Source organism: Girardinichthys multiradiatus, chromosome 4 (genome assembly GCF_021462225.1).
Source record: "Girardinichthys multiradiatus isolate DD_20200921_A chromosome 4, DD_fGirMul_XY1, whole genome shotgun sequence".
Classification (NCBI taxonomy): domain Eukaryota; kingdom Metazoa; phylum Chordata; class Actinopteri; order Cyprinodontiformes; family Goodeidae; genus Girardinichthys; species Girardinichthys multiradiatus.
Window position 1 is genome coordinate 12,500,895 of NC_061797.1, and position 72,089 is coordinate 12,572,983.

At 40.1% G+C, this 72,089-nt stretch overlaps 1 protein-coding gene across 2 annotated transcripts; it reads right to left on the reverse strand.

Annotated features, from left to right (window-relative positions):
* Positions 1–4,449: 4,449 nt before the first annotated feature.
* On the reverse strand, positions 4,450–58,950 carry LOC124867146 (zinc finger protein 710-like). 2 transcript variants are annotated; one of them, XM_047363428.1, is made up of 5 exons: positions 58,824–58,950; positions 13,935–15,518; positions 10,067–10,258; positions 9,761–9,932; positions 4,450–5,596 (listed from the first exon to the last, which is right to left on the reverse strand). In XM_047363428.1, the coding sequence occupies exons 2-5, from the start codon at positions 15,474–15,476 to the stop codon at positions 5,415–5,417; spliced, it is 2,088 nt and encodes a 695-aa protein (XP_047219384.1). In that variant the 5' UTR covers positions 15,477–15,518; positions 58,824–58,950; the 3' UTR covers positions 4,450–5,414. The 2 variants fall into 2 exon arrangements, with proteins under 2 accessions (XP_047219384.1, XP_047219383.1); XM_047363427.1 differs by lacking the exon at positions 58,824–58,950 and adding an exon at positions 17,620–18,209.
* Between the last annotated feature and the right edge of the window lie 13,139 nt (positions 58,951–72,089).

A 72,089-nucleotide genomic window follows, 5' to 3' on the forward strand; every position in this document is an offset into this window, starting at 1 on the left:
ACAATCGTAAAATGGAATGAAATTTATTGGATGTGTCAAACTTTTTCAACAAATAAAAAACTGAAAAGTGGAGCGTGCAATATTATTCGGCCCCCTTGCGTTAATACTTTATAGCGCCACCCTTTGCTGCAATTACAGCTGCAAGTCACTTGGGGTTTGTCTCTATCGGTTTTGCACATTGAGAGACTGAAATTCTTGCCCATTCTTCCTTGCAAAACAGCTCAAGTTCAGTGAGGTTGGATGGAGAGCTTTCTTGAACTGCAATCTTCAGCTCTTTCCACAGATTCTCCATTGGATTCAGGTCTGGACTTTGACTTGGCCATTCCAACACCTGGATACGTTTATTTGTGAACCATTCCATTGTAGATTTGGTTTTATGTTTTGGATCATTGTCTTGTTGGAAGATAAATCTCCGTCCCAGTCTCAGGTCTCTTGCAGACTAACAGGTTTTCTTCCAGAACGGTCCTGTATTTGGCCCCATCCATCTTCCCATCAATTTTGACCATCTTCTCTGTCCCTGCTGACGAAAAGCAGGCCCAAACCATGATGCTGCCACCACCATGTTTGACAGTGGGGATGGAGTGTTCAGGGTGATGAGCTGTGTTGCTTTTACACCAAACATATCGTTTTGCTTTGTGGCCAAACAGTTCGATTTTGGTTTCATCTGACCAGAGCACCTTCTTCCACATGTTTGGTGTGTCTCCCAGGTCGCTTGTGGCAAACTTTAAACAAGACTTTTTATGGATATCTTTGAGAAATGGCTTTCTTCTTGCCACTCTTCCATAAAGGCCAGATTTGTGCAGTGTACAACTGATTGTTGTCCTATGGACAGACTCTCCCACCTCAGCTGTAGATCTCTGCAGTTCATCCAGAGTGATTATGGACCTCTTGGCTGCATCTCTGATCCGTCTTCTCCTTGTTTGAGATGAAGGTTTAGAGGGACGGCCGGGTCTTGGTAGATTTGTAGTGGTCTGATACTTCGTCCATTTCAATATGATTGCTTGCACACTGCTCCTTGAGATGTTTAAAGCTTGGGAAATCTTTTTGGATCCAAATCCGACTTTAAACTTCTCCACAACAGTATCTTAGACCTGCCTGGTGTGTTCCTTGGTCTTCATGTTGCTCTCTGCACTTTGAACCGAACCCTGAGACTATCACAGAGCAGGTGCATTTATACCAAGACTTGATTACACACAGGTGGATTCTATTTATCATCATCAGTCATTTGGGACAACATTGGATCATTCAGAGATCCTCACTGAACGTCTGGAGTGAGTTTGCTGCACTGAAAGTAAAGGGGCCGAATAATATTGCACGCCCCACTTTTCAGTTTTTTATTTGTTAAAAGTTTGACACATCCAATAAATTTTATTCCACTTCATGATTGTGTCCCACTTGTTGATTCTTCACAAAAAATTTGAATTTTATATCTTTATGTTTGAAGCCTGAAATGTGGCAAGAGGTTGAAAAGTTCAAGGGGGCTGAATACTTTCGCAAGGCACTGTAGCTTAGCATTACTACGGACATTATACAGCCTTGCCTTGAAATGGATCTGGTCTGTTTCGGCAGAATGAGGCACTCTGCCACAATGCATTTAGGCTTCTATAGTGTTTGAGATGTGGACTTTGCCTCCAAATACCCTGATCTCAAGGCAGTCGGGCATCTGTGGGACGTAGTGGACAAACAAGGGATCTGCTGCTAACCTCTTGGAGCTATGTACCACAGCACATCTTCAGGGTTCTAGCAGAGTTCATACTTTGCCAGGTCAGGGCTGTTTTCGGAGTCAAAACGGATTAACATACTATGCAAGTACTCATAAAGTTACGCGTGGTTTATTTTTCTGCACAGGCAGAACAGAATAATTTAAGGTAGACTGGGTTACGGCCAAATGACAGTCTGATGTAGATCTTAGGCTTAAAGGGCTGAACATAACACGGCCTCATTTCACTTCACATTTGGACTCCATACGGCAGATGGCCGCTCACACTGAGCCTGGTCCTGCTGGAGGTTTCTTCCTGTTAAAAGGGGGATTTTCTTCTCCACTGTCGCGACATGCATGCTCAGAATGAGGGATTGCTGCAAAGTTAACGCCAGAGACTGTCCACTGTCTCTACATGTCGCTCATCCAGGAGAAGTGAATGCTACAAGTCACTGACTGGATGCAATCTGCTGGGTTTTAGATAGAAAAATGTTTTAACCAATTTGAATAACTGAATCAACTGCCCTGTTCAATGGTTAATTAATTGGAATGTATGTACCTGACTTGAAATCTATATTATTTGATTGAATTGACTTAGCCCATTTTAAAGTTACCCACCTCTACACAATGCAACAGGAAACAACACTCTCCAATTATTTTTACCTCTGCCTTCCTCCCTCCGTTGGATGCAGTAAGGGGGGTCAGGTTTAGCCTAAACCGGCTCAGTTATGGTTGATATGCAAACACACCCTCCATTTCTGCTACCTGTATGACCTCTTTTCCAATGGTTATAATCAGTCCGACAGAGAGAGGTACCCTCAATCCTTGTGGTTTTTAGTACAACAATGGCCATCAGTGGGCTCTAGATGGACAAACTTTATCAGGTTATTATTAAACTTAGTACCCCTACACATAGCCCATTCTAAAATGTCCAAACACTCAGAAGTTTATTCTAACCTCAACAACCCCGCACCATTCCAAACCCTTTGTGAAGTGCCTTGAGACGACATGTGTTGTGAATTGGCGCTATATAAATAAAACTGAATTCAATTCAGTAAATCAAATGTGCTTCCATACACCGCTGAAAGCCCATTTTAGTACCTATGGTATGCACCCGCTAGCAATGCACTAGCATTATGGGGTGCAAAGCAGCCAGCTGTGTTTGCACCAACAGCAAGCAATAATAAATTTGACAACCTGCAACTGCAGTGTTTCACCAGTAGATGTCAACATTACAAAGCTCACAGCCAGGATTTATTCTCTACAAGCCCTTATTTTTCACTTTGATACCTCATGAAATTTCAGCAGCAGGTTAGTACTGGTGCTTGTCATATAGAATACCTGGGCCCTGCTGCAGTTACTCCCCTAAGCTTGCAACGTGCTGACCTGGTGTTATCTGATTTGTATTACATGAGGTCCCTTCTTGGCCTTCTCGACAGACTTCCGTATCAAAGGCCAGTGCTGTTCTTGGATATGGAACCACCAACTTTTTGTCCTTCTTGCTCGTTTTCAGTCATTTGGAACTAAAGTGTCTGTAAAAGTTCAAAACAACTGCTGACAGGGTGACAGGGATCTCTCCTTGTCTTAAATTAGATGTCCAAAAAAATGAAAGAAATGCCTCTATCAAAAATGAATAGAAATTAGCATTTAGATGACCTTCATTTCCCATTGTTTGATTTCCTTCTCCTAGAATGTCCCCCCGAAGATCCTTAACCCATCCTATCATTTACAGCCTTTAAGGGTAATTTTTGAGACAAATGAGTAAGGAAGGACAAAAGAATCAGGAGAAGAAACAGACTTCCCTATTCTCTAAACCAGAGGTGTCCAAAGTGTGGTCCCAAGGCCTATTTGTAGCCCTTGGAAGGATTTTGTGTTGCGTGGAGTTTCTAAACATCAGATAAAGGTTGGGGGGTTGGGGGGATGGGCTGACTAGATTGCTTTGGGAGGACATTTGTTGTATTTTGATGCCAAGTATCCATCCGTCCGCTTTCAATACCCGCTACAGGGTCACGGGGGAGCTGGTGCCCATCTCCAGCAGTCTATGGGTGAGGGGTGATGTACACCCTGGACAGGTCGCTAGTCAATCTCAGGGCAACACAGAGACACACAGGACAAAAAAACCATGCACACACACATCCACACCTAAGGGCTATTTAGGGAGACCAATTAACCTAACGGTCATGTTTTTGAACTGTGGGTTAGGGAGAACCTGGATGGAACCCACGCAAACTCCATGCAGAAAGACCCTGGCCGGGTTGGAGGCCAGGACCTTCTTGCTGCATAGCAACAGTGCTACCAACTTGGCCAGGTACATAAACATGAAGTAAATCTGACAATTACAGCCTTAAGTCACAGAATAAAAATGGCTGCATCCATTCATTTATGAAACTTTAGTAAAAAATTCAAAGAGAGCTTCCATGAGGCCACAGTTTAATTTCAAAAATAACTTCTAGCCCATCCTTTTGGTGGGCATACCAGGACCGACCTGCACGGCAGGACAGGGGTACCCAATCGTCTTGCCCAAAACAGAACCTGAAGAGCAGAACCAGTTTTTACATCTTGCATGGCAGTAATTGTGTTTTTATTCATTTTTATTTTTGTTGATTTTCTTTTTCTAAATTAGTTAAACTGAATGTGAAATGAACCCAGCCCTAGAATTAAAACTCCTGGTTCTCCAACCAAAACTGCTCATTCTTCAACTCGTGTCTCAAACATCTGCAAGTTTAAATAACCCTACTAGGGAAACAAAATCTGTTTAATAATATAGTTTAATAATATTGCCATAACTGGGGCTGAAAGATTTTACAATCTTATTTCCCCAACGAAAAAGTTTCAACAAAAGTGCTTTGTATTATTTACTCAGTAATTCAAAATCTAGAGTGATATATTCACTACACAGGATAGATTATTCATGTAAAGCTAGACCATGTGAAATAAAAACTGTGGGTAAACACACTGCATGTTGCAGAAACCTCTGTACAGTGAAAGGGCTTTTACATGCCAGCAGTTTTGTTTTCAAGGCCAGCATGGGAAAGTAGCAAATATCGCTGAACGTGTCCTCTGGTTGGAAAATAAAACAGCACAACTGCTTTGGAAGCTGAACCTTGTCAACGTCTAGGTGGATAGCTTGGGAGAAACAGCCAACCACAATTAGAAACGGCTGACTAGAACTGATGAAACCTGTAAATATGTTGCGACTATTTATCAAAATGTCAGCATTTAGTAACTGGTGGATATGGTGGACGGTGAGCTGCAAAATATTTCTAGCTGGCACTTTCAGTCCCAAATATGATACCGTATGTTGGATGTGTCTGAACAAAGATGGCAAAGAATGGATTTTCTTTTTTTTTTTCCACATCTGCAGTGTTTTTTTTTCCTTCATAGTAACTGATACATACACACAACATACAGATCTGACAGTCCATCAGCGACAGTTTGTGAGTCAGTAAGTCTAGTTGTTATGTGAAAGGAGCCGCAGACCACATCAGCAGCTTCAGAGTCTCTGCTGCAGACGGTGGGGTTGAAACGTCTTTGAAGCACGTCTGCTTCCGGGCCTCCCATCATCGTCCGTCAGATTCTGGAAGGAGGCATGAGTTATAAGATAAACAAAACAAAACAAAAACAAAATCTTTCCTAGAGTCTGAGAAAACGACGCTGTAATTTCCATCAGCTTTAAGAAGATGGGGAAAAAACATCTTCTCTGTTTCATTAACACTCATGGCGTGGTGTAGTTGCTCGTATCCTTCCCAAAATTGTAGTACTCCTCCATGTCCTCCATGTTCGCTGTGGTGAGTTTTGTGAGGTTTTGGGAACCACTGTTGTCCATATTGTCTGGTGATGTAAAGTTGAAGTTCTGGTCTTCATATTCCCCCTGGTTTTCCATTTCTGGAAGAACTTCTGCAAATTCCAAGTAGAAAAAAAAGGAATGTTTTATAATAAAGGCAAGGCAGACTTCTTTATATGCCACTATTTATACGTATTGTGATTTATAGGTAAAAAAGGAACAAAAGGTAAAGATATTTACATTAAAAACAAGTACATTAATAGAACAATTTTAGGCTGTACATTAAAAGAAACAATCACTACGACATCAATAATTAACCCAAAGAGCAATTTAGGCCTTAATGAGAATGCTGCAGTAAGTGTTTTCAGTTCTGATTAAATGAAACAAACAAACACTTTTTGTACATCTCATGGTTTTGTTTCCAGGGAGTTGGTTCCAGAGCACACAAACTAAACGCTGCGTCCACTTGTTTATTTCCCGTCCTGGAACACTGAATTTCTCTGATGATCTGAGGGGTCTACATGGTTTAGACCTGATCCAAAATACCTGAATGTATTTACGTTTAACACCTATGTAGTGCCTTATAGATTATCAACAAAATCTTTTTACCAGAGATCAGTAAAGGGACCACTAAAATAATCTAATCAAACTAAATTACCAGCATGCACCAGTTCTCTGATTCCTGTTTTAACAGGAAAACATTTCGGCCACGTTTTTTAGATGATAAATAGCTAACTAATAGGCTTTATGCGGTTATTAAATTTAGGTCAGAATCCTCAACCACACAGAGGTTTCTTGCAAGTTTTATAGTTTTTAGCATCAATGATTCCAGTTCAGACCTGATTTCTAACTTTGGAACCAAAAATTACTTCTCTTATCTGGATTTACTTGGAGAATATTCTGACCCACCAAGTCATCAATATTTTAGACACCCTGACTCAGTGACTGTGGTCTCGTGGGGGGACAAGACAAGAAATATAAAATAGTGTAAGATCTTGTAATACTCCGTATTCTGAACTATAATTTTGAACTAGATGATGAATAAAAGTGGCCCGACAATGGAGCCTTGAGGAACCTCACGTGATCTTTTTTTTCCGTGAAGAGCCACGAGTAGGGATGGGTACCGAATTCGGTACTATTATAGGTACCGACCGAATTCTGTTGGTACTACCGAGTACCGATTCTCATAAAATCAAACGGTACCACGTTGTGGGACCTAAACGCATCATTGTGACACTGAGGGAGTGGAAGAGAGGGCAATTTTCCATGCCAGACACGAACACAGCATTGCACGCACAAGAGCATAATGACGTCAGTAGCCGCTGGTACCATCAACAAAGCAAGCATGGCTGATAGAAATCGCTCGAAAGTATGACTCCACTCTTCAAAATGTGGAGCAGATTATGCTTGCTGCAATATTTGTGATGCAGTTTGCAAGACCAGCGGCAGGAATACTTCTAATCTGAGGAAGCTCCTGCAGCGTTTCCTCTACCACTATTCAAGGGGGGCGTCCCGCTATATTCTAGTGTGTGTGTATATACACTAACCTGGTTAAGCACAAGATTATTGTCAAGGCTGAAGAGACAATTTTCGTCAGCCACAGATCTACGGCTACAACTCCTGCATTCAGGACCGTTTGGATGCCTTCATTCGTTAGCTACTCGTCTGCAGCCAGCAACATGGCTGGGTTTTACTTTGTGCCTTACACTGCGTAGTCAGTTAAAAGTTTTAATGTTGAACAAATGTTTGAAACAACTGAGATGTTACAATACAAATAGCTGGATGTCGTTTTGATATTTTCATTAAAGTTTATATATTGAGAAAAAAAATTTGTTAAACTGAAAATGTTTGAGATTTTATTATAATACGAATTAACATTTATTACCACATAAACAGACACAAAACTACTGAAAACTGGTACCGTTGAGTACCTGTATTAATTCCCAGGTACTGAGTATCAGTTCAAATGTGAAAGGTACGCATCCCTACACATGAGAAAACATTAGTCGATCTGACACGTATGATCTGAACCAACCTAGCACAGTAACAATACCACACACTTTTCAAGTCTATATTGATATATTTTTAGTACATTTCAGAGATACAAATTACAAAGAGCTTTGTAATAAAACACAAACAATACAATAAGAGAACAAAATTAAGAATATAAACCTAAAAACGTAAAAGCATAAGAAGCATAAGAAAATCAAACTAATCAACTAATCAAGCTGGTTTTCCCCACGGCCTGGAGAAAGCGGCATCGGAACCGCAGCTGTCCGTTATGTTAGATTAGAACCGCAGTTCTAATCTAACATAATATTTCTGCAAGTATGATTTCACTAAAATAAGGATGTCAAATTAAACAACATAAAGAATCAATTATCCAAAAAGGTTGACCTCATTTATAGATTCCTGAAGATAAACATTGGTTCTTCAACATAATTACACATTGAGCTGTCATTACATCATGTACAACATACCTTGTTGTACATGGTGCATTAGTTTTCTTTATTCCTTCAGTTTGCTTGGTAGTTTTTTGTTCAATTGTTCTAGTCTAGTAAAGAGTTTGTTTACTGAAATTACTGCAATTCCCTCCTGTTCGGTCTTCCACATAAATCTCTTCATAAGCTTCAACTAGTTCAAAACTCAGCTGCCCGTATCATCTCTAGAACCGCTTCCTTCCATCACATCACTCCTGTTCTGTCAGAGCTCCACTGGCTCCCCATCAAGTTCCGTATAGACTTTAAAATCATTCTTCTCACTTTCAAGGTTGTCCATAATGTCGCTCCACCTTATCTATCCCATCTTCTCAACGTTGCTACTCCCTCTTGCACTCTCAGATCGTCCTCGTCTATTCACCTGATTGTTCCCTCTGCCCGTCTCACCACCATGGGGGGTAGAGCTTTCAGCCGCTCTGCTCCTCGGCTCTGGAACTCTCTACCGACCCAATTTAAGGAACATAAATTCACTTTCTCAATTCAAATCTTCACTAAAGACTCACTTGTTTAGGACTGCCTTCAGCACTTGATTATTTCGCACTGTTACATTTTAACTGCTTGATCGCTGTGTTTATATTTTTATTTCATTTTGTATTTGTTCTTGTTTTTAATATTGATTTGTACTCATTGTAAGGTGACCTTGAGTGCCAGAAAGGTGCCTAATAATAATACATTTTATTTAATATTATTATTAAATATTTTGAACTTGGAGTTGTATTGTTTCTGTTGATAAAGTTTTATTTTGGAGAGAAGCTGTTGTGAATTTATTCTATCTGTGTGCAGTTTGTTGTTCAATAATGCCAGTGCTCGAATCAATCTTTCATCTATTGTTCTAATACCACCGCCATATTCAGCTGGTATTCCCAGGACAACACTTGACAGACTGAATTGTCATTTAATTAAATATTAGATAACATAAGCATCCTGATTGCACAACATAGCTATTTCTTAATGTCTGATAAGCAGTCCTATAGGTTTGATTTATAACTTTTACCTGTGCATGCTTAGTACTGTAGTCACCAGACTACAGTACTAAGCATGACTGTAGCTGCTTTTTTTTTATATAATAAAAAAAGGAGTACATTTGCTAAAAAACTGCCTTTTTAATAATCTTTGCTAAACAAATATTGGGTCCGACAGACCTGTAATCACGTATTACATTTTCTTTAACAACACGTGGCCCGGGCGCGGAACTGGTGGCGTAGGGGGTTAGGTTCGTGACTTGTGTACGAAGGCCTTGGTCCTCGACACAGACTTTCTCAGGATCAAATCCTGGCTCGTTGACACTTTCTGCACTCCCATACCCCTCTCTTTCCACACCATTTCCTCACTGTCTCATTGTTGTTGAAAAACATATGATAAAAAATAAGGACTGCTGGAGCCAAAAAAACAAACAAAACAAGAAACTATGGGCACCATATCAGGACACCGTGAATTATTTCTGTCGGGGATACATAACCCAAGTGGTTTAAAATCATCTAGATGCATCAAGGCATTTTCAAAATAATTTCTAGTCTTACATTGAAAACATATAGAAAGATCTTTAGATGCAGCATCAACTTTTTGCTTAACTTTGTAAGTGATCTGAAAACATGCATTTGATGATTGTTGCCTTTGGTGAAATCAACAAAGTTTCTTTGAAAGCATCACCAGTTTTGAAAAATTAGAAACCAATGGGAACGTTTTAAACAAATAGTGAGTAATAACCATCAACCTAAGGTCATGTGATGCTTAGAGAAGTAATCTACACCGAACAAAAAGGAATAAAGCACTCCTCACCTTGTCCTTCTGGTGAGACGTCCATTCCATGTTTGACCTTCATGTGCCTGCTGAGGTTTCCCTTCAGGTTGAACTTACTGGTGCAGTAAGGACACTTAAAGGGCTTATTGCCGGCATGGAGATGCATGTGGCCCAGCAGGTTGTACATTCTGTTGAAAGACTTCCCACAGACCTGGCCCAAAGAAATACCAATTTATAAAAGTTGACATTCGTAAAATACACAAAGAAGAAAAATCAAACTTTTTTTTTGTCACTGACACAATGACCTCGTACTGTCTGCTGCCACCAGGGAGTAGATATGCTCACCTTGCATTTGAATGGTTTAACAGGCAGATGGACGATCATGTGGGTCTTGAGGGTCTGCTTCTGGATGAAGCTCTTAAAGCAGACGTGACACTGGAAGGGTCTGACACTGTTGTGGATGAGCATGTGCCTCTTGAGGTTGGCAGACAGGGTGAACTCTCGAGAACACACTTCACACTTGTGGCCCTTCATTCCCTGCAGAACATAAACAACATCAACACGCAGCAGTGGCAGCAGAAAATGTAAAAAAGATATTTGATTTTCATTGTTCTAATTATTATAGTGTGAAAACCATGCTTGTCAAAAACACCTTGCTCAAAATTACATATTTTCTTTATATATGCTTTGATTTAAACCTCAATTCAATTCAATTCAAGTTATAAAGTTCAATTTGATCTCAATCGATGTAGAAAACCATGTTGGTTCACATAAAATCCAATAAAAATAAACTGATGTTTGTGGCTGTAAGAGGACAACATGTGAAAAAGATCACAGGGTATGAATGCTTTTGCAAGACAGTGGATAGACCGTATGTATCAAACTCAGGCCCCGAGATAATTCCAAATGTCTACATGAGCCGGCCAGCCGGTAGACGGCGCGTGCACAGCTTATACTACAAATCCCAGAATGCTATGCTGGTGTGTTGCCGCATCAATCAAGACCCACAACCCCCTTTCTCTATTGACATTCATTAGTGACCTCATGTCTTTACTGTCACATCGGTAGAAGAAGAGATGACAAGTTTCTGGCTTGGACAAGTGTGCATCACAGTAGATCAGAGTTTAGCAAACTGAGCTTTAATAAATGCTTACGTTTTGCACTATGGACCTGAATTTCTAAAACTTATTATAAAAATTATTATTATTAACCTGGGAAAGGGTTAGCATTGAAGCATAACTCTGAAAGTTTTAATCTATGCTTGCTGAAAATGTTTCTCGTACCTAAAAAAATGGAAAAAGTTTCTCAATTGTAAAGATTTCGTGATAAATTATGGCTGACCCATAACTTAATTTTGGCCTAGTGTGTAATTGAGTTTGACACCCCTTGTATAGACCATCTGAAACCCATGCATGATGCACTATTCCTCTACATGACAGTTAAATTGTATAGAAAAATTAAGCATGTGAGATCCTTACAACGAGATATGTTTCAAGTCTTTTTTTAAATCAAAATAATCAAGCAAATGGTGTCTGTACAATCCTGAATATGAGCTACTAACATCCAAAGCAACATAACTTTAATGATAGGTAACAACGAAACACAAGGCCACAGTCAGCCTTTTAAAAAACACAAGAAAAGAATCATTTAGAGTAAATTTAGTGGAGATACTCAACTCTAAAATTAATTGTTGGTTTTCAGGTCTGAAATCCTGCAAAACAAATATAAATACTAAAGAGCAGGTTTAGGTGTTAGGAAATGCTACCTGTGATATAATGCCTGTTTAAAAGTTTTTAAATGCAAGACAGATATTTTATAGGTGCACCAAATTTTAGATTATTATTAAACCGAAACAAGTAATTTCTAGTAATCTTTGGTAATTTCCTACACTGTGTAAATACCAGGAATCAGAGAACAAGAGCAGCAGCAAGGCTCTTCTAAATGAATGTGTTGCTGCTTCGTTTACTTTACAGTCAGTGTAGGGGGATTCAAAGTTGGGGCTACATGAGAACAAATCTATGCAGAAGTAGTTGCAAGTGGGATGTCCATCTGCGCACCCTTTATTTACCTAACAAACAGGTTGTCCACAAGGGGCAGCAACTAACAGACAGCAGGCGCCAAACCAGACCACAGAGAACACGCTCCCCCCAGTGGATAGAATGTCCAGGACACGCTGGAGAGACTATGTCTCTCGGCTGGCCTGGGAACGCATGGGGCGAGCTGGAGGAGGTGTCTGAGGGGAGGGACGTCTGGGCGTGTCTTCTGAGTCTGCTGCCCCCGCGACCCGGTCCCGGATGCAGCGGAAGACGATGAGTATGAGTACGAGTACGAATAACAAGAATGTCTTACATGTTTGCTGGACCAAAGTGTGCTGTGTGTGACATCATTTGCGCATGCGGGTCAGTTTGGAACCACAAACAGTTTACATTGGAGTCAGATACAGGCAACATTTTAAAAGTAATGTGAACGACAACATAAAAAAATCTGAATTTAGAAAGAAAATCCATCACATTTAATACACTGAGTTCTGTCACTTAAATAATTTGAGAACCAGGAAGCTACATGATCGCTCAGCCCCAAACAAAGAAGCCTATGCTTTGAAACAGCGCGGCTCACAGTGTCAAAAGCTTTTGACAGATCAATCAAAGTGATGCACAATACTGCTTTCTATCAAGCGCGATAATTATTATTAATCACATTTGTAGCCGCAGTCACGGTGCTCTGCTTTTTGCTGAAACCTGATTACAGTTTTGAGAGAAGTGTAAACACTTTTTTAGTTCATCACAAACAAGAGATTCAAGAACTTTTGACAAGACACACAAATTTGATATTGGCCTGCAGTTAGTTAAACTACTGGATCACCTATTTTTAATAAAAGGAGTAACAAATGCTGACCTCCAGTCTGATGCAACTATTTTGTTTTGGATTTGAAAGATTCAAAAGAATCCTAAGAGGCTGTGCTACAACATCAGCTGCCAATTTCAAGAAGTAGGGCTCTATCAAGTCTGGTCCAGGGGGTGTTCTGTAATCTAAAGCTTTGAAAGCCCTATGCACTTGTTGTACAGTAAAAGTCACAGAGGCTGTTACTGAATAGTCAAACAATGATACAAAATGCTTGTAAAAGCGATTTAAGACCTCAGTTCTATCACAGACTGGGACCGAGTCTTTTAGAACAAATTTTGGAAGAGCCTGATCATTTATAAACAGATAATATTCTGATTTAGCCTTTTTGAAAAGACAAGTACATTTATTTCTTAGTTGCCTGAAGATAGACCAATCAGGGGCAGAATCACCTGCTCTGGCTGTGGCCCATACCACATTGCTCTGGTGGATGGTATCTGGCAACTCTAAAGAAAACCAGGGGTTTTTCCATCACTTCACTCTGACAATTCTTTAAGGAAAGTTTTGTGAAAACTTGCTCCCATCAGAAAATTCAAACAGGCTCAACATCTGGCAAAGGACCTATTTGCCCCCCACCGACTGAGGACAAATCATGATGAAAAGCTTGCTCTTGCTAATGACTTGTTTGCATTTAGGGATTTTATTGTTCCTGGAAGGAGCAACAACACAATGATCACTCTAATCATTGCAGAATTTATGAGGAGCATTTGTAAGAATTAAATCGATCAAAGTGGAGTCATCAGGACTTTTAGGATTTGGCCTTGTAGGTAGGTTGTTCAGCTGGCTAAGATTAATAGAGTCACAAAAATATTCAAATTCATGAGAAGCTGCATTTTGCCAGTCCCAATTCAAGTGCCTGACCAAAAGGAGTTCATTATAATTTAATTTGGACAAAAAATGCTTTAAGGAGGATAATGCCTTCTTGGTGGTCTATTGTACCCAACAAGTTCTAGAGAGGGATTAGCTATTTCCCCATTCAAGTCTAAAAACTCCATTTGCTTACATTTAGACTCAGAAAGAGCAATTAATGCATACATTTTTGATTTTGACATAAATAGTGATAATACCACCAATAATCAGGGTTTTCTGTCTCAAAGAGATCTTTTGATCCACTTTCTAAAAAAGAGCCTAACAAAATAGTTTACAGTAAACACTGGTTCTAGGACCTGCAGGAATCCTACAGAACTGTTTTCAGGATAGATTCTTTGAAGGAAAATCTAAAGAAAAGAGGAGGCAGCTTAAGGTAACATTTAAAGTGTGTGTGTGTGTGTGTGTGTAATTAGAGCTGTCAGGAAGTGACTGGTGGGAGTACCTTATGAGTTAGCGAGTGCTGACGTAAGTGGTGGAGCTGCACAAACTCCAGGCCGCACTGGGAGCAGGTGTAAGGCCTTGGACTCTGGTGCTTCAGAAGGTGGTTCTGGAGCTGACTTCGATATGCAAAAGACTTGTTGCACTCGGTGCACTGGAAGGTGTGGGGGCCTTGGTGGCTGGTCTGGTGTCGTTTGAGGTGGGCGTAGGTGGGAAACTCCATGCCGCACTGTGAGCAGACGTGGCAGCGGCCGCGTTCGTGCTTCACCTCGTGCGCTCGCAGCTCGCTAGGATAGGCGAACCCCCGGCGGCAGAACCGACAGCTGTATGGCTTGACGTCAGTGTGTTGGAGCATGTGTCGCTTCAGGTGGCTGGTTTGGGTGAAGCCCTTTTTGCAGACGGTACATTTGTGGGGCCGTGTTCCTTGGTGGGTCAGCAGGTGGGTTTGGAGGTGGCTGGGCTGCTTGAAGAGCTTTCCGCAATGCGGACAGGCATGTGGTTTGATGCCATTATGGCCCAGGATGTGTGTGACCAGGTTGTACTTGGAAGTGTAGGATTTATCGCACATGCGACACTTCCAGCGCTTCAGACCGTCTCCTACGTCCACACAGTAAGACTCATCAATCTGGATGTTTATATCTAGCCGGTCTACTCTGCGGCCGCCGTGTCGACGGGGAGGCTGAGGGTGTGGGGGGTGTGGGGGCTGCTGGTGCTGCGTTCCGCCGCTCCCGTCAGTCCACATCATGCTCTGGCTGCTGTCTTCGTACTCACCACCCATGCCCATATCTGTAGAATCATAGCTGCCTACCTCACTGGTCTGAAAGTAGCTGCTGATCGCTTCTTCCTGCTGAGTGGGCTTCATCATAGTGTTTACAGGGTGTTCTACCTCCTCTTCATCCTCCCTACCACCTCGGCCGTGGGCCCCCATAGGACGCTGGGCCTGGAGTCCCCTGTGGCCCTGCTCTGCTCCTCTGTGAACCACTTGGGCAGGAGGAGGATGGACGTGAGTGTTAGCTTGCTGCTGGTTGGTTACTTCACGCTCACACTCGGCACAGTTCTTGTTGGGAACTCTGAGAGTGGCGGGATCTACCTGAATTAAACCTCCTCTTGGAGCCATATTGTTCAGCATGTGGACACAGGAGGACAAAGCAGAGGTCACCACTTCCCCTTTCACATGGGGTGAGGTCACGTCACCGCTTTGGAGCGTGTGACGATCGGGAATGCCCATTTTCGTGTCCACATGTTGCGGCGGCGCCGCCTGTTGCCACCTCCTCTGGCTGCAGCTAGGCTGCATCTGGCCGTCTTCTCCTAAGTTGTCTCCGAGGTAATCTCCGTTTGCTCCAATAAGCTGATCAGCGTACTCGTAGTCGACTCCGTCTACTGGTGGTGCAGGGGACTCTTTGGGTTCACCGGTGTAGAAGCCGTTGGGTGCAATGGTCGCTCCAAACACTTCATTCTGGGAGATGAGACCTAGCACGGCGGCCTGGGCCAAGGACAACACAACTACGGGATCTGTCTGTGTGCTTATGTCCACCAGCCTGGCCATTACCTTGGGCTCACATCTACCCAGGCGCCGGCTCGCCTCCTCCTGGAACAGAAAGGGACATTCTTACACAATGTTTGTTTAGTCTAATAACATAAAGAAGAAGTTCTGTAAAATGTCTGTTTTTGTTCTTTGGTCCACATTCTTAAGTCCATATTGAACAAGAACAGAACCTGAGAAAGTTTGAATAAAATGGAATGGGTCCAATATCAATAAAAAAGGCATAAATGTTTAAATTCTAATTTGCCAGAACCCAAACTAATAAGAAAGCATATCAATTTAGAAGTAAAGTAATTAGCAAAAAAACAGGATTTAAGCATTCTAGTCTGAGCAGTTTTTGTTAACACTAATGAAAATAGAGAGATTCTGATTATTTATTCCATTACAGAAAAGGATGCACACTTTTCCTCCACAGAGACCAACCAACCTCCAAAACTAGGTTTCAGAAATGCTGAAAGAAACCAGCCTTTGACTGGAATCAGCCAATATTTAGCTTGACCCCAAAATGAAAATCAAATTTTTCTTTCTGATCAGCAATCCGACCGTACATAAGGGCTTCCAGGTCCCACTGACAACAACACACTTCGGGTTGGAAGCTGTTACTAAGCCAAGAGGACTCAGCCAGTTGTTTCCAGTATCAACGAGGTGTTTAAAAATGACGTCAGAGGAAGCACAAAGATGTCACAAGCTCCTATAAAGGAAGGCATGTCAGCTGTTCATTCGGGGTGCCACTTTTAAGCCGAGAGGGAGGCTAAAGTAGGTAACAGGAAGCTTAATGAATTACAGCAACGTTTCTGAATGTAGTCAATGTAAAATGGGATAAACTGGATTTAGAAATGTTAGCAGTTTTTGGAAACCAACTTTTCAGGTCAGGTCAGGGAATACATACAGAGACTGATGTTAGTAGTCTTAAATAATTACTGATTAATCACAACAGCAAGGCTTTTTAATCCTCCTGTAAAGTGTATCGACAACAAATTATTACATCTTTCAACAATGTAACACGTGACAGCAAATCAGAGCTTTTTCTCTCAAATATAAGATGGACAGACTAATATTTTCTTTTTTTATGAGTTTCTAATATGGGGCAGATTGCACTTACAGGTTTACAAAAAAACAGTCAGTAAGCTATAATCTGTCTGGTGAAAGTGTAAGCAATTACTAGATGTTTAAGATATTATTAGATGCAAGGATTTATCAATTTATCCATAAAGTAGAAGAAAATATTAAGTTGCTACAGTTTTGAAAGAGAAACCGAAATTTCCCTTTCAAAACCAGGTCAGAGCTTCACAGAAATCGGGAATTGGAAATCAGCCACAAAATCTCAGATCTGTGCATCTCTTGTTTTTATGTCAAGAATAAATACGAAGCAGTGCTCATCTTGAAGCAAACCCTGAGATGTGGGAAACAAGACACAGGAAGTATGAAACACAGCATCCTAATCCACCGCTATAACTATGTATGGTGTGAGTGTTGAAGGGGATTATATGGCCTACTGATCATCGCACACACTGAAGTGCAGAAGAGGCAGGGGGGAAAGAGGGAAAAACAAACCTGAGCAAGATTAAGGAATAAAAAAATCAAAACCAGCAATAGAGTAGACAAAAACAGTAGAAGAAGAAGAAGGGAAGAGGGGGGAAGCTTAGAGCAGACAGGAGTCTAGTGGAGGAGCAGGACAGAAGAGAGAATGAGAAAAATGAAAGGTGGAGAGACCAACTGAGAGACAGGAAGGTATTGAAGGAAGAAAGTAGGAAGCAGCGGCCAAAAGAGAGCAAGAAGAAGAGAGAGAACGAGAGATGTGTACAGACAGAGAAAAGGACGGGAGGGAGAGGCGGTGAGTAACCTGAAGACAGAGGAAGGAAAAAAATCCAAAATGAAAGCCAGACAGAATAAAAAATGCGAGGTAAAACAAACAACTGGGAGAAAAAAAACAAGAAGGGAAAGAGCTTAAAAGAGCTTTAATGAAGAACAGTGACAATGAGAGGGAGAGAAATCTGCATGAATGAGAATCCAATGAAGCAACTTTACAAACAAAATCTGAACAGCATCTTAGGATCACTGAAGACAACCACAGACCCATCTTCCACCATGCTGCTAACCACCTCTGTAATCTGAACAAGGTACAAGTGAGAGCCAGCAAACTCACCACGTTCCTCCTGCTGTGAAGTTTCAGGTGCTTTAAGGACCTCATTCTTCAGCGTGAGTGACAATCGGCTCCGTCTGCCTCCCTTTTATGCGAGAGGGAAGGAGGGGAGGCGGGACGAGTGTTAACCCCTCCTCCTCCGCTCTCTCCCTCTGTACAGTTTTAGAAGTGATAGTGCAGCAGCACTAACAACATACGGCAGGAACAAACTAATGTTCTTCCAAGCGAGCATGTGGCCAGCAGCTTTAATTGTGCAGAAGGCTCCTTGATTATCTGAGGATGAATGGGCTAAGTCACCTCAAAGCCCCAACATATGAGCCAAACACAGAAGCGAGAAAAATAAAATCAACATCATATCTGTCTGAGATTATGTATCTACCACTCTCGCCTCTCTCAATTGTCTGTCTCTCTTCCTCAGTCTCACGCTCTGTCTTTTCCTGTTTGATCTGTGCGCATCTTTTCTCTCCTTTATTAAGTGATTTTTCCGAGAAAAAAAAAAATAAATAGTTGGAAAGACTGTTTTAAGGACAGGCTTGCACGGAAGTGTCTGTTAGGGTTAGAGGACGACAGATAGAGGATGAGAATGAAAGAGATGGAAGGTGACTGACAAGGAGATGAGCAAATAGAAGAGAGAAAGAGAGAGAGATAGTAGCGAGGTGAGAGTGGATGGAAAGAATACTCAGAAAAAACAGAGGAGGGAAGAGACAGAATAAGCAAAAGAGACAGAAGGGGATGGGAGAAGAATGCGGTAAAAGAATAAGGCATAGAGTTAAATGACAAAGCAAATATATTTTTCCTCTCTTTATGCTACGTAAACAACCACCCAGATCTGACTCCATTTCTAAAGTGATGAATTTCCAATCTCTCATTAGCTCATCTCCTGCAGCCTCCAGAAGAGTTAGACAGGAAGCAGAAGTCAGGCAGCCGTGGAGCCATGACCTCAGGGTCAACAAAGGTCACACTATTAGACGAAGTGAGCATTTAGCAGTTTGATTTGATAAGATGTTGAACTGTATAAATGCAAACGCAAACTAAAGAAATGATTTAACTCTTAATCTTCATATAAGGAATAATTAATCTAATCTCACGTCTGTGGTTGAAGCCAACTGCTGTGGACGCAACTGGATAGGGGCCTGTGAATAGACCCCTATCACCTAATCTCTGTTCTTTTAGGTAATCATTATCAATGTGGTTGGATATCAAAATGTTGGAAACGGCAGGTCCTGATCCGTTTTGTTTGATCATAGCTTTCATTAGAGATGCACAAAGAAATCAGCTGGTGAATGGAATAAACCGATTTTTAGCTTGATTGTTCAGTTGGAATCTCAAAAATCTGATCTTTTTCCTGATCAGTGAATGCACTGCTATCACACGACACTATCAAGGCGTTGTAACACTCTTCATATTGAAGCTGTTACTGAGTGACACTCAAAGTTAGCTACTTTCATTGTCAATAAAGTGTTTAAAAATAAAGTTAGAGGAAGCACCGAGAGAAAGAACTTAGTTTCTATGACATGTTAAGACAGGTCTACAGTTCAGGCTCCCAGAGTGCGAGACTGACGTTTTTTACAATGATAGCTGAAGGCATCTCTAATACAAGATTCTAAAGAGCATTGAAAAATGAAAACGGACCATCATTTTACCTTAGTAGTATAGTAAAATAGTATTATAACCCTGTTTTACTGTGATATCTGCACCTGATGTAAATAACAATGGCCCCCTAGGGCAGGCTAGAAAATATTCTCAGTGCTGTTCGGATATCTTCGTACTTCAAAGTTGTTATAGAGAAACAGTAATTGACTATCGAGTTGCCAGGTCAGAGCTGTACAAAAACTGGAGATCGGAAATATTCCACAAAATTCTAATCACCATTACATATACAGTTTATTGGCTGATAGAAGGTTTATTTGTATTTCAGTACCTTGTTTACATTTACATTCACTTTCATGTGACATTATATAGCTTCATATGACATTTGTATAAAGTGGGTAAAATAAGCAAACACATTACAATTGTTGTCAGAAAGCTGCAGTTAACATGAAATTCTAACTAGATGTCCGTAACAACCCATCCAGTCAACACATTTTTGTTGCTTGTTATCTATATTCATTATGTATAGTTATAACTTAAGTCTTTTTATTAATTTTATTTAATCATTTTATCTATCTCCTTATAGAAATGATTGACCCTTCTCAGTTTTAATTCTTATCACCAAACATTGCTTGTTTTCTGTGTCTGTTTAATTCTTTTGATCATTTCATTGTGTGCCTCTCCAAGACTTTTCTATAGCTTTGGACAGCTTTGGCACACCTCTTGTATGGGAGAAACTGGTAACATGTATGGCTCAGGGGGACACTTTGTTCAGCAAACTTTACATCATGAGATGTTTCTTGTGAGACACTTTTTATGGGCCATCAGTTGGGTCTGAACCAGTTCATACTAATTTGCTCTAGGTGGCAGGATTTCAGCTGGTGTCATGACTTTCCATGCTGTTTTGCACCACTTTTTCTTTATGTGTTTGATATTTTTTCACTGTGCCATTCCATTTTATTACACATAACCTAGATATGATCAGCTATGGTTGGATTGTTTTGCATGTGTGGACTGAATGGGTCATTACAGACATCTGAGAATTTTAGGTCAGCAGCACTTTTAAAAATGTATTTATTTACAGAAATAGCAACATGCTCCATACTTATTTTACCTGTTGAATTCTACTTATTATTTAAGTAAATATAATTATAATTATATTATATTACATTACAATTATATTTTGTAGTTATATACTATTGAATCAAAATTATTCAATGTTTATTAAATAATTATCAAATACATCTTTTATCATTTAATAAAAAATATTTACATTTTATACAAGTGCCAATATTTATATTAATATAATTATTACAATAAATGCACCTTTTCCCTGAAGACCAAACTTGGTCCAGATCCAGAGACAGAGCCTTTTGTAGGGCCCATACAGCAAAAGATCTACACACCCATCGGGTATAAATCAATGAATGAGAGTCAAAGCAATGAATGCTGAAGCTGTTCATACACAAACACACACTAACGACATTATTTTCTATTTACATTACATTATTATAAATGAAACATGCACTCCAAGGCACAGAACTCTAACATCTGAAGAAGTTAAGTGCACGTTGCATTGCAAATGTGCATGCATTCGCTGTAGGCAACTAAACACTGTCAAGTATGCAAGTATTTACAGGTTAAACATGAGAGAAAAACTGTTTTCTCCCCAACTACAGGGGTTGGACAATGAAACTGAAACACCTGGTTTTAGACCACAATAATTTATTAGTATGGTGTAGGGCCTCTTTTTGCGGCCAATACAGCGTCAATTCATCTTGGGAATGACATATACAAGTCCTGCACAGTGGACAGAGGGATTTTAAGCCATTCTTCTTGCAGGATAGTGGTCAGGTCACTACGTGATACTGGTGGAGGAAAACGTTTCCTGACTCGCTCCTCCAAAACACCACAAAGTGGCTCAATAATATTTAGATCTGGTGACTGTGCAGGCCATGGGAGATGTTCAACTTCACTTTCATGTTCATCAAACCAATCTTTCACCAGTCTTGCTGTGTGTAATGGTGCATTGTCATCCTGATACACGGCACCGCCTTCAGGATACAATGTTTGAACCATTGGATGCACATGGTCCTCAAGAATGGTTCGGTAGTCCTTGGCAGTGACGTTCCCATCTAGCACAAGCATTGGGCCAAGGGAATGCCATGATATGGCAGCCCAAACCATCACTGATCCACCCCCATGCTTCACTCTGGGCATGCAACAGTCTGGGTGGTACGCTTCTTTGGGGCTTCTCCACACCGTAACTCTCCCGGATGTGGGGAAAACAGTAAAGGTGGACTCCTCAGAGAACAATACATGTTTCAGATTGTCCACAGCCCAAGATTTGTGCTCCTTGCACCATTGAAACCGACGTTTGGCATTGGCATGAGTGACCAAAGGTTTGGCTATAGCAGCCCGGCCGTGTATATTGACCTTGTGGAGCTCCCGACGGACAGTTCTGGTGGAAAGAGGAGAATTGAGGTGCACATTTAATTCTGCTGTGATTTGGGCAGCCGTGGTTTTATGTTTTTTGGATACAATCCAGGTTAGCACCCGAACATCCCTTTCAGACAGCTTCCTCTTGCGTCCACAGTTAATCCTGTTGGATGTGGTTCGTCTTTCTTGGTGGTATGCTGACATTACCCTGGATACCGTGGCTCTTGATACATCACAAACACTTGCTGTCTTGGTCACAGATGCGCCAGCAAGACGTACACCAACAATTTGTCCTCTTTTGAACTCTGGTATGTCACCCATAATGTTGTGTCCATTTCAATATTTTGAGCAAAACTGTGCTCTTACCCTGCTAATTGAACCTTCACACTCTGCTCTTACTGGTGCAATGTGCAATCAATGAAGACTGTCTACCAGGCTGGTCCAATTTAGCCATGAAACCTCCCACACTAAAATGACAGGTGTTTCAGTTTCATTGTCCAACCCCTGTAACATGTTATTAGAAACTGCTCCTGTTCCCCAAAATTTACACGGCTGTTTGGTATTTTTTTCTCATTTTAATGATAAAACAATGTTACGGGCTGAATATATTACTAACTATAAATAATTCTGTCTCAGACGAGATTTGACTAAGGTTTTTGTTTATCTTTTCTGCATTCTGTCTGGTATTCCATTCCTCTCTTAACATTTTTCCATGTACATTACTAGGACCACCCGTGGCAAGCTCCCCCCGCCTTGTTCCAATGTGTTTGTTGTAAAACTGGAAAAGCTGTATCTGTAATTACTGAGTGCTTTTTCAAATACAGAGATAAAAAAAAATTCTCTCAGATATTTAAAGAGTTCCTTCACAATAATTTTATCGAGACAGCCCCCCAGGTATATAAAGGGCAGTTATTGTGGGCACTTAAGAGATAAAAAATAAATGTAACTTATGTAAGGTGGCCAATAGGTGCAGCAAATGGCTAATTGTGCTGCAAACACATAAACGATACCTTCCCCTAGTGGTCTGGCGCCCCTCCATTTTGCAGATTTTCTGAACTTGCCGCTGCTTTTTCTATTTGCAGGATTTTTCATTTGCGTTTGTTTTTTGGTTGTAGGTTTTTGCTACTCTATTTTCTGTGATTGCAGCAGTTTTCTTTTGCAGGGTTTTTCTGTCGCATTTGTTTTTTGTGTTCATGCGTTTGCATCATTTATATGTTTGCAGTGCGTTTGCACCTGTTGGCCATCCTACCGATGTCCTGAAGAAGCCTATTTAACAAACAAGTATGTTTTTTCAGAGCAGTATTTGTGTTTGCGGGGCTATGATTGCTTTGACGTGCACTCACAGCCAAACAGTTATACAAAAAAGAAGTTAGTTTTTTCATAATTGTAAAAATAAGTACCACAAAATATGTTACAATTTTAAGTCCATAAATAGGCTTTCACATAGGTTTTTATGTTAGTGAATACAAAGCAATGTGGTGTCACTTGTATTTTTCACTTTCACTCACAGACTTTCACTCGCAGATTAATTTCTTTTTTTTTGGGGGGGGGGGGGGGGGGGGTGGTTACAATGCAGTTCATGATTGTGAAGTAAAACAAACATGATAGTTTTTTTTCTATTACTTTTAGGTAAAATGTTCAAATCTGGCATGTATTTGATTACAGCCCTCTCAACTCCAAAATAAAAATACTGTAATCCCATTTTAATAAGAGTCGGTGCCATCAATTGCCTTCAGAATTTGTCCAGCTAATAGAGCTGTATATAGTTTAAGATCAGTATAAATGTAGCTGTTCTGTGAAAGCCTCAGATTTTTGTTACATTAGCAAACAAACAGCATCATGAGGTCAAAGATAAAGTTGTGGAGAGGTTTAAAGCAGTTAGGTTATAACATGTCACAGAGCACAGAAGCACTGAAAAATACAGCAGGCATTTGTATTCAGCTGCCTTGGGTCCATAGTTTGTAGAATCACAATTGCTGCAGTAACACCTTCAAGTATTTTCAGGTATGTCTCTACCAGCTCATCTGGACATTAAATGTTTTGGCCATTCGTCCTTGGCAAAATAGCTCAAACTAGAATTATATATACTGCCTCTTAACTGCAAGTTTCAGGTCTTGCCAGATTCTCAATTGGATTTAGTTTAAAAGCATTCCCACAGAAGGATGCTGCCACCACCGTGGGGGTAGAGGTTCAAAGGAGTGTGGGGAGTTAATATTCTTGGTGTCTTCTGACCTTCCCACCACCTTTCACATACAGGTCCTTCTCAAAATATTAGCATATTGTGATAAAGTTCATTATTTTCCATAATGTCATGATGAAAATTTAACATTCATATATTTTAGATTCATTGCACACTAACTGAAATATTTCAGGTCTTTTATTGTCTTAATACGGATGATTTTGGCATACAGCTCATGAAAACCCAAAATTCCTATCTCACAAAATTGGCATATCATTAAAAGGGTCTCTAAACAAGCTATGAACCTAATCATCTGAATCAACGAGTTAACTCTAAACACCTGCAAAGGATTCCTGAGGCCTTTAAAACTCCCAGCCTGGTTCATCACTCAAAACCCCAATCATGGGTAAGACTGCCGACCTGACTGCTGTCCAGAAGGCCACTATTGACACCCTCAAACAAGAGGGTAAGACACAGAAAGAAATTTCTGAACGAATAGGCTGTTCCCAGAGTGCTCTATCAAGGCACCTCAGTGGGAAGTCTGTGGGAAGGAAAAAGTGTGGCAGAAAACGCTGCACAACAAGAAGAGGTGACCGGACCCTGAGGAAGATTGTGGAGAAGGGCCGATTCCAGACCTTGGGGGACCTGCGGAAGCAGTGGACTGAGTCTGGAGTAGAAACATCCAGAGCCACCGTGCACAGGCGTGTGCAGGAAATGGGCTACAGGTGCCGCATTCCCCAGGTCAAGCCACTTTTGAACCAGAAACAGCGGCAGAAGCGCCTGACCTGGGCTACAGAGAAGCAGCACTGGACTGTTGCTCAGTGGTCCAAAGTACTTTTTTCGGATGAAAGCAAATTCTGCATGTCATTCGGAAATCAAGGTGCCAGAGTCTGGAGGAAGACTGGGGAGAAGGAAATGCCAAAAGGCCAGAAGTCCAGTGTCAAGTACCCACAGTCAGTGATGGTCTGGGTTGCCGTGTCAGCTGCTGGTGTTGGTCCACTGTGTTTTATCAAGGGCAGGGTCAATGCAGCTAGCTATCAGGAGATTTTGGAGCACTTCATGCCTCCATCTGCTGAAAACCTTTATGGAGATGAAGATTTCATTTTTCAGCACGACCTGGAACCTGCTCACAGTGCCAAAACCACTGGTAAATGGTTTACTGACCATGGTATCACTGTGCTCAATTGGCCTGCCAACTCTCCTGACCTGAACCCCATAGAGAATCTGTGGGATATTGTGAAGAGAACGTTGAGAGACTCAAGACCCAACACTCTGGATGAGCTAAAGGCCGCTATCGAAGCATCCTGGGCCTCCATAAGACCTCAGCAGTGCCACAGGCTGATTGCCTCCATGCCACGACGCATTGAAGCAGTCATTCCTGCAAAAGGATTCCCGACCAAGTATTGAGTGCATAACTGTACATGATTATTTGAAGGTTGACGTTTTTTGTATTAAAAACACTTTTCTTTTATTGGTCGGATGAAATATGCTAATTTTGTGAGATAGGAATTTAGGGTTTTCATGAGCTGTATGCCCAAATCATCCGTATTAAGACAATAAAAGATTTGAAATATTTCAGTTAGTGTGCAATGAATCTAAAATATATGGATGTTAAATTTTCATCATGACATTATGGAAAATAATGAACTTTATCACAATATGCTAATATTTTGAGAAGGACCTGTATTTGCCGTGTCCCTTACATGGTTTGTGCTAAACCATAACCAAGACCTCTTCTGGCTTTCTCTCAAAAGTGGCTGTCTTTTTGTCACTATTCTACAAAAGCCAAATTTGTGGAGTTGATGACTAATAGTTGTTAGGTTAGCTAGGACTAGGTTAACTATGCTACAGACTTCGACTCAATGGGACTGCAGTTTTACATTCCTGTCCAATAAGTAGCAAAAATGTACTGATTTGCAATCTTGTGTGTTATAAGTTTTGTTTGCCTTTGGCCTAATAAAACCACAACCTTTGTGTTTTCCTTTTTCTTCCCACGGTCATTTTTGCAGTTTTGTTTGTCTACTGTTTCTGCACCCTTGCTGACATTCACAGATCCAGAAATTTACTTCAAAAACAGATCCCCATCACAACCCCTGTGCCTAATGGAAACTACCTAAAAGAGAAGTCTAAGACTCGGGGATTGCTTGAAAGGAGCCCAAGCAAGAAACAAGAACAAGTGGCCTCCTTAGGCAGACACAGTAATTTCTCTTTTGGAGATTGCCTAACAGCTAAATTTAGTATCATTTTCAAACTAAACTGAGCAAAACGTTATGTTGTGGTGCAGAAGGTTAGTCACTTGTTGAATATAAATGGAAACAAAGCTGCTATAACATTATGAGAAACCACACGAATAACGCATCATTATTGCATACGATACAAATTTTTATTTAGATTACTGTAAATAAAATGGGTGCTTTTAATGACACCATGAATAGATGGCGCAAATAAAAAGCAAATGTGCACTGGCAAAAATTTCAGCTTTAAATCTGGATGTATTGATGTTTCGGTCCTTGTCCTTGTTGGATTTTTATGATATAAACACTGTTTTAATAAAAGTTTGTGTCATAAATGTCAGGGAGAAGTATGGCTTAACAACAAGATGGATAGAACATGGAGGAAAGGAAAAAGAGGGAAATGGCAGAAGACAAAATGGGGGCATAATGGAGCAAGCAGAGAGAAAGAGGGAGAGAACAGATGATTGCATGAAATGAAAGAGGGATTGAAGGGGGAGGGAGGGGAGGGGATAAAGAGAGCAGAGCAGGATGGGAGGGGGGAGGAATGAGAGAGAAAGAGGGAAAGAGAAAATGAGAGGCTGCAGTGGGGGATGGGAAGATGCAGAGTGAGAGCAAAGAGAGACTGAGAGTGAGACAGAAAAAAGAAAAAAAGAGAGAGATGAGACAGGGAGCGACGTGAGAGTGAGACAGAGATGCAGGGAGGGGCAGTGTGCAACGTGAGAGAGAAAGAAGGAGAAAGAGAGGAAGAGAGGACAGGGAGGGGTAAAATATGATGGAAGCCGAAATGAAAAAAGAACAGAGAAACACGGAGGTAGGGAAGGAAAAGAAGAGGAACAGAAAGAGGGGGAGGGGAAGAGAAAAATAAAGAGGTACAAAAACAAGGGAGCAAGTGAGAGAGGAGGAGAGCACAAAACCCCATTCCCTCAGTTTTTTTAGGTTTTAGAAACATGGCTGCAGCTAAAGAAGAAAAAGAGTGGGAGTCTTCATTTAACACACAAATCAAATCAATGTCAGCAAGAATTATCCAGATCCTGGTGTTCTTCTTCTACCCTGCAAAGGCCTACAACAGCTCATACACAGGCTGGAATCTGCATTGGTTTTGGTGTATTGCAGTAGTTCACAAACTGGACCCATAGAAGAGAGGAGCCCTTGGCATGCTGAAAGGATGAAACACCGTGTAAAGATGGTGTAAAGCAGTTCAAGAACGTTATGTGGAAGGACGAGATTGAAAAGTCAAGTGCCAAGGTTAGAGGTAAACCAATCAATCTGCTACAGATTGGAACCGGCCAATTTTCCCCAGTGATCAGCAGGTCCACTGCTAAATTTTTTTTTTTCCTATTCATAAAATAAAAAAAGTAGAAACTCTCACTATTTTGCTCCATCAACAAAAGTATCAACAACCAACAACTAAAAGACATCTAGTTTTAAAACTGCAGGGGTGAAAACATAAAAATGCTCCCCCGGTTTTATTTTATGACCCAAAAAAAAAACAACAACCTTACAGTCTGTTAATTCTGTATTTTGTTTTTACTACTGAGCAAAATAGTAATTATTATTATTAGAAACGGCTAAATTTAAGTCCCACCCTCTACCTCTAAATTGCTCTGGTAAAACCCATTTCATGCCCCACACACTAATTTAGAAATAAAAGTCGCTTCATCTCAACACGATTCTTTTAGTCTCACAGGCATGGACAGAAAAGCTAAAATAAACACAATCTGCATCAGCATTTTACGTTCACTCACTGCACACCAGACAAAATGCAGTAGAAAACTTTGCACCTCATTGCAAGACCTGTGAATGGTCTGCCCACTGCTCCTAAGCAACAGCATCCCAGTGACCTATGAACAAAATGTAGCTTTGAACTCATTCGCTGTGCTTATTAAATCAACATATAATATGGACATCAAAATGGCCAAAATGAATAAATGAATAAAACAAATCCACTGAGCTTCAAACTTGGGATCTATCCAGTGTCCTACACCACTAAGCCACCTAGGCAATACTGGTAGGATGAGGAGAGGGCCCATTTTATGACATAATCAGGCATCTATGCCAACAGAACATATTTTGTGGTTAACATCGGCGGACCTCAAAGATAACAGAAAACTGTCATTAGCCTGATTGGTGCATCACCAGCCAAGTGTCAAACATTTGCATTTCTCACACCTGACTGGTGTAGCTACAGTAAAAAGCCCTTTGTTATTGTTTTTTTATTTAAAATTTAGAAATTGGACAAACTAAAATAATCACAAATATGCACATTCCAAGTAAAAATCTAGATTTAACCCATCCTCCTCCTCCTGTGAACATCCCAAATGTTTAGGCCGATGCTTAACCCGTGTCCTCTGAACATTTACTACACCTTTGTGGATAAAAAAAACGTAAACACACTGCTATTAGATCGTCATACATTAATATTTGTTCTGTTTATTTGTTTAATAAATATCCTAAAAACATCTGACCTGTTCAGAACTACTGAACATTCAATCGCTTTCTGGATTTTACCCATTTAAATCTTTAATTATTTGAACATTTTCATTATTTATTCAAACATTTCAAAGGACATTAAGCTTAAAAAATAAGGAAAAAAGTATTTTCTACATAAACGAAGATTTGAAGTTCTGTGAAAAAGGAGAAATGGAGACAGAGAAAAGACATCATGGCTGAAGACAGGATGGGATTAAAACCACCGTATAAATTCTGAGAACCCGTAAACTGAGCATCAATAAAGGTTTTCTCCATGGAGCTGCACGGAAGGTTTGGTCTAACTTGGACTTTACCGGTTCATTGATGAACTGTCAAAGGAAAAACGTACAGCAGTCCAGTTATCCCATAATCAGACTGAGCTGGCAGTAAAAATTAATGAGAGTACACAGACCATTTTTATTGCCCCTGACCCATGTCACATTAAAAGGACGACGCTTCCTCTAGGTTAGCTATGAAAGACCCAGAGTCATAGTATCTTACCCGTTACTGCATAACTTCAGCTGAAGCTCAGCTGTTGGAAATATATGAACCGAGCTTAGCTTTAAACAATTGCAGATAGCTACATAGAAAACTCAGATCAAAGTAGCAGATTTAGCTGGAATAGATGGGTTCAGCCTTATCTGGGCTCTGTTAGGGAGGCTTGGAGTATTCTGGTTTAGCTAGACCTTTAAACAAATATTCAAACAACTACATTTAGCTGAACCACAAGGAATGAGATATAACTCAGTAGCCTTTGGAGGAGCATATGCTGGGCATTTCTACTGTATCCAAAGACCCCTGGCTGAGCCCAGTGTTGTAATCCTTAGATAAAAGCAAAGATACCAACATCAGATTCTGCTGACAAACATGTTCCAGAAGCAGGCATGTGCGGGTTACTGGTATCAATGTTAATTAAGGGAGCAGCACTCCAGTGTTACTCAGTGTTACAGAATACAGTTGCAAAAAGCTCTAATATTCTGAGCAATAAATACATTCTACGGTGGCCTGGAGGTGCAAAACAACATTACAAAATTTTAAAACTTCAGTTCAGAAAACACTTTAACAATGTGCGAAACACTTTTGCAAGTCCTGAAACACATTTACAAATGACAAAAGGGAATGTACCAACTCCAAGGTTGACCCGGAAGTGATAATGTGAGCGCTCATGGTGACCCAAGATGCACACCAATCAAGTGGTGTTTTGCTCGTTTTGTAGCACACGAGTCGTTTAACTCGGTTTTGTTTTTCGTGTGGTCGGCCCTTAGAATCTGAGAGACAGCAAGCTCAATTCGTGGCAGTAGCAAGTAGAAGTGGTACTGCTGCCACCAGAAGGTTCCACATGGTGCCAGACCAGCTGTAAATACCTCTAAGATGATGCCACGCCGGCTGTCTCTGTTTTTGTCGAAGCCAATGCTGATTATCGACAAATGGATTGTCATTATAGTTACTGGCTATTGACTGTTAGTCAGTAATTACTTTCAATAGATGATGTTATTATTGGTTATTATTTAATAAACAGTGTTAGACCCATAATATAAGGTGACTGTATTTACTTGAGATGGAAACTATGTCCTAAATAGCATTATGTGCATGTATAACATGCTGAAAAGATGATGAAGAGACATTTCACAAACAGTCGGTCATTATAGATCACTAATGATTATTGTGATGTTAGTCACAGAAAATAAAACAAATTACTTAAAAACACGCTGGCACTCAGTAGAGTCCCTGGCCCCGAAGGTGCCAATGGTTGCCACAAGGATGTCAGAAGGTGCCACAGGTTACCAGACCAGCTGTAAAAGCCTCTAAAATGCTGCCACAGCAGCAGGTGCTTTTACTGCGGCGAAGCACAACAAATGTCACTAACATCTGATGTGGATTTTCAAAATTAAAAGGCCTTAAAAAAAGTCATTTTACGTTTATTTTCCTTAAATTGCTGTGTTTATTGCAACAACACCGTTTGTTTCCAGCAATTACTCTCACTTCAGGATGACAAGAGAGCACTTCCAGATTTCTCTCATCGATTTCATCAAGATATGTGGAATTTCAAAATTAAAGCCTGTCAACATTAGACATTTTCCCATCTCTTTTACTAAGTTGCCGAATATATTCATGATATCATATTTTATTGACCGATCATTTCTGATCTCTAAGCACTTGAAATATGTTTTAAGGATGACTACAGGTCCTTCTCAAAATATTAGCATATTGTGATAAAGTTCATTATTTTCTATAATGTCATGATGAAAATTTAACATTCATATATTTTAGATTCATTGCAAACTAACTGAAATATTTCAGGTCTTTTATTGTCTTAATACGGATGATTTTGGCATACAGCTCATGAAAACCCAAAATCCCTATCTCACAAAATTAGCATATTTCATCCGACCAATAAAAGAAAAGTGTTTTTAATACAAAAAACGTCAACCTTCAAATAATCATGTACAGTTATGCACTCAATACTTGGTCGGGAATCCTTTTGCAGAAATGACTGCTTCAATGCGGCGTGGCATGGAGGCAATCAGCCTCTGGCACTGCTGAGGTCTTATGGAGGCCCAGGATGCTTCGATAGCGGCCTTTAGCTCATCCAGAGTGTTGGGTCTTGAGTCTCTCAACGTTCTCTTCACAATATCCCACAGATTCTCTATGGGGTTCAGGTCAGGAGAGTTGGCAGGCCAATTGAGCACAGTGATACCATGGTCAATAAACCATTTACCAGTGGTTTTGGCACTGTGAGCAGGTGCCAGGTCGTGCTGAAAAATGAAATCTCCATCTCCATAAAGCTTTTCAGCAGATGGAAGCATGAAGTGCTCCAAAATCTCCTGATAGTTAGCTGCATTGACCCTGCCCTTGATAAAACACAGTGGACCAACACCAGCAGCTGACACGGCACCCCAGACCATCACTGACTGTGGATACTTGACACTGGACTTCTGGCATTTTGGCATTTCCTTCTCCGCAGTCTTCCTCCAGACTCTGGCACCTTGATTTCCGAATGACATGCAGAATTTGCTTTCATCCGAAAAAAGTACTTTGGACCACTGAGCAACAGTCCAGTGCTGCTTCTCTGTAGCCCAGGTCAGGCGCTTCTGCCGCTGTTTCTGGTTCAAAAGTGGCTTGACCTGGGGAATGCGGCACCTGTAACCCATTTCCTGCACACGCCTGTGCACGGTGGCTCTGGATGTTTCTACTCCAGACTCAGTCCACTGCTTCCGCAGGTCCCCCAAGGTCTGGAATCGGCCCTTCTCCACAATCTTCCTCAGGGTCCGGTCACCTCTTCTCGTTGTGCTGCGTTTTCTGCCACACTTTTTCCTTCCCACAGACTTCCCACTGAGAGGCCTTGATACAGCACTCTGGGAACAGCCTATTCGTTCAGAAATGTCTTTCTGTGTCTTACCCTCTTGCTTGAGGGTGTCAATAGTGGCCTTCTGGACAGCAGTCAGGTTGGCAGTCTTACCCATGATTGGGGTTTTGAGTGATGAACCAGGCTGGGAGTTTTAAAGGCCTCAGGAATCTTTTGCAGGTGTTTAGAGTTAACTCGTTGATTCAGATGATTAGGTTCATAGCTCGTTTAGAGACCCTTTTAATGATATGCTAATTTTGTGAGATAGGAATTTTGGGTTTTCATGAGCTGTATACCAAAATCATCCGTATTAAGACAATAAAAGACCTGAAATATTTCAGTTAGTGTGCAATGAATCTAAAATATATGAATGTAAAATTTTCCTCATTACATTATGGAAAATAATGAACTTTATCACAATATGCTAATATTTTGAGAAGAACCTGTATATGCAACTGCCATACCTGTTGCAGTCCAGCTTCTAAACAACTGAAAGGGTAGTTGCAAAAATGGGGCAAAACGCCACTCAGTTGCTGTCCATCTTGGATCAACATGAGCGCTCCCGTTATCACTTCCAGGTCAGCCTCAGACGTCAGTACATTCCCTTTCATTAGTTTGTCATTTGTAAATGTGTTTCGGGTCTTGTAAAAGTGTTTTGCGTTTTCTGAAATGTTAATTATTTTTCTCAAATTTTAAATTGTTTTCTGAAATGTGAATTCGTCTCAAGCTGTGTAAAAGTGTTTCAGATTTTGTAATGTTGGTTTGCACCTCCCGTCTACCGTAGCTATCACTTAAAACACAATGCTAAATTTAGTGGGCTTATAGAATATATTTTTAAGAGTCTATGTGTCAAAACTGAAATACCGATCAATAAAATCAAATCACATTGCAGCTTCAGATAAACTCTTGTATCTAATTCAAAGATCCCTAAAACGATGTGATGAGAGTAGAAGTCCTGTCCTGCTGGGGATCAGTCAAACTGGTCTAACATGTAGTTCAGTGACCCTGAATCCTTGCTTTTTATTAAGGTTTTGACCTGAAGCCTACATCACACTACATGCCATTATGAATATGTCAAATGATACAGCTAGGCATGGGTCCATATATTTTTCCCTGTAGCCATACAATATATTTAAATGTACAGTCTTAATGCTATATAAACAGACAATACGAAAAACTCTAAGCAAACAATGTACTGCCTTTACTGCTCAATTAATGTCATCTCTCTTGATCTTTTCAAAGCTGAAATGGGCCCTCCATTTTGCACCACACCTTTCTCTCCCATCGCTCTTTCTTTACATTTCCATAGATACTCCATGTCCTTTCCTCCCTCCATTCCTTTCCCCATGTTTTATCTCTCCACTTCCTGTATTACCTCTACTTGGACTTCATCAGGTTTTTCCTCCCTCAGCCAGTATCTCTTCCACATTTTCTTTTAATGCACAACCCACATAGGGGTCAGGACCTTTCTGAATCCACTCACAGACACAAATAAAAGAAAACATTTCTAGTAAAAGGGCACTGGGCAGAGATCTGCTAAACGACAGCGCCCCCAGAGATCAAACCGAGATAAAACCACTTACACAGCAATGGTTAAGGTGAACTAAACTGGTTTTTACTTACAGTCAGTCATACTTCAGAAGTAGAAAGACCAGAATAATTTCAAGTATGAAAGTCTACTGTGAAAGGGATCACGTACAAGAAATACTGGCATACATTTCTAACTTTAAGTGGATGAAACAGAAAATACTGGAGATGCACCAATCGATTACCCAATTTTTCCTTGATTGGCGCTGTTTAGCTGTTTAGTATCAGTCGATCAATCACTGAAAAATAACTTTTTCCCCGACTCATTAAATACATCAAAATAAAGAACTACCATTATGTTCGGCTTATAAAAGCATCAACGTGCCTACACGCAACATTGAGCTTAATAAAACTCATAATGCTTTGATGTTTAAATGCATATTATCTGGCAAATCCTTCCTTTTCTGTAGGATTTAAAACTACCACCTCCATCAAAGAACCCTCAACACACCTTGTATCTTTTTTATACTATATCGTAAAAATAAATAAATAAATAATCATAGTTGGTCAAAACTGGAATTCACAGAAATTGGTGTTAGCCAAGAAAAGGCTGATAGGTGCATCTTTAATCAGCACATGCGAGTCCATCTTGTCTTCCCTCTCTGCTTTGTCCTTTTAGAGTCAGCCGATTTCCTTCATTCATTAACACTACTGTTTTATCAAAGCTTGCATGTCTAATGCCTGGTTCACACGGAAGGATTTTTATGCCTATTTTTGACCTGATCATCTCCTTTCGACATGCCCCGATCATTGTGATGGCTCTAAAGATAATCTGATGAGATATTCCTGCTGTGTTTGGTGTGTTAAGAGTGATCTAGACTGCTCGGAAGGACCTCAACGAAATAAAATCGTGGATATTCAACATTTTGGATTGTCTTGGTCCAATATCCCATCGTGTGGGGTGTTCCCCGAAGATAAACAAGCAAGCGAGGTGACAGAAACACGGAAGGGAACTCAAGTTTGATTTTGAGAGGGTTTGCGAGATTTCCCGTCTGACCTCTGAATGTTCGTGAGTGAAATCCTGTTGGTGTGGTGTTGTGCCTGCCACGTGGCTGGCCACCACACACACTGTAGGACCAAACGTCTTGTATCTACGACTTTTTATCTTCATGTGTATTCTCTGTCAGGTTTTGAAAATTAAACTGGCAATTTTTAAATCTTGCCGTGTAAACCAGGCGTAACACTCCATGTCCTGCCCTCTTCCACAACAATGGCAACACCACCACCGTCATAAAAGCTGGATAAACTGAGCCCCTAAAAATGTCAATGATGAAAAACTGCAGATTAAATGAACAGATTTTACAATTACCGTATTTTCCGCACTATAAGGCGCACTTAAAAACCTTAAAATGTTTTCAAAAAATGACAGTGCGCCTTGTAATCCGGAGCGCCTTATATATGGATCAATTGGTTAATTGGTTGATCCATACTGGTTGTACACGGCGCTCTGTCAAAATGTTTCAGTACGACTGGTAAACTACAAAGCCGCACCGCTTGCAGCATTACGGCTACCGTAGTCAGGGGCGTCGCCGAAGTAATAGCGGTAAACACCTGTACTGTGCTTACTCCTAGTCCAACACCACTTGTGTGTGTATAACGTTTGAATGTACTGTTGCAGGAATTGCCTGAACTATATGTGATTAGAAGCTCAGTGTGTGGGGTGTATGTTTCGTGTGTGTGTATGGAAGATGTTGACATTACTCCTCCGGACAGAGGTGGCGCTGTGTGCTGCCGTAGCTGAGAATCAAGAGTGAAGGAGTGACGTCGGTATTATTGTGTGTGTGGGGTGGGTAGAGACGGCGACCGGAGCAGCGGTGTATGAGTCTGTAAGCCCTGTGTTTTTACGTGCTGCAAAGTCATTAAAAAGAACCCCGAATCTCGTCAACAACTCAGTGTTTTGATGCTGTTTCTTCATGCTCAACTCAGCAACATATGAGTGAGGGAGTTAACCCCAAGGAAACTAGTAACTTCGGCCCTGGAGAAAGCGTCTCCCCTGTGTCATCAGACTACGGTCAGGGGACAGAAACAGGAAAGGTTAACAGTACTAACGATTGATTTAGTGCATCAAACTGTTTCTTTTACGTGTTTACTGAATCAGGGAAAAGTTCCCTTTCACGTTTTAACTAACGTTTGATTTCAACTTCAACTTCATAGACTCCAATGCATTCCTAACGTGCGGTTGGCTCTATTCAATAGATTTCTATGTAAAGGAGACCTTACCATGAGAGTGAATGGAGTTATCAGAACGCTGGTTTGTAGTGTATTAATAAAGTTTGACTGACTGACTTATCTGACTGTTTTGTTGACATTCTCTTTAGCACAGCTCCATCTAGTGGATGCATAACGCAACCCTAGTCAAACGTTTGACTGCAGTAGCTTCTATTCTATGCGCCTTATAATCCGGTGCGCCCTATATATGAAAAAAGTTCTAAAATAGGCCATTCATTGAAGGTGCGCCTTATAATCCGGTGCGCCTTGTAGTGCGGAAAATACGGTAACTTGAAAACTAATAATTGATATTGGTGCGAATAATATTGCTTTTCAGTCATTTTCAGACCACGGTTCCCCGTCTCGTGCCTTTCACGCCATTTCAAAAATGGCCTTTTAAAGAAAAAACTAAACTGGACATCAGACGTTTCGCTCTTCATCCGAAGGGCTTTCTGAATTTAAAGCTAGTGAGGCAGAAGTTCCAGGCTTTTAAAGAGGAACTAAACCCTAAATCAAGTTTTTTTTGCAGATAAACTGTATACTGTACTGGGCCTAAGAGTGATATCTTTATGTTACTGTGCAATTATGTTTTTAATTTCAAGTCAAGTTGTTTAATTCTGCAATATTTGTCCCAAAAACCATCTTGGTGACGAGTCCGCGTACAGATGGGAAGTGGACCATCTGTTGGACTGGTGCAGCCAGAACAGCCTTGAGCTCAACGCTCTAAAGACAGTGGAGATGGTTGTGAACTTCAGGCAGAACCCAGCCCCACCTGCCCCCATCACCCTCTGTGACTCCACAATTGACACTGTGGAATCTTTCCGCTTCCTGGGAACCATCATCTCCCAGGATCTCAAGTGGGAGCCAAACATCAGCTCCCTCATCAAGAAAGCCCAGCAGAGGATGTTCTTCCTGCGGCAGCTGAAGAAATTCAACCTGCCAAAGACTATGATGGTGCACTTCTACACAGCCATCATTGAGTCCATCCTCACCTCCTCCATCACCATCTGGTACGCCGCTGCTACAGCCAAGGATAAGGGCAGGCTGCAGCGTGTCATTCGGTCTGCTGAGAAGGTGATTGGCTGCAGTCTACTGTCGCTCCAGGAACTGTACACCTCCAGGACCCTGAAGCGGGCAGGGAAGATTCTGGCTGATCCCTCCCACCCCGGTCACAGACTCTTTGAGACTCTCCCCTCTGGCAGGAGGCTGCGGTCCATCCGGACCAAAACCTCACGCCACAAGAACAGTTTTTTCCCATCTGCCACCAGCCTGGTTAACAAAGCCCGGAAACCACCCTGACATTCCCCCTTTCCCCCACACCCCCCCTTTTTTTGCTGACAGGACACCTGTAACCTGTAACTCTATGTGTTACATTAACGCTCAGCTTGGACTCCTGCTTACTTGCACTGCTTTACTTGCACAATGATCACCTGCACTGTTGTATTGCTCTTGCATCTTATACTGCTCTATATTTACTCTCACTCACTTAAAACTGTGCACTTATATTTATATTATATTGTAGATATGTTTGTACTGTTTAATTTGTACTGTATTGCACCGACTACGCCAAAACAAATTCCTTGTATGTCCAAAAACGTACTTGGCAATAAAGCTTTTCTGATTCTGATTCTGATTCTGATTGTGCTGCCCTCTTTGGGTTGAACGGTGGTTACTGCAGTAAAATTATTTTATTGGTTCAAACAGAACAGCTTGGTACATGATTACGTCACAGCCCCAGTTCAGGTCTAGAACTAACACTCTGACACGCCCCCATAGCATGCCTCCACTGCTGCGGCAGCGACGGCTTTGGACATTGCCGAGTCAGCATCTTGAGCCAGCGACTTGAACTGAAAAGGCTGAGGCCCGCTGGGGGGGTTCTGCCACTTTCTCTCATCCTCCTGATCACAACCCCGCTTAACCCCCTCTGCTTATCCAAACACCTGGCGCCGCCCACTTTGGTGGCATTTTTTTAAATTTGTCTGGGGGCGGAGTTATTCTTTTACATGTAGAACTTTAAGCTGTTTGGGATGTGTCGTTCTGCACATCTAAACCCGCATGCTGATCGGACTCCCCTAACAACAGCCTGAATCACAGAAATGTTTTGGGTGAGTCGGTTTGAAACATAGTGGGCATCAGGCTTAATGCTGAACTTTGAGGCCTCCTCCTCTGGTTAGAGTTGGTTTTTCTCGTGTTTGGTTATGCTATTAACATGGAAATTCTCCCATAACGGGGGATGCACTTTAACACAGTGATATAAACAGGCTTTTATTACCACAGAATGAACCAGCAGTTCATTTACCATACCTGAAACATAGATTTTGATTAATAATTCTGTTTGTTCCTGTGGATTTTTGTATTTTTTACAGATTAGCCTTTTGTCCTTTTTTACCTTCGTCTTCCTGACAAATACTTTCCACCAGTGAACAGCCTCAGCTCAGACCAGACATGATCACTTAGGGTTCAGGAATGAGATGTCATGTTTCAATAAACATAAACGTAGTGAAGCAAAGAAACGCACTGTCGACTGCAAAACTGAGATAAGTAACTCAGTATTATTGAGCAGAGCAATGCGCAGAGTGAGAACTGTACAGCCCTCACCCAAACACACACACTGGCATAGGGCCATGACAGAGAGGGAAACAGGGACGTAACCACATGCACCGCATGCACGCTATGACACACACAGCTAAAATTACACTGAAGAGGGCATGAACTGGGCCACTACTTTGTATTATGCTTGAAGCTGGTAGTCAGCTGACTGAGTGGAGGGTTGCAATGATCCTTAAATCAAAGACCAAGAATAATTATTGGTACGGACTGATGATGATTGTTAGTCTAATAATTGGGATTTGAAATGAATCACAAACAAGGCAGCTGTCTATCCAACAGCATGTTTTTAAGCTCTAAAGTAATTCACTTAGTGGATAAATAACATGTTTGGAATCCAAAAACTAAAACCACGTTGTTGGGATTAAAATGATACATCTTTTTTTTTAAGTAAATGAATAGATCTCTTTCTGCTTGCTGTCTGTGTTTTTAGTAAAGAATGAAAAAATTTTGAATGAGTACAAATGTGATACAAACATGTTAGCAGCCCTGCGCAGCTTTTGGCTCGGCGGTGCTTTAGGGATACACAGCGTATTCTCACTAATTCTAATTTGGTCCTTAAAATTAAGAGTAGCTGAAGCTACCTTTTAAAAGTAATCACACCCTTACACTGGTTTCGTTTTGTCACAATACAACCACAAACCTCCATGTACTTTATTGCGGTTTTACAGGATAAACCAGCATAACATTGTGCATAACTGGGCAGGGAAAGGAAAATGCTAAAATTGTTTTAAAAGTTTTTCACTTTTCAAAGTCTGAAAAGTGCGGCATGAATTTGATATTCTGCCCCGAGTCAATAATCTGCAGAATCACCTTTGCAAATCCTTTTAGGTATACCAGCGTTGCACATCTACTTAGCCAATTCTTTAAGTCTTGCCCTATAAGTCTCTAAACCAGGAGTGTCCAAAGGGTGGCCCCTGGGTCATTTATGGCCCTCCAAATGATTGTGATACAAATAAAACCACCAGCACAGATGGTTTATCCAAATGGATGTTGTTCTAAAAAACTTGAGGCGATACTTTCACTGATCTGAGATCAGACAAATTAAAATCCTCTGAAAATGGAAGGTATAGGATGTAGTACATAGTATTTGCTTTCATTTTAATCTCATTGTAAATAAGAGCAGACATCCAGTCATTTTTACTAAAATGTTGACATTGGCTGCACTGATTCATTAAACTTGGCCAAATACAGCACATGACCCTTATCCTATTCTTGTTGCTGAGAATGGACCAATTCATTTTTCTACACCAACATAAAAAATAACCATTTCAAAAAACTTAAGACGTTGCATGTCTTTCTTGTAATAAGCTGTTTTGTATCCACAAAGATTGAAGGATTACTTTCTCGAAAAATCTTTACTTTGTTTCTTTATTTTATTCCATGTGTAGTTTACTGTTGAGTAGGTAACGAAACACTAAGTTCTTACTGCAGGTCTTGATGCTCAATTCCAATTTTTTGCTTAAATCCGATTTTCTTTACCTGGTCGTTCAAACTACTAATTAAATGCAACCGCCATCAGACTTCAGTATGAATGTACGAACGGTTCACGACTCCAGAGTGACCCGCACACACAGAGGATAAAATAGACGTCACAGAGGGGAAGGGGATTGGCCGTGTGGCATTTGTCTGATCATGTGACAGCAACGGTGATGCAGCACAGGATTGTGGGGGTTTTTAACTGAAGCAGAGAGTCAACGATGTGGTCTTTTTATTTTTTTTTTTCCACGGTGTCAAAAAAGTAGGGAAATATATAAAATATCAGTAAATATCAGTTATCGGCCACCATAGGCAATATTATCACATATTGATATTGGCCCTAATTTAAATTATTGTTAAGCTTTTCATTTAAAAGGAATTGAAAATGGCCCATGAATACTTTCAACGTGGTAAAAGGTTTGGACACCACTGCTCTAAACCTTCCAGCTGTAGCTCTGGCTGCATGTTTAGGGTCATTGTCTTGCTGGAAGGTGAGTCTCAGTCTCAAGTCTTGTACACTGGGTTTGTACACTTTTGCCACAGTAAAATCCAAGCACTTTTCAAGCATTTTCTAGGTAAATTTCAAACTTTTCCAGCACCAAACTTTGGAGCAGTCTTTATCTCTGTGCGCCTTTTTTTCATTGAGCTTTATGACCACATCACACGGCGTTCCCTATGTGAAGGGAACCTATCAACAATCTAAAATACTGTGCAACTGATTAAAAATCTGCAAGTTACAGTAATAACAGGGCATCTGCAGGTTTCAGCAAGTCAAATTTCAGACTTTTTAAGACCTTTTTAATGCCACCTTGAATGAAATTTAAGACCCGGAAAAAAAACAAATATATATATAAATATATGGGATTGTTGGGGGATCCTCCTGTATCAAGCATAGTATGTCCCAAACAATGGGACACATTCAAGTTTAGTTTTTGTTTATTAAACATAAATCAACAAAAGTTTTCCCTGGTTCAATTGTTGTATAAGCAAGTGCAAAAACATGTGCTCACGATTTGTGAGTCATGGAACATCAAATGAGACACATCTCCTATCCCCTCATTGGAGTTGTAAGACTGGTGTTTGACCACTGTTTAAAATCCACAAAACCTTCGGCTTCACAATTTGTGTTGCACCAAATGCTGCTCTTAGATCAGTGCTGGCAGTAACAGCGGCAACAGTTTTCTGAGGAGCTATAGCCACGCCGGGGGGGGCAAAACACACCCCAGAAATTTCACTGTTTCTCCACTGGCTCGATTTAGCCCTACTCGAATCCGCTGGGCCCGCTTTCCCAGCGTTTCCATTACTGTTTTTTCCGTACCTGTACCTACTTTTTTCGGTCTCTATTCCTGAGCTGGTATGACCGGGGCTGAGTTGGGACTACATTTGACGTGAACAGTCTGCTGTTAACTGATTGGCCGTGGGAACAGGAGAAATGAGAAGGTCTTTGCTGAGGTAGTGCAGGAAAAAGTTAATAAAACTCTAAAGCGACTACAATAATATTAACGACCACATATGCCGGAGCAGGTCAAATCGATATATAATTTTAATATCTACAAATTATAATCCATGCCTGAAGGCTGGGGAAAAAGAAAACGGACACCCTGTCAGCTTTCTGAAATACACACAGGTGGAGTATACAGAAATCAAGCACTTTCCCAACCCTGAAAACACCTTGTTAAAATTCAAGCATTTTCAAGGATTTTTAAGCACCCATACATAGCCTTGAACAGGTCTTGTTCCAGGATTGCCCTGTGTTGCCTAACGCATGATGCTACCACCATCATGTTTCCCTTTGACAATGGTCTGTTAAGGGTGGTGTATATTTTAGTGTTACCTTCACACAGTCTTCTGCCTGTAGGCCTGAAAGTTCAATTTTATCTGATCAGAGAACGTTCTTCGGCACGCTTACCCTAAATGGCTTGTGGCAAACTGCAAACAAGACCTCTAAAGGCTTTTTTTTCTTGCCAATCTGCTATAAAGGCTACATTTGCACAGCAATCTTTGTTCTGTAGGTTTTATTCGATCAAACAAAAAAAATCATACTCAATTAGAATGCTATAAGAAATATTAGGGTGTTGAAGCTTCAACCTTTTCTGAGATTAAGTTATTTTTTCCCTATAAGCAGGGACAAACTCCAAGGATTCACGTCAACAGATTGTCTGAAAAGTCTGGAAACTAAACGCCAACAAGTAAGGACTTCTTAAATCAAGCCTGTCTTGAGCCATGACACTAAAACAAGGAACAGCATGCAACCCTGGCACAGGCAGATATGATGCTAAATTTATAGCCCATTTTGCCTGAGTGCCTCTAAAAATACAAAGTCTATTCATATGAAAGCAGTCCAACAGTGTGGCAAAGCTTCTTGTGACGACCCCAGTTTACACCGTTAAACTCTCGCTTTCACCCTCATGACCAAAACCGTTTAGGTTAACGGACTGATAGTCATGGTGCAAACTGCTAATTATTCAATCATAAGCATGCCAAAACTGCAACAAAACTGTTATGCAATTCAAAAGATCACATTAAATTATTAAAGCCATGCAGAGGAACCCATAAGCTTGTTTCTGGGACTAATATGAAAGCAAAAAAGGAAAAATCTGGTGTTGCAACCACTTCTTTTCTTAAGCGTTTATCACTGGTGGCCACATAGTGTTCTCGTTAAACTCAAGCAAACTGGCAGTGCCTGCTGGATATTGTTCAGCATGACTGTATCCTATAGGCACCACACATTAGGCCTTTGTGCTTTGAGAAACACCAGCTTTTTTTTTTAAGCCTGCCTGCAGCACAGCCATGCACTGCTATGTGCTGACACCATCAGCAGCTTTTCGAAACCTTTTTTAGCTTCATTCCCACATCTCAAAAAAGAAGAATACAGGAGCAAACGAGGCATTTCTTATGATTTTTAGTTGAGCAAAAGTGTTGCTAGTTATAAAAAAATCTTTCAGAATGGCCGGATATGTTTTTTTTAAATCTTCTTTGGGTCCTGTGCAGCACTGTTATGCTGACTCAAATCCATGAGCAGTTGGTTTAGGATCCTCTGAGCAGAATACAGATTGTGTACTAGCAAGAGCAGTGTAATAACAACATATTATTGATCCAAACCTGGGTGATTTCGTTTTTCATTGTGGAAAAAAAAAAAAAAGTGTGCAGGCATAAACCCTGGAAACGGATCAGGGTCCGAATTATTGACAACATACCAACCCTTCTTGTTGATCTCGACCATTGGACCACTAATAGTAGTGGGATCGCGGTACTGATCGCCACGATAAAGCAATTATTTTCATCTTTAAAGGTGATGGAAAATGTGATTCTCCAGGCAAAACACCTGTGCATGAGCGAGTACAAACATGGAAAGCAAACACATAGTCACACAGAGAAGGAGCAAACATGTTGCAGACTCAAGAGACAGCAAGTTGGCAACCAAAATAGATATTTGTCTGAGATGCTTGGAAAAAAAAAAAAAACACATTCAAGGGGAAGGTCAGAGGTCAGAGGTCAAGAAGAGTATTAGAATGTACAGTTACAAACCCCCTGAGATAAAGCATTAAAGTAACACAGCGGTTGATGCCATCTATTGCACTCAGAGCATCATGTTCATCATCAGGACTAGAGATGCACCAATCAGTCTTTCCTTGGCAGATAGATATCAGTTTTCCTTTAGGTTCTAAGCTGCTGATTCCTCAAGGGACTATGTAAACACTGAAAACTGTAAACTCAAAGAAAATTAAGTTTTTGTTTAATGTTAGTAAAAATGCATGCTGTTATCAATCCATACCGACCAAATTGTTAATAATGACTTCTTAGATTTGAGGACATAGATTTTTCAGTATTTGAACCTGCAAAATCAACAACCATGGAAAAACTGGCTGTTTCCAATCTCAGCGGTGAATCTAGAAAATATACAGATAAATATCAAATCCCCAGGTTTATGAGAGCTACAGTCTGACAATGCAAGGTTACCCTCACCCGACTCATGTTACAATAACACTGTAACTCACAGAGGTGGTTGATGCCCTCTTCTGCACTGTAGTGTTGCAACAAAGTGAACAAAGTGTTCAAACACCATTTTCATCATCTTCAGGATTTAAAATAGCACACAAATAAGTCACACTTTCTCATCCTGCAACATGGCAATCGAAACTGCTGAGTCACGTGGCTATTTCCATCTAAATGAGATCTATCAAATGACCTGAAGATCACAAGGGGGAGAATGCTTTTTTTTTTTATTACTGCAAGCCACTGAACTGCATCAGAGCACATCTTTAAGCCCCCCAGGCTGCCAACTGCTATGCTCAGTGTGCAGCTGCTTTGCTGCATGCTGTGCACCATCCTCATTACGTGATCAGACACTGCTTGGCAGGTAGGAAAAGGTGTCAGTAGTGTGATTACTCGCTCTTCCTCTTGCATTACATGGAACAGCACTGAGACCATGAAGGTACATATGCAGGACCTTCAAGTCTCCCAGCAAACCTGTGTTTGAGATGCACTGGCCTCATTGGTCCAATAGAGGATACCTGCGTGGCCTCAGTGATCTGTCACAGCACTGGGATTCAGCCAGCTGGTGGAAGGCCTTCCTCCATGCAACAGCAGCAGCAAGCAGGCTGGGCTACAGGTTATCTGCTGCAGTGCATCTTCCAGGTGCCCAAATATCAGCTGTGATCAGGGCTGTGAGCAGAAATGTGGCCTCAGAGCCAATTCACAGCAGTGTTACCTGAACAGATACAGACTGGGATGTATGGGTTTGTTCAAAGCTACAAAAATACAACAAAAACTTCCAGTGGGAAAAAATACGCGACAAGTTAAGGGCAAAAACTTTCTTGAAGACAGGCCTAGCAAAGACATCCCAGCCTCCGGTGTGTCGGCATGAAGAGCAGGCTGTACAGATTAGTGATGGGCTAATGTAGCCCGGTGTCGCCCCTCTTCCTTTCTGCGTCTGTTTCCCCACTCTCTCCATCCCCCCGCTCTGTCGACGCCATCTGTTTGTGGCAGGAGAGAATGTGGAAGTAAAAAAAAAAAGAGAGAGAAAAGACGACATTTTGACTGTAGTTGCTGACCTACATCGCCGTGTTTTGCGCTCGCTACGACGAGAAAAGACGCACCGAAAAAGACAGCTGTCCGCAGCGCAGAAGCTTGAGAGCAAATCAAAATAAAAAAGGTGCAGATATTTATGTGTGTTCCCCGGGAGGAATTTGATAAGTTATGGTTGAAACACTCCTCCTCCTCCTGCCGCTGCTGCTGGTGCCTCGCCGGCCCGGATAAGTGAACGCTATCAGCAGCACAAATTCACGCTGCCCCCCTCTCCGGAACACCTCCACAACAAGAGAAAAATTAGGAAAAAAAACAAAACCACTCACCTGGTTCCAAAAGCGGTTTATGGTGGCGACGTGTCTGTGGTGAGCATCAAAATGGGAAAAACATTGAACGCTGGGTCCCCGTTGTGTAGCAGGAAGGAGGGAAGGGAAGGGAAAAGGGGCTGACGTGAATGAATAAACAAGCGAGCTCCTCCTCAGCGCCACAAGTAAAAGCCTAATGTGTCTCTCTTTGGTGGCGTTACCCGCAACAAATTACTTATCATAATAAAAAAAATCAATAAAAAATAAAAACTCTATTTAGCTTTACAAGTATCTGCTTTCTCTCCACTGAAAATGCCCGCTTTCATAATCTGCACATTTTAAGTATTTAGATATAAAATTACATATAACCTGCACTACAATCATCATCTTGTGCAATTTTGTATTTCGGGTTCATCAAATAAAATTATATCAAATCTTTTTTTTTTCCTTTTAAATATCTAATTTTTGCATTATCAATAACACCCACTAGATGGCAGTATGCTTGCATCCTGACAACAAAATAACCACTTGATACTCAACACCCCGATCAAGCATAAAAATCATAATTGCATAAAATTGGCCGTAAATGAAGTGAATAACACTAAATGTTTTATTCAGTCTACTTGTTTATAGAGTGCCCATACACAAATATCTCAATGCACCTCACAAGATAAACGGCCCAAACCAATTCTTATCAAGTTATTGAATTTGCATTCAAATGAATCAATTACAGCTAAATCACATAAACAGATTCAAATTCTTCTCAATTCAGGCTAGTAAATTCAGCTTATGATCCCAACAGTTATTCCTATTATTAAGTCATTGGTTTTGCAGCAGTCCTCCATCCTGAGCAAACATGTGGCGACAGTAGAAAGGAACCTTTAACAGAAAGAAACCTCCAGCAGGACCAGGTTCAGCAGTGGAGCGGGGCAACGTTTGGCCCATCTCATCTGATTCAACCGATGAGCTACTTTAGCAGATTACTTTCACATAATACACCTTCCTAACCATTGTTGCAGACCATGTGCACTGTTTCATAAAAAATTGTATTTCCTCATGTCGTGGCTAGTGTATTAGCCACTATTACACTTTTTTCTCTCTCAACAGAATAATTTTATTCTATTTATTTATTAAGTTTTTTGATAGGGACAGACACACAATAACACAGACAAACTGGATAAAACAGCAGTCCAGTCCATGTATCATGGTGCTTATAGCACAAGCTAGTTATCAGCACTTGTCCCTAGATGGGCTTTTATAGACAGTATATCTAAAAGTTTTAGGAAATGAAATAGTAATAATAATGTAAAATAATACAACCTGATATTGACAACATATTCAAAATTATACATGTAAAACAAAAAAATTAAAAACATGCCAATAAAAGGGAAACATTAGGTGTGGATACTGCATAATGGATTCTACCACGAAACAAAACGTGTTTCAGAAATAGCTTAAAGAGCACAAGAAGTTTGAGGTGTTGACTTAGCCTTCAACTTCCCCAGATCTCAATTCAGTCTAGCATGTGGGGGATGTGCTGGACGTATAGCTCTGATTCATGGAGGCCCCATACCACAGCACACCTTCAGGAGGCTAGAGAAGTCCTTGCCTCAACGGGAGGTTTTGGCAGCAAAAGGGGACCACTACCATGTTAAGCCAGCAAACCTCATGACCCAGCAATGGTTTGTGGTTTTTGTCTTTTTTATTCCAGGATTAGTCCATTTCCTAAGTAAAAATGACAGGGGTAGCAATTAATGCTTATTTGTTGTCTGGCAATTTTGGATCATTCTTGATTTAAACCATAATGGCAATGTGGGTAAGTAAAAGTCGGTTAGGTCTCCATATCACACATTCCCTATTTGACCAAAAATAGCCTTTAGGCTTAAATTTTATCAGGATGTGTGTAGGTTTCTGTTAGGCTTTGCTGTCATAATTTGCATTCTTATTAAAAGGATAGTTCAGTGCAAAAATATATACATATATTTCTATGAGATCCTCTTTCTTCCATAACCAAACATTAATTCCTTGTTCTGACATTTAAGCTTCCAGCCATTACTGAATCACCTGATTAATAGGAAAATAATATTTCCAAGCAAATCTTAATCTATAGGAATGTCAAATTTTGGCCTAATATTATCAAAGTTATTCATTACCATATGGAAGAATGGTACGTTTTCTCTTAATGTGGTTTACCAGAGACTGATAGGCTGTCATGCACGGCAATTGCTGTTAATTGATTATAATTAATTAATAATATTTCACCCTTTTCCCAGTTTACTCCCAAATTTAAAACATGATCTTAAATGAAAATCTCTTTATCAGTACTGATTAATATAGATTAAAACTTGTACCTTAAAAAACCTTAATGATGATTAAAATAGCTAATTTAATTTATATAATTAAGAAACAGTTCTCTGACACTAGAGGGCGCAATCCTTCCAATTAAGAGATTGAGAATAAACTGCCTTTCTTGTTCCAAGGATTCACATCTAATTTGATTAAGATTGTTTTATAAAACCGTTGGTGTGTGTGTGTAGATGCTCCCTTTATTTAAACTGTCACACCAGTGGACTGTGTGACATAGCCAGCAATGGTGATTCTGATTCCCATCAAGCAAATTATTTCAGTGTTTGCGGGTTATTGATGTCAAACATTGGTTCAAACCGTGTCAGCAGAGCACGGGAGCATGAGAACCTAAAGTTCTCATACCCTGTACCTTCTTCATGTTTGATTCAATTGCAATCACAATCTTTGAAAGAAGGCCATTTTTCATTTTGCCACAAGTCAGGAAGAAGACTCCGCAAACATGTGGAAGAATATGTTTGCTACAGGTGCCAAAAAATGAAAAATACAGATAACCATGAACACATAGATTCTGCTGCATAGTGGTGGCAGAATCACACTGTGGGAATTATTTTCTTTAAGGACAAGGAACCTTGTCATATCTGATGGGAAGATTGATGGAGCTGAAACTGGGGCACAGGTTCACTTTCCTGCAGGACAACCCACTAGGCCTACAGTTAGAGCTAGAATGAAAAGGTGTAGATCAAAGCATATTCATGTGATAGAACCTCCAAGTTAAAGTCTGTGGCTAGATTAAAAATAAGTTCTATCCAACCCAATCTGACAGTTTTGTAAAGAACGGGCAAATAATTCAGTTTCTAAGTTCAGAGAGGCACACCCTCAAAGACTTGCAACTGTTATCAAAGCCAAAGATGGTTCTTCTAAATATTGACCAAGGGAGGCTAAAAACTGTAATTTTACCTTTTAACTTCACAATAATGCACTACTTTGTGTTAATCTGTCACATGAAATCCCCCCATAATGACACACTGTTTGTGGTTGAAATGGGAGAAAACGTGTAAAAGTTTAATCGGTGTGAATACTTTTACACAGATCTGTATATTGACTTTAACATGTAAGATTTATGGCTAAAAACACAACACTCTCAGAAAAAAATGCTTTTATGTTTTTTTTCTCCTAGGCGCAGTGAACAGCACACAATGTGGAGGTGTTTGAAAAGCTTCCTTGCAGCAAATACTTGTTTGATGCTGGGGTCTGAGGGTCTCTCTCAGCTGTTGTCTGACAGATGTATTTCTGTCATCTGTTACTGAGAAAATCATTGCCCTGTATGGAAAATAATGTGGTTATTTAGTTCATTCTGTCTGTGAACTGTAATAAGGCAGTGATACTTTCTACATGACAACAGTCTGTGTAGTCTCTGAAAGAGGCTTTGAGATGTTGTACCTGTGTGGGTGGTTATTTAACAGCAAGGCCCACCATCTCCTCTCTCTGCTATGACTGCTTAGACTGTGATTACCATCTGCTTCAGCATTCAGAACCGTCCACTGTTTGTGTCTCTGCTGGCCTCTCACACACTCACACAAACGACCACAAACCTAATAAAATAAGATCCAAAACCCCCTCCTCTCTCACGGGACAATCATCAGTAATACATAACATTAAAGGCCAGTGTCTTTCATGCACATTACTGGCAGACAAATGAAAGAGCTCTATGATGAGTTCAGAGTTTATGACTGCTTTTGTTTTTCAGACTGCGTTGCTCAATGACTATGATGTGGAACAGGCAATGTCTTAAAGGAAAAAATACATCTGGAACAGAATTGGCCTCAGCTGGCAGGGACTTGTTCTGTAATCAAGTACAATTTTGTTCAGAATCTGTGCATAGAGCCAGCGCTGAAGTCATCAGCAGGACTTGCGTAACAAGTTAGTGAGAGAGAAAAATAAAGAGAAGAAACAGGAATTTGAGTCATTTCACATGCTTAACATCACAGTTAATGTTGTTTTAAACTCATTAGTGTAATCACGGTAGAGGCTCCATCTGTCACAGTAAACATTAGGAAGAAATCACTGTTAATCAAATGATCTACAGCTACGCTGTACACTCGTTTTATTTCACAATTTCTCACCATTCATTAATATGGAAGAGCCTGGCTGGATTTTTAATTTAGACTGTCATGTGTTTGCTGTTCACTCCAGCACACTCCTTTTTTATTTCCTGTTCGTTTTTGCTATTTTTTATTTTTATTTGGGGGTAACTGTATTACCTCATCTGTTCTCTGGAGGCCCACTCCGAGCTTTCAGGGGTGTCCAGGGATCCACAGGCAAAGCGTGTTAGGAAGAATGAACTTCACATGCTCATGCTTAAAAACACTAACAGTTATATAAGAACCTTGCACCCTACAAAAAGCTTTTAATTGGGGTGAAACTGCCTCCTAGCAGTAAAAAATAATGCCACATGAAACTGTGACCATTCTTTACTCTGTTACATTTGTTTTGGGATAGTTAACATAGTTTTGGGAGGTGTGTTTGAACTAGGACAGCAGGGAGTGCATTAATGGCAAAAGCAGCCAATAGGCCCTTGAAGGAACTGCAGATATTCATAACTCAGGTGGGAGAATCTGATTGCAGAACAACAGTGTTCACCTGATAAATATGGCCTTTATGGGAGAGCAAAAAGAAAGTCATCATTAAAGAAAGCCAAAAGAAGCCTTGTGTGCAGTTTGCTACAAGACAAAATGCAGGCACAGCAAATAAAAGGTGTTCTAAACAGATGAGACTTATTGGCTTTCATGCAAAAACACTATGTGTTGAGGACATCACTATGTGTTGAGGACATCACTATGTGTTGAGGACATCACCCTGAACACACAGGGGAAACATAGGGGTGGGAGAATTACATTGTGAAGATGCTTATCTTCAGTACTGTCACGGAAATTGGTCAGAGCTCATGGGAAGACGAATAGTGCTAAATGTGCTACAATGGGATGGTTTAGATCAGAGTACAAAATGTTAGAGCGGCCCAGTCAAAGTCTAGACCCAATGTAATTGGGAATTTGTGGCTTTGTTGAAAATTGATGTTCACAGATGCTCTCTATCCAATCTGACTATCAGACTCATTAGTCTCAATACTAATACATACTACTTTCACATTTCAGATTTTTCCTTCCACTTTGCAATTTTGCTTCAGTTTGTGTTGGTCTAATAGGCCAAGTCTACCACATAAAATCCCCGAAAATAAATTAATCTATTGAAATTTGTGTTTGTGACACTAAAACAGGTAAACGTTCCAATATGTTTGCAAGGCAATGCAAAAATGTAGAATTATCTCCTGCTTGTAATCTCTGCTTTTAAAAAAAGTCTTCTTCCTTTGCAACATGCATGATCATGCAACAAACCCTACAGTGAGGGTTTATTGTTCAAAAACAAAAATCAATCTGATGATTCTCATGAACTGTAAAATAGCACAGGTTTGAACCTGCCAGCCTACAGAAAAACAGAGATGAGCTCAACTTTAACAACCTATTAATTTGTTTTTTTGTGCAAGCTATATATCTATAACTCTCAATCTGTGTTTCTCAATTTATTGAAAGATTATTTGGCAGAGGAAGTTATCTACATGTCTTGGAGTGAATATTAATAACACACTAACAGGATGGAGGCTTGGTGCCATGGACCAAGAATGCACCAAAGCTGCATCATGTTACACTTGAAAGACTAGAAACTGGCTGGATTAACTGGCCTTTAAAACAATTGAGGACTTCTTACTGTTGTTACTTGCAGCTTATCTCAATTTAGATGCAGCCTGGTTGTCTCATATTTAAATTACACAGCAATTCAAAAATTAAATCCTGTAATTGGAATTGCTCCTGTCATGATCCTGGTGTGTGGGTGTGGGTTTGTGTGTGTGTGTGTGGGACATAAAAAGAGCCTCCGCTTGGTTCTCCAACGTCTCCTAGAAAACAGGCCATTCATCTTACCCCATCTACACAGAAACAGTTAACATTTCCTGGGATTTGCCAGTTTCTACAGTCATTTTATTAAGAACTACAGTCAGACAGCATCTCCAATCATGACCCTCACCTCCATCAAAAACATCAGTCACTGGTTCCCTGAGGCTGAGAGGGCTCTTGATGAGTTAATGCTCCTATTTCTACCCAACCAGAACCCAGTTAATAGTTTATTATGGAGGTCGATGCATCTGACTTTGGAGTCGCGGTGGTTCTTTCTCTAATCTCTGAAACTGATAAACTTCATTTCGCCTTTTTTTTTTGTTTTGTTGCCACCTTATGTCATCCAAGAGGAACTATGATGTAAGTAACCCAGAGTTGCATTAAAAGTGTTGGTACTGAAGGACACACTTCAGTATGAAAATTCAAACAAGTTAACAACAGCACTTATCCAACATAGACACAATGCAAACCAATGCGTTCTGTGGCTTTTTTAATAGTGTCTTTCTTTCTTTTACACAGAACCACTTTTTAAATGACAATACATAAGATGCAATGATCAGGCTTTTCCTAGCTGATACCGATTTCCATTTTTTTGTCTGACCTGCCAATAACAAATTTGAACAATGTTTTTCTAAATTTTAATGCACACATAGGATAAGTTAATGTCCTCCAGGCTCATTGATAGAGGCTGTAAGACTATCACTATATATAAATGAGGACATGCCGCCTAATCTTTATGTAATTTTTAATAAACAAACTTAAAAAATGCTTCAAAGTACATGCTGCTGGTTAATGTGTTTAGAAACAGAAAATGAAAAGAAAAATTATCATATTTTACAGTATTTGACCTGAATGGTTCAACAGCATGTAGGACTGAACAATGCACATTTAAAGAAAGGGATTTTTGCATAATGAAAAACAATCTTCATCAAACGGACAAATTTTGGAATATTGTATCTCCCAGCTTTCGGACTGATCTAATGCTCCCAAAACTCAAACCACATTAGTGTGTGCTACTGCAGCTCATTGAAGAACAGGAGAGTGAATTGAGCACACTTAATCTTTTTCTCTGTCTTGCAAACAGAATTCCAACACAGCCAAGACTCAGAGCAACAAAGAAAAAAAAAAAAAGACCATTTTAAGTCTCGCTACAGACCATCAGTTGGATTTAGTTCTAGACTTCACCTGGGCCATTCTGGCTGTAGGTTTAGTATTGTTGTCCTTCTTAATAGATGACCCTCCAAAAAAAGAAGTATTTTGCAGCCTTTAACAGATTTACTTCTATGTCTCCTCATTGCCTGTATTTAGCTCCATCCATTTTCCCAACTCTTCTCAGTTTCCCTCTTCCTGGTGAAGAAAAGCATGTTGCTACCACCACTATGCTTCATAGTGTGTTCAGGGTGAGGGGTAGTGTTGGTTTTCTGCCACACATGTTTTTCATGTAGACCACTGTTTTGGTCTCATCTGACCAGAGCACATTCTTCCACATGCTTGCTGTGTCCCCTGCATGGATTGTGGCAAATACATCCCTAAGAGGTCTTGTTTAAACAATAAAGTTTTTTCTTACCATTTTCTATAAAGGGCTGATTTGTAGAGTGCATGAGTAACACTTTTACTGTCAACAACTTCTTCCACCTGAGCTGTGGATCTCTGCAGCTCCTTCAGAGTTACCAGAGGCCATTCGACTGTTTCTCTGATTAATGTTCTCCTTGGTCTAGCTCAGGGTTCAACAACCTGCAGCTCCACAGGAGCACATGGTTCTTTAGACTGTCTACTGTGGCTCTTAATAACGTTGGACAAAAATACTAAAGAATTAAGCAATGCTTTTAAATGTAAGGGTCATAAAAATGTCAGCTTTAGCAGTTTATCCATGGCATTTTACAATACTGCAAGTAATATTTTTGTTAAGTTGTTTTGTGTCCTAGTTGCAATAAATTGGCTTTTTTGATTACTTTTCTATACAAAAAACCAAATAAAACGTTTCATTGAAGAAAATATATTAATGCCCTTAATGGAAAAGTTTAATGATTTTCTTAAAATTTAAAAACAGAAATAAAATTGTTGTGCTTTAACAAACAAATTTAGGTTAAACCAAATGTAATCTAAACAAATTTCATATATATTGTTAAAATAAACTTATTTGTTTCATGTAGCTTTTGTGACTCTAAATAAATTTTGTTTAGCTGGACTAAAGGAAAAAATTGCTCTCAGGGTTGTAAAGGTTGCCAGTTTAGATGGATGGCCATGTCTGGGTAGGTATGCAGTTGTTCTATAGCCTTTCCATTTTCAGATGATTGATTGAAAAGAGCTCAGTGAGATGTTCAAACCTTGAGTTATTGTTTTATAACCCAACCCTACTTTAAACCTCCCCACAACGTTCTCCCTGACCTGTCTGCTGCTCACTAATGTTCCTTAATGAATCTCTGCGCTCTTCCCCAGAGCTGGATTTATACTAGAATTAAAGTACCCACAGGTGGATTGTATTTATTGATTTGACTTCTGAAGGCAATTGGCTGATCTGGATTTTATTTTGGGCATCAGATTAAAAGGGGCTGAGTATATATTTTCTCACCACACTTGCCAGATTTTTACTTTTTTAAAAACCATTCACATTTTTTCTTACACTTCAGATTTGGGTGATACCATGTCTATACGACAGAATCCCAAATAAAATAAATTTAAGTTTGTGGTTGGAATGTGACAAAATGTGACAAAGGATTATGAATAGTTTTAAGAGACACTAATGTAAAAAAAAAAAAAAAAACCTGCGTATTTGGCCTAAAAGAGAACAGAGATTCTTAAAGACTAAACACAAGCTGAGATGCAAACCTTGTAGGTTCAATGGAGGGGAGGATGTGAGGGATGCACTTGTTTGGAGTTTTTCTGTCCTGCTTGAAATAGGAGCATTTTGTTGCCTCGGGGAGAGAGGCTAGCACAGGTGCTGGCTCTGTTTGATGTAGACACTAACGCGGGGAAATCCACCCACCTGTATACATCTGGGTTTATGAAAACTCTCAGCTTCTTTTAATCCACAGTGGCCTCTTCAGCGGAAATAAAAGATGAAGGTTTGGCACATGACAGAGAAGATGGAGATTTAACTTTAAAGAGAAGCACGTTCACCAGAGGCTGCCCTAAGTGACCATGAAAGTTCATGAACTTTGCAGTTGATTTAACATTAGATATGTGTATATTGTACATTGTAAATTGTAAATATGTATATTCTGTAATGCAAAAACAGAACAAAAGAGTAAAGTGTACCGGAGTCAAATTCCTTGTTTGTATGCACGAACTTGGCAATAGAGCTGATTCTGATTCTGATATAAGATTAAAAAAATTTTGATTCAACCTTTTATAGATAAGAGAATAATCCTTTCTTAAACAAAAATGCACTTTGGTTTGATTACTGCAAAAAATGTATATGTTCACATTTCCAAAACATGCACATTCAGGTGTATTATATGCTAAATGAAACACCAAATATTATGAGTTCTATTAGTATGCAGTATTAGTATATAGTTGGCCAAGTATTACTATATTGAAACATTAGCTCTAATAATAAGGAAGCACACAGAGTTTTAATTTTCTTCTTCTGGGGCCTCCCTTTAGGGGTCACCATAGTGCATTGTTGTCTTCATTGTCACCCCATGCCTAACATCCTATGAACCTATTTCCTTGGCAACTTCCTTTCTAACTCATTATCAAAAATAGTGTTTTGTGAAAAAGTTTTTACCATCTTACAAATTTCTTCTGTTTTCCAGTATCAGATCAATAGATAGATAGACTCTTCCATCTCAAGCCTTCCTTCTGTAAACAGTCAGTAATTGTTTATTTTAGGAGTGGAATTGATATCACACTGTGAGAGAGAAAAAGTTGTAATACAGGATTTCATTTTCTTAAACAAAGCCAAAAGATTTCAGAGGTCACATATTAGATTGTCTTTGGCATCTCATACTAGTGATTAGAGAAGCAGCAGTTTTTCCAGTAGAGAATGTAGGTCCTAAACCTAACTCTGGGATTTTCAAAAGACTACCAACATTTCCAAAAACAGCTTGTTGTATGATAGACATAAGTAAAAGGTTCAACAGAATAAAACCGAGCACTCTTGCTGTGCTCATTGTACTACAATGAGCCTTCCTATTGGCTGCAAAATGTCTTGCTTTCTCTCGCTCTCTTGCAGCTTGACTGAACCACAGAGGTGTCAGGACATATGGTTGACAAACTTTTACTTTCACAAAGCTTTGTGCAACTTTTGTATTGTCTTTGACTTCATTTCTAAACACCTCACTCATACTGAAAAGGGCTAACTTTGAGTCTTGCTCAACAAAACCCCCTCTCTCACGGGACAGTAACAGCTTCCATAGTAAAGAGTGTTGTTGCCAGCATGACATTTTGGTACTTTAGCTTGGTGCATTTACTGATCGGAAAACCAGCAGATTTCTATGTTTCCAACCGACTGCTCACCAGTCATGGCTGATACAGGTGAAAAATCAGTCAGTTTAGTCACCAGCTGATAACTTGGCTTGGTTTAAATTCTGGATGCCCACCTCACACTAATTTATTTCTGTGAAACATTCCTGTCTCCTAGCTTTACACATGCTTTTATGCACCAATTAAATCATGCTTGTCAAAGGTTATCTATTAACGTTTGGATCTAAAGGGAGGCTTGCTTCAGCACATCCTGCTACCACAAAGTCACTTTACCGCTCAAAGACCGACTGTAGTCTATCATCATGAAAGAGAAGTGAAAAAGTCCCAGAGGCCTTGTTGGTCACATCTCTCCGACTTTACTGTGCACACTGGTAGGTTATTACTCCCCCCTCAAAAGGTGCTTTAAGGCTTTTTTTGCTTTTTTTAAATTTTTTATTTAGGAGAAGCGGTTTCCTGAGATCTGAGATGAGTACTTGATTTGAGAGATTCTGTGAAGTTAAAGAAACATCTCTTTAAAAAAGGTCAGTTTAGCTGAAGGGGGATTTATTGTTGCCATGGGAGAGCTTTTGTTCAGGTTTTGTTTTTGGGGAGTTTTGTACACATTTGTGACTATTTGACAATTTCAAATTATCATGGGTTTTCACAGAGAAAATTGTGATATTTTTTGTTGGTGGATGTGCTTAGAGAATATTTGGTGATTCACTATCATACCAGTTAATTTCTTGGCAGATAGACTTATTTTGTTGTGTGACACAGTGGTATGTTTTGTTCTTTATCCTGTGTTTTAATTATACACCAAAGCGCAAATATATTTATTTATTATTAAAAATGAGCTGTAAAAATGTTATCAGTAGAACTAGTGTTGCAAATTGCAAAAATTTGCATACATTAGGTCAGTTTTAATGATGCCCCAACTAGAAATTATGCTTAAACTTGACAGCTAAAAGACATTTCAATTATTTAATTTCAAATTAATTTAAAAAATGAATTACAATTTAATTTAAAAGAAATTATAACTAATTGTTAAAGTAATTTTACTGAGTTTAATCAAGACACTTTCATGAGGACCATACAATTGAGGCATGTGACGTCGTTCTTCCGCCGTAAGCGCCTGGTACGGCGGAGCCGGGGTCCCACCCTGGAGCCAGGCCTGGGGTCGGGACTTGTCGGAGAACGCCTGGTATTGGAGAGGAGAGTCCAGCCGATAGTCGAACCTCGGCTTCAGGAGGAGCAGTGTGGTTTTCGTCCCGGCCATGTAACACTGGACCAGCTCTATACCCTCTACAGGGTTAATGGGAGTTTGCCCAGCCGGTCCACATGGGTTTTGTGGACCTGGAGAAAGTATTCGACTGTGTCCCTCGTGGTGCCCTTTGGGGGGTGCTCCAGGAGTACGGAGTCAGGGGCCCTTTATTAGGGGCCATCTGGTGTCTGCACAAGCGGAACCGGAGTTTGGTCCACATTGCCCACACTAAATCAGACCTGTTCCCGGTGCATGTTGGACTCCAGCAGGGCTGTCCTTTGTCACCGGTCCTGTTCATAACTTTTATGGACTGGATTTCTTGACGCAGCCAAGGGCCGGAGGGGGTCTGGTTTGGGGACCAGAGGATTTCGTCTCTTCTTTTCGCAGATGACATGGTTCTGCTGGCCCCCTCTAGCCAAGACCTACAGCCCGCACTGGGGCGGTTCGCAGCCAAGTGTGAAGCGGCTGGGATGAAGATCAGCTCCTCCAAGTCCGAGGCCAATGTTCAACCGGAAAAGAGTGGCTTGTCCTCTTCAGGTTGGAGGGGAGTTCCTGCCTCAAGTGGAGGAGTTCAAGTATATTGGGGTCTTGTTCACGAGTGAGGGGAGAATGGAGTGGGTTATCGACAGACGGATCGGTGCAGCTGCCGCTGTAATGGGGACGCTGTGCTGGTCCGTTGTGGTGAAGAGAGGGCTGAGCCGAAAAGCGAAGCTCTTGATTTACCGGTCGGTCTAATAATCTTTGGTTCATGACCGAAAGAACAAGATCCCGGATACAAGTGGCTGAAATGAACTTCCTCCGTAGGGTGGTTGGGCACTCCTTTAGAGATAAGGTGAGGAGCTCGGCCATCTGGGAGGAGCTCAGAGTAGAGCCGCTGCTCCTCCACATCAAGAGGATCCAGTTGAGGTGGCTCGGGCATCTATACCGGATGCCTCCTGGAATCTAATTGTTGTGGTAATTTTACTGAGTTTAATTAATACAATTAATCAAATAAATCAAGATCTGACTTAAACTTTAGAGAGAACTGGCAAGTTTCTATTTTATCAATCAAAAAACAAAACATATGCTATATTATTGTTTTATAAACAAGATAGGATTTTTGTATTCGGAGGTCAGATTTTCTGATTTCTCATACAACAAGAAGTGAAGTAGGAAATCCAACTGACACAGTCGCAGGTTGCCAAGGAGCCCAGAATTCACAATCCAATATGGCTGCCTGAGCATATAAAACAGAGTAAAATTTGGGGGGATTTAACTATTTATAAGGAATTCTTAAGGTTTGTATCACATTAAACCAATATTACAGGTGATGTACAACCTCTGGTTGTGGACCTGTTCCTTTAGTGTTGGAACACATACAATGCTGACAAATGCCTTTGGCATTGACATGTATTGCTGCTGGTAATTAGCACCACAGCAAATAGCAAATCCCACTGGTTCTCCGACTTGCAACAAGAATGCCCTCCACTAGGCAGGGATGTTATTCACAGAGCTGAGCTCTGACTTCTGAGGCAAATCGAACAAGAGATGATGGTATCAGGGTTAAGAAGCTCAGCTTGCTGGCCAGGTGCTCTTAACATTATTGCTGTCACTAAACTAGTCAAAGCTGGACATAGGTTGAAATTCTTCTTCCAAAACACAAACTCCGTCCATCACAAGTTGTTTTTAATTTTTCTAAGTTAATCAATTCAGTCATAATACAAATGTAAACATAGCAGCTGTCATGTTTGGTTTTAGGATGGACTCAAATGCAGGTAAGCAGAAACAGAAAGGTAAATTTTAGTGTCTTTAGTAAAGAAATAATCCAAACTTACAATGATGAATGGATGACTCAAATGGAAAACAGGGCATCATACCAGCATGGAAAAAAAACAAAGCAAAGCTGTGGAACATGGACCGTTCAGTCAAACAGGAGAATCCAGCAATGAGTGAAACAACCAGAGCTTATTTATAGGGGAGAAGCAAGGAGAAGGGCACGGAAAGCAGGTGAGAGTAATCAGGTGGAAATGAGGGACAGCTGAGACCAATAAAACTGAGTTGACTGAGGGAGAGAAGATTGAGATAATAGGAGGAGACAGAGAGGAATGCAGAAAAGAAATCCAACACAGAACAATACAAAATGAATACAAGAATGAACCAAGAACCTAATCTACATTGATTGAACTAAAATGCCAGCATTAAGAGAACAGAGAAGTTAGAAGACATAATTCAACCATTATTGAACATTACATATGCAACTTGATATGTTTGATTAAACTTGTGTATCCTGCCTCTGGCCCGCAGACTGCTGGAGAGAGACACCAGCTCCCCCGTGACCCACTATGGAATAAGCGGTATAGAAGATGAATGAATGAATTTAAAATAATTTTAATGGTTAATATTTAAAACCCACCAAATTTCCTTTTTATAGTGTATGCTTTGGTAATGATGTATGATCTCAAGATAAATAAAAGGAGAAACACAACTGTTTCTGATTTGCTGTAAAGTAGAGTGAAGTGACTGTACAACACAGGATATGACTAATGTCTCTGGACAAATAGTGTGCTTAATGTAATGCATTGCATAATGTCCTTCGTTTCCTATCCTGACTGATCTGATTCATATGCACTGGGCCGGGCTGGGCTGGGCTGGGCCGGGCTGGGCACAGACGACTATGTCACTTCTCAGCAAGGTCAGGACTCAGCAGTGTGAGGGTGTGTTTGTTGTTTGCTCTCTCATGGCTCTCCTTCTGTTTCTCTTTTCTTTTTCCCTCTCCAGTGCGTCGGTCTATCAATGATTGATGTTTCCCTGCAGGACTTGACTCATCTTTCACCTGCAGCCTGTCTCACAGCTGTTCGGCGAGCTCGGCACCCGGCCCACTCACAAGCTCATAATATGAGCTGTTCAGGAGCTGTGTGGTTTTCAGAAAGTCCAAAGTCTGATTCATTTGCATCCAGTATTTTTCTTGCTCCAAACTTTCTTCCTCTGTATGTTTATTTCTTTTGTTATAGTGAAGATTTTGGAGTGACAGATCAGTCCAGATGTTATTTTGTATGAGAATCAGTGCTTTTATTCAGTGTGTCCCACCCTTTATTGCCATTCCATGTAGCAGAGAAATAAAAAGCCACTTTTTAGCTGTAGAGGCTGTAATTGTTGTCAGGGCCCATTGTATTGCAGAAGCTGCATCTGCTCTTGCCTTCTATTGTCTATTGTCGATGTGGGAGCGGCCTCAACGGGCACAATTATGCATCTTCGCAAACAAGCGAAACTGCATTTCACTGCTACCAATGGATCAGCATTTTCTAGAAGCCAAAGGTGAGGGAAGACTGCATAAATATGTTTATCTTCCTTAGCAACAGACCTCAGAGCTGTCTGCTAACACTCCGCTTCCCAGCGCCCGCAGTGACATATTCATGGAAATGAGCAGGTCATATACCCTCAGCACTGGCTTAACCACAATATCTCTCTGTTTGTTTGGCTTTGGCTTTTGGTTTGGAGCAGAATTATGCTTGCAGAAAGTTTCAGGCCAAAATCCCTGCTTCAAGCAAACAGACTACCTTTGTATCCAAGAAGCAACAACAAATGAAGAAATTGTTTGGAGAACAGAGGGTTGTAACATTTTTTAGTTGAAAACAGCAAAACATTGTAATTATGTGTAATTAACCCCTATCACTCTGATGCCCCTAAATAAAATCCAGTCCAAACAATAGACTTCAATGACCACCTATTGTGTAAACAGAGTCTGCCTGTGTGTGATTCATTCCCAGTATCATTATCATCCGAAAAGGGAAAGAGTGTGGCACAACTGGCCATCCACCTAAACTGACAGGTCAGGCAAGGAGAGCAGTAATCTGTGGTAGCATCTATTGACAGGACAACTATTAGTCTGGCATCTACAGAAGACAGGAAAAAAGCCATGAGAGGTTCTAATGGCATTTGGCCACAAACCATGTATGGGTCACAGCAAACAAGTAGAAGAAGCTGCTTTGGTCAAATGAGATCCAATGCAAAACGCTATGTGAGCAGGAAAACTAACATTGTACATCTCCCTGAACACACCATCCCCATGGTGAAACATGATGGTGGCAGTATCATGCTGTGGGAATGCTTTTAACAGCAGCAGGGAATGTAATTTGGAATTGGTGGGTAGATGCACAGAGCTGAAGGCAGGGAAATCTGTAAGAGACTACAACAGACCTCAGACTGAGGTGGAGGTTTACCTTCCATCAGGACAACATGACTAAACATATAACCCGAGATACTATAACTCGGTTTAGATCAAAGCATTTTCATGTGTACAAATGTTCCGGTCAAAGTCCAGACCTAAATGCAGTTGAGAATCTCTAGTGAGATATGAACTGCTCACACTTGCTCTTCACCCAATCAAATGAGCTTGAGCAAATTTGCAAGGAAGAATGTCTCAGTCTATGTGTAAAGCTGGTAGAGACATACCCTAAAGCCCTGCTGAGTATAACATTCTTTTTGGTAAAGATTTTTTAAAACCATGTATTATTCTACTTTACCTTACAATTAGGCTGCTTAAGTTCAAGGAGGATTCCAATAAAATACATGAAAGTTTTTGGTGAATAAGGTGGAAAAGTTCATGTAGGATGAAAACTTTTGCAAGGCACTGGATTTTCACTGGAGTAGGAAAGTAGAACAAAAGGTGGAACAGTCAAATATTTAGAAAACTGTGAGATCAAAAGAACATTGAGTCAAATGTGCCCACCAAATGCAGCTAAACAGCAATCCCCCTAAAGGGCCAAAAAGGAATCATTGCATGTCACTGCCTGCCTGTTACACATGTAATCTGCAGAGGGGTCCATGCCTCCAACACAGTTTTAATTCATCAGGACTCGTATTTGCTTGTTTATTTCAACTCGTTCTGGGAAACTTTCCAATTCTCTTTGAAGCAGAAAAATGCTTCACAGACTTGAAAGTTGAGATAGTTATGAAAGAGGGAAGCTTTCTCCAGAATAATAGCTAAATAAAAATCGGATCAAACTTTTCTTTCTGGAACTCATCCAAAAACATCAATGATGTGTGATAGTGTTTTAAACAGCCGATGGTCCTAAATCCACCACTTCCTAGAAAAATGACCCAATCCTCCTGTTCCCCCTTGTTAGGGGAGAATGTTCTCCGTGGGCCGCTCTCAGTTCTCAGAAACATCTAATCTGATAAATAAATAGGTGCAACACAGCCTCTATAACACATGCTCTTTTAATGTGCTTACTGAATTCATGTTCCACCTTTAACTTCAGAGTGTGAATTTTTACAGGAAGATAAGGGAAAGCAGGTGAAATGTGTCCCAGCGGATTGTTCCAGCTCCCACCCTCCTGTTGGCCAGTTTTACAATCTGTAGACTCTTAGAGGAAAATGCTGCAACTGATTTATAAGTTGCTTGAAATGTTGCAATGCCTGATATAAATCTAATGTGTGTTTTTGTTTGCCTCAATGTTCTAAGGAAACATTTCCAAGAATTTGAAACAAAAAATGTGTCACATTATAAATTACAGCCTTACAGTTGCTGCTCAGTCTCTCATCCAACAATAAGAGAATGGTACACCAGGAAAGCTACCTAAGACAGGATCATCCACCTAAAGTGACAAATGTAATAGTGGTTTAGAGGTTTAGAAAGTTAATTTCTCATAAACCTCCATGAACAACTACAGAAATTTCGGAGGGTGCAAGTTATTTATTTAAACAAATCCTACCTAACTACACATTCAAAAAACAGAGCATAAATAGGCAGAAATATGTACTATATTAAGACTAAAGAATTAGCCAAATACAGAACATCAAAAAAGACAAATTCAAACTCCTATAGATCATGGCATTGATAGAAAGCTGAGCTTCTGAACCCTGAGGCAACCGTTACCAATGAGCATCTTAGCTGGAGATGTCAAGGACGAGGTCTAAATACTAAACTTGTTAGAATAGATTGAAAGTTCATTACCTATTCAGCAATAATGTATAACTTCATCACAACCCAATTCCTATTTATTGCTACTTTTTAAAATGGATGATAAGTAAGATAAGCAAAATTATCCTCTGAGTTTAAATTTAATGTTTTTAATTGCATAAGCACATTTACAAACTGTCTGAAATCCAAGCAAACATTATTAAGCTATTTAGCTGTTATATATATATAATTTCCAGTTATAGATGTTGATCAAAATCTTCTCAAAGAAAATGCATGCAAATTATTACACTAATTGTTTAGGGAAAACTCTAACAGTTTATTTTATTTTGTCTTCTTTCTGGTCAACCATAAGCCATGAAAATCATTTTCCATTAACACAACAAAACAATTTTGCATTTCTGTTCCTTTAAAAAAAAGAACATTCATTAAGCTTACATGATTATCCAACTGCTGCCTTTTTTCTCATTTTAAACATTTATTATTCTACATTTTGGAGCGGCTTGTGAAACAGGGTTGTAAAAATTGAGATAATTCTTGATTTCAAAGTCTGATGCAAAAATAATAATTTGTCCTTCATGCCTTACGTTTTGCAGAAAGACTGTTTATATGGCAGAAATGAGAGCAGATGCACGTACCAAAGCATCCAGTTCTTGTCAAATACATATTCAACAATTACATTCCTTCCTGTTGCACACTCACTGGGGAAAAGAAGCAGGCAGAAACAGTTTCCCCTGAAAGATCAAACTGAATTACCATTCTTCTGGCATTTCATTAGCAATTTAAATAGCACAGTAATTAAAAATCAAACACTGTATTATAGTACGATGTTAACAAAACAATGCAACAAACCCCTAGCAGTCAATAATTAAGCAAGCACGTTTAAAGGCATAGATTCCTGTAGCCTTTCTCCAAACATGGCGCTGTAATATGTTTCCAGGGACAAACTCCAAGTGCTTTTTATTTATGTATTTTAAAAGAACAGAACATAATTACTGATTGTAAGGATGTTTTTTGGAAAGTGAGTCTACAAGACTGAGCCAGCATAAAATCATAATAGCATAAATGCAATCTAGAACAGCAACAGTGATCCTAATGTTTCCAGGAAGCTGACTTCGTCAAAGCAAAGGAAGCCATCCATTGCACCAATAATGGCAATGCCACATCTAAAAGGGCTTCTTCTCCCCCTTGTTGGTGTGTGGGAAAATATTTTCTTGTTGGGATTAAACACAAACTTGACAGTGCCTTGCAAAAGTGTTTTTGGTATATTGAAACAACAAAATTTAAAGGAATTATTTGTATTCATTAAATCTAATTTGCCTAAATAAAATCCAGTGAAAGCAATTGCATTCATCTAATCGGTAGGTAAAATCCATTAGTGTGTAACTTAAGCGCATGGTAGTGTAAGCATCGTGCTGTGGGGATGCGTGTTATGGAGAATGACAGAATTGAGCTAAATAACGGACAATCATGGAAAATAAAAACTGTTAGAGAGAGCAGATTGGGACTCGGGTGGAGGTTTAGCCTTCAGAAGAACAATCATCCTAAATACCCTCTGATTTTTTGCCACTGTTTGACAGTGACAATCTGTCCAGTACAGCCTGGCTGATATTTGCCATTAACCTTACAAAATAATAAACAATTATATGAGGAAAACAAGGTCTTCATGGTGCATTGTCAGTTGAATAGGAAATATACTGTTCATGATCTTGCTTCTTCTTTGTCATAAAAGAGGTTCTATGATAATGGAAATCCACAGAAGGGATAGAGTTCAGAATTTCCAACACTTTTTACTAAAAGAGGAATTAATCAGCACATAAATTGATTCATTCAGTCACTCCCTCATTTAAAAGCAGTCGATTTCGGCTCCTTTGCAGCCCTGCTGAACTGTGCAAAGTGCTCCATGTCTATGACAATATTAGCTGTCACTGAAAGGAATGCTTTCGTCAGCTTTTTCCCCCATTTCCCTTATGTTCCCATCATGCCATCAGTCTTGTGGATGGCTGCCTGCCAAGCTGATTAATTAGCTGCCTGGTTGGCTGGCTGGCTGGAGTGCTTTCTGACGGGAACTGTGCAACTGCACTGTCATTTTCAAGAATGAATGTACTGTTTAACTGACCTTTAGCCGAGGTGATCAACTAGCCGGTTTGCTTGCAGACGCAAAGCAGTTGCTTTAGGTAATTACATCGACGAGTGTCTTAAATAACAAGGCCTTCTGCAGTTTGCTCATCTTCCATATGTCTCCTGAAAAATTAAGCAAGCAGATCTATGTTCATGATTATGAAATGACCTCAGCCTTAATGCATTCTACATCACGCTTAGCTGACCATGCTCTGAAAATGTTGTTGATAAATAAATCCTCCAAAAAAACTAAAAACTTTGTCAAACAACCTGAGCCCGGTAGCTTTAAGCAAACATGTTTTTATATTGTGTTGCATTTGTTTTTCAATGCAGATAAATGCATATTTGTGATTCTAAAATGTGGTAGGGACTCATAGTTAAGGACCGTGTCTATCTTAACAAAATAAAACCAACTTATTTTTATTAAGCATGTGACTGAATGATAAGCTTCTTAAATATAGTGCTTGGCAAAATATTTTATAAGATAGACCAACATAAAATAGCACATATTAGTAAAATGGAAAAACATGACTTGGTTTTCAAACAAGCTAAAAGAAGATTGGCATAAATATTATTTAGCTCCCTTTTACCCTGATACTAAATAAAATGCATTAATAAACTCAAAAAAATCAAAGAAATAAATTGCAGTGCAACTGATTGTTTTCGGGAGTCACCTAAGTAGTAAACAGAGTCTCAGCTCAGGTGGAAGGATCTGTTCACAGTACAACTATTAGTTGTAAAACTATGTGTGGAGGAATACCTATACATCACATCTGAAAACACCTCAAGGTGAAACATGGTGTTAGCAGCATCATGTTTGAGGATGATTTTTCTTCAGCAGGGGACAAGGAATATGGTCAGGGAGGATGTGATGGTGGGTGGAGCTAAATACAGGGGGATCCAAGAAGAAAACCTGTTAGGGGCTGCAAGCATATTCAGAGTCAAAATCCAAATGAGAATCTGTGCCGAGGCTTGAAAATTGATGTTCACACTGCTGTCTATTGAATCTGACTGAGCTTGAGCAATTTCGCACAGATGAATGGGTGAAAAGTAGTCTCTTCTACAATGCTAGCACAGACATAACCTCAAACACTGCAGCAGTAACTGCAGCAAAAAGAAGTTCTGCAAAGTATTGACTTAGTATGGCTGAACACACAATACATGCCATGTTTTTCAGATCTTTATTGACACCACGTCTTGAAAAGCATTCATCGTTTTCCTTCCATTTCACAATTATTTGGCACTATTTTGTGTTGGTCTGCCACATCAAATCCCAATAAAAACATTGATGGTTGTAAGAAGAAAAAGAATTGAAGCGGTATTAATATTTGCAAAGCTTCTTTTTCAAGACTTTAACCTAAACAAGACTCTCTTCAAGTAGTTCAAAGCATATAGATTTCTAAAGCTTGAAGACTCTGTTGTTTTCAAAAGATCTGATGAGAGCGGACAAAAGAAGGATGATTGAGCAGATTGTCTTGTTCTCATGAAGCTTAAATATGACACTCTCTACACTTATCATGTTTTATTTAGCTATCAGTTGTCACGATGTGGTTTTGGATCGGACCAAAGAGCAGACAAGAGCTCAGCAGGATCATCTTTGTAATTCAAAGATTTATTAATAAGGTCAAAAAACATAGCAAAATCACTGCAGGTTTCCCAAGGCAAGGCGTGGCAAAAAACAAAGCATAATCATGGATGAGAACGAGGTGTGACGAACACAAGGAACCAGCCCTGAACAAAGACACAAACCAACTAATATACTGAGGGATAACAAATGGCAGGTAATCAGAGAAAACAGGGGACAGGTGGGACAAGGAGGCAGAAGGAACAAGTGAAACAAATACCAAGGCTAAGGATGGACAAAGTAACTAATAAACAATAAACAGAAACACAGACCAAGCAAACCTATAGACAAAGATAAATAATCAAATGGGGAATAAGAAAACTAGAATAATCATGACTAAAGTAAACAGAGAAACTAGAGGAAACATAGGAACAACAATAACAACCTAAGAACAAACAAAGATCCCATAAAGAAAACCTGAATACAAAAGAAAACAAACCTAACCACACTGACTGAATTAACTGGAAAGGAAACAGAAAATAAACTAGTAAACAAGATGAGTGCAAAGGAACAAATAATAAAACACAATAAACCACAAAGACTCTAAAGAGAAATAAAACTAGAGAATCCAATATTTTCTTCATGCAAACAGGGTAAACGGTACTTTAAAGCTGGGAAGTCTAGTGTTTTCTGAAATTCTTCATATCTTTCTCAAAACTGCACCAGTTTTAAATAGCAATAGGTGGCAATTATTTGTAAAAGGTGTCTGGGTACTTCATCTCATAATCAGTCTAAATCAACTTATAACATGCCATAATAAACCCCTTCAGTGTTTAAAATTTCCTGAGAAACAAGTTATGTGCAGAACATGAACTTCAGACTGCACCTGTTTCTCTCATTTCTTTTCTCTTGTAAGTCTGAAGAGGCCCTTGACCAGAGTTAAGGAGATCATGTTAAGAACAGAACATTTTGTTCTGCAAAAGAGAAAGCCAAACATTTACACTCTGAGGACCAGCTCCTGCAGGACAAAACCTGGCAATTAAAGCTGATGAGCTTCAGCCGAGACGACAAAGTGATAACTGCTTCCTCTATGCTTGATTAAACTCCTGCTAACGGAACATGAGAAAAGGCCTCTTGGTCTGTTCACATCATGCGGTGTTGATGTTAAGGTGGAATTTAAAAAGAAGCTGGAAACAACAGCATTCTTGAGTCTAACATCTATCTTGTGTGAGGCAAACCAGCTGTGGAGACAAAAACGTTCAAACACATCTACATTACTAAAGATGCTTGTTTTTATAGTGAGATCAGTTTCAGACTCAGCTGTCTTCATTGGTATTCTTTACTGTCACTTCTGATGGAAGAAACACTTTGGCACATAGATTGTGAAGGAATCTTCTCCTTAAAACATTGGTATGTAACCATATTTTACTGATTTCTACTTAAAGAGGTCTCACTGAAGTCTTGACACTGAGGAAAGCATCTACATAACAGGATTTAATGCTGCCTCCATAAAAGTTTGATCAATTCTACCTTATAAACACTTCAAACACTTGACAAATATGATTGCTATCACATGACAAATCCATTGGCCTCTCCTGTAACATTTCACAAGGTCGAAGCATACAGAGACACACAGCTTTGACCTTTTTGCACAATCTCTTTTGTTTCTCCAAAGTCCTTGGTCCCCTCTTCTCTTCAGCTCACCCCAAGAATTTTCTCCTATATTTAAACCTTTGGAATGAGATAGATAGCCATGGATGAATACATTTTACATCATTTTCCCACTGAAACACTAAATGAAGACTGATTTTTATTTTACTGGAGTGGAGTACGCCACAGTTTCAATAAAAATGTCCTGGTATTTCAACAAGTTCACTGTTTTCTTTTTTGTTTTTTTTTTGGTCCTTGCAGAGTTTTGCCATTAATGTGTGTAGAGGCTGCAAAGTCTATCTCTACAGTACAAAGGACAAGGAAGCAGAAGACACAGGATTTTCCAAAAATTATACTAAAATGTATTAGCCAAAATGATCACCAAATCAAAACAAAATATATAAAAACTAAGGGTTAGCAGTGTCATTAGGTGCTTATCCACACATTTATCCTTTGTTTCAGGTTAAACCCACTCCAGGTGTCGGAACAAAGATTCCTGTTGAAGTTCTAGTAAAGGTCTGGATGGCATGCAGGTTTTGTCTAATAGTTGTTACATGGACTTGGTGACAAAAAGATGCCACTTTGCTGTTTTAGTTGCATAACAGTGGGCTTTGGGGAGTGTTTTTTACCTCCCTTACCTTACACACCTTTACTGTGTAAGCTGGCAAGACAGAGATGGAATCTTTTAGGGGTTAATTGGCCAGTTGCAAATTAAATAGGCCAAAAAAACAAAAACTCCTTGTTTATTTTATATAATTTAGGACAGTATAAATTGTGACATAAATGTGATGTGCATTTTAACAGATTCAGCATCAAGTAATTGATGTAACGTCATGTACTTTCAGATATTTTACCTGGCATTTTGTTTTTTTGTTTTTAAAAAGGCAAATACAATCTTAGGGGACTGATGTGTCAAAAGGAATGCAAAATTCATTACCTTCTGCTCTCATACCTTCATTGTGAAACACCTGCACAGAGGTTCAGCTTTGCATTTTCACACAGAATAATAATGGCTATAAGAAGAGAAAGCACCTAATCCTTGTGTGGGGGGATAAACTGGGTTAAACATACAGTTTCACTCAACCCAAACACTCAGCTTCTCCTGCCTGTGAGCACCAACAGTTGTTACAGAATAAGCATTAGAGATACTACTGCTGAATTTTGTTATGCAAAAATAAACCTTTTCCAAAACCCCACAACATACGTGTACAGAGCTGAGAAGAAGTGTTTGTCCCCTTACAGAGTTCTTCTGTTTTTGCTTTCTTGTCACACTTAAATGTTTTGGATTATCAAATAAATTCATTATCATGTAAAAATAACCTTAGTAAATAAAATTTTAAAAAATGCAGTTTTCAAATAAGGGGCTGCACGGTGGTGCAGTTGGTAGCACTGTTGCCTTGCAGCAAGAAGGTCCTGGGTTCAATTCCTGGCCTGGGGTCTTTCTGCATGGAGTTTGCATGTACACCCCGTGCATGCGTGGGTTCTCACCGGGTACTCCGGCTTCCTCCCACAGTCCAAAGACATGCCAGTTAGGTTAATTGGTCTCTCTAAATTGCCCTTAGGTGTATGAATGAGTGTGTGCATGGTTGTTTGTGTGTTGCCCTGCGATGGACTGGCGACCTGTCCAGGGTGTACCCTGCCTCTCGCCCGTAGACTGCTGGAGATAGGCACCAGCTCCCCCGTGACCCACTATGGAATAAGCGGTAGAAAATGACTGACTGACTGACAGTTTTCAAATAATAATTATATTTATTAAGTGAGAAAAGCTATCCCAAGCAGCCTGCCCTATGTGATAACCATGTCTTTTGGAAAGCTGCCAGATTTGCAGAATCAAGAAATTACTTAAGTAGAACCTGTCTGACAACATAAAGTAGACAAAAAGTTCCCAAAAAGGAAAATATTGTGTCTCGGTCTCAAGAAATTCAGAAACAGATGAGAAACAAAGTCATCGAGATTTATGACTCACTAGAACCACGATAATTCACAGTGGGTTATTATCCACAAATAGAGAAAACATGGAACAGTAATGAACCTTCCCAGGAGTGGCCAGCTTATTAAAATTACCAAAAGAAAGTATCATCCCTTTCATCCAGGAGGTTCCAACATTACCCAGAACAACATCTAAAGCACTGCGCCCTTAACTTTCTCAGTTAGGCTCAGAGTTCTTGAGCTCAGTGTTCAACAATCAGAAAGATACTGAGAAGAAGTGGTGTCTATGGAAGAGTTCCAAAATTCAATTCAATTCAATTCAATTATTATTATTATTATTTATATAGCGCCAATTCACAACACGTCGTCTCAAGGCACTTCACAAAAGTTGGGTACATACATTCCAATTGATCCTAATCATTGAACAGTGCAATCAGATTCAGTTATTTATTCAAATTGGATAAAAAGTTTTTCTATCTAAGGAAACCCAGCAGATTGCATCCAGTCAGTGACTTGCAGCATTCCCTCCTCCCAGATGAGCATGTAGAGACAGTGGACAGTCACTGCCGTTGACTTTGCAGCAATCCCTCATACTAAGCATGCATGTAGCGACAGTGTACAGGAAAAACTCCCTTTTAACAGGAAGAAATCTCCAGCAGAGCCAGGCTCAGTGTGAGCGACCATCTGCCACGACCGACTGGGGGTTTGAGAGAACAGAGCAGAGACACAAGGAGAACAAAGAAGCACTGATCCTGGAGTCCTTTCTATGGGAAGGAAAAGAAAATGTTAATGGATGTAGCTCCTTTAGTCGTTTCACCTAGAAAGAAAGAACAGATAAACTCTGAGCCAGTTTTCAAGGTTAGAGTCTGAAAAAGAGCACATAGAGTTAGTCACAGTAAAAGCTCAGTCAATTGCCATGTCTAGGAGAGAGAAAGGGTTAAATACTAAAAGACAGGCCCATGTGGGTCATCGGTAGAGGGTGAGCAATAAGTTGTTGCCAGCAGAAGCTTGGACAATGCCCCTCTCCAGAAAGGTGTCACAGGTAGACACAGAGTCAGGCCAGGTGTAGCTTCTAGGAAGAGAAAAGAGAAAGAACAAAGTTAAAAGCTGAAATAACAGCAAATAATGCAAAATTGGAGAGTAGTGTGAGAATGTAGCGAAGAGGGTGACAATGGTCATTATGTCCTCCAGCAGCCTAAGCCTATAGCAGCATAACTACAGAGATAGCTCAGGATAACCTAAGCCACTCTAACTATAAGCTTTATCAAAAAAGAAAGTTTTAAGCTTAGCCTTAAAAGTAGACAGTTTGTCCATCTAGAGCCCACTGATGGCCATTGTTATACTAAAAACCACAACGATTGGGATACCTCTCTCTGTCAGATTCAGCATAACCATTGGAAAAGAGAGGGGGTCATACAGGTAGCAGAAATGGAGGGTGTGTTTGCACCTCAACCATAACTGAGCTGGTTTAGGCTAAACCTGACTCCCCCTTACTCCATCCAACAGGGAGGGAAGAAGACGGAGGTAAAAAATATGGAAGATAGCTCAGGATAACCTAAGCCACTCTAACTATAAGCTTTATCAAAAAGGAAAGTTTTAAGCCTAACCTTAAAAGTAGACAGGGTGTCTGCCTCACGGACTAAAACTGGGAGCTGGTTCCACAGGAGAGGGGCCTGATAACTAAAAGATCTGCCTCCCATTCTACTTCTAGGGACTAGGAACCACCAGTAAACCTGCAGTCTGAGAACGAAGTGCTCTCTTAGGAACGTATGGAACAATCAGATCTCTGATGTTTGATGGAGCTAAATCATTAAGGGCTTTATATGTGAGGAGGAGAATTTTAAATTCTATTCTGGATTTAACAGGAAGCCAATGAAGGGAAGCTAAAGTAGGGGAAATATGATCTCTCTTTTTAAT

Coding starts and splice junctions, on each gene's coding strand:
- LOC124867146 (XM_047363427.1), bottom strand. CDS start 17,664: ATGAGGTCCTTAAAGCACCTGAAACTTCACAGCAGGAGGAACGTG. Junction 15,519..17,619: donor TTCACAGCAGGAGGAACGTG/GTGAGTTTGCTG, acceptor TTTCTGTTCCAG/GAGGAGGCGAGCCGGCGCCT. Junction 9,933..10,066: donor TTAAACCATTCAAATGCAAG/GTGAGCATATCT, acceptor TCTTTGGGCCAG/GTCTGTGGGAAGTCTTTCAA.